General features: G+C 44.1%; 6 protein-coding genes and 1 non-coding gene across 7 annotated transcripts in view; 5 read left to right on the top strand and 2 right to left on the bottom strand.

The window, feature by feature from the left end:
• Positions 1-8,784: 8,784 nt before the first annotated feature.
• LOC136357025 (uncharacterized) lies at positions 8,785-11,073 on the bottom strand. The gene is made up of 2 exons (XM_066311748.1): positions 10,214-11,073; positions 8,785-9,697 (listed from the first exon to the last, which is right to left on the bottom strand). The coding sequence occupies exons 1-2, from the start codon at positions 11,071-11,073 to the stop codon at positions 8,785-8,787; spliced, it is 1,773 nt and encodes a 590-aa protein (XP_066167845.1).
• On the top strand, positions 10,601-10,707 carry LOC112939474 (small nucleolar RNA R71). Its single transcript, XR_003243186.1, has one exon. It is a non-coding gene; the product is annotated as a small nucleolar RNA R71 (small nucleolar RNA).
• Positions 11,074-14,106: 3,033 nt separating the features above from the next.
• On the top strand, positions 14,107-16,055 carry LOC4341257 (berberine bridge enzyme-like Cyn d 4). Its single transcript, XM_015786576.3, has one exon. The coding sequence runs from the start codon at positions 14,111-14,113 to the stop codon at positions 15,746-15,748; it is 1,638 nt and encodes a 545-aa protein (XP_015642062.2). The 5' UTR covers positions 14,107-14,110; the 3' UTR covers positions 15,749-16,055.
• A 14,790-nt stretch (positions 16,056-30,845) lies between these two features.
• LOC4341254 (berberine bridge enzyme-like Cyn d 4) lies at positions 30,846-32,832 on the top strand. Its single transcript, XM_015785979.3, has one exon. It carries the CDS (start codon positions 30,913-30,915, stop codon positions 32,515-32,517), a length of 1,605 nt encoding a protein of 534 aa, XP_015641465.1. The 5' UTR covers positions 30,846-30,912; the 3' UTR covers positions 32,518-32,832.
• A 13,268-nt stretch (positions 32,833-46,100) lies between these two features.
• Positions 46,101-49,003, top strand: LOC4341253 (berberine bridge enzyme-like Cyn d 4). Its single transcript, XM_015785894.3, has one exon. The coding sequence runs from the start codon at positions 46,169-46,171 to the stop codon at positions 47,774-47,776; it is 1,608 nt and encodes a 535-aa protein (XP_015641380.1). The 5' UTR covers positions 46,101-46,168; the 3' UTR covers positions 47,777-49,003.
• A 2,970-nt stretch (positions 49,004-51,973) lies between these two features.
• On the top strand, positions 51,974-56,539 carry LOC4341252 (aspartate aminotransferase, mitochondrial). Its single transcript, XM_015785438.3, has 10 exons — positions 51,974-52,344; positions 52,436-52,521; positions 54,052-54,258; positions 54,434-54,539; positions 54,793-54,897; positions 54,983-55,155; positions 55,498-55,657; positions 55,777-55,872; positions 55,975-56,069; positions 56,179-56,539. Exons 1-10 carry the CDS (start codon positions 52,054-52,056, stop codon positions 56,249-56,251), a joined length of 1,392 nt encoding a protein of 463 aa, XP_015640924.1. The 5' UTR covers positions 51,974-52,053; the 3' UTR covers positions 56,252-56,539.
• Positions 56,540-59,082: 2,543 nt separating this feature from the next.
• Positions 59,083-62,790, bottom strand: part of GSK4 (shaggy-related protein kinase GSK4-like) — a 6,972-nt gene continuing 3,264 nt past the window's right edge. Inside the window, exons 9-12 of the mRNA NM_001402858.1 lie at positions 62,709-62,790; positions 62,433-62,516; positions 60,159-60,260; positions 59,083-59,739 (exon numbers count right to left, since the gene is read on the bottom strand). The exon at positions 62,709-62,790 is cut by the window's right edge and continues 14 nt beyond it. Of these exons, the coding sequence (NP_001389787.1) occupies positions 59,668-59,739; positions 60,159-60,260; positions 62,433-62,516; positions 62,709-62,790 (340 nt within the window). The 3' untranslated portion in view covers positions 59,083-59,667. The remainder of the gene's footprint in view (positions 59,740-60,158; positions 60,261-62,432; positions 62,517-62,708) is intronic.

Genomic DNA, 62,790 nt, shown 5'->3' with positions numbered 1-62,790 from the left:
CCCGCGCGATGAGGGCGACAAGCTCAGCGCGGTGCTCGCCAACGCGCAGGACCTCTTGCCGGGTTCACCATCAGCGACTTCTTCCTTGAGCTCGAGCCCGTCGCCAGCACCGTCACCGGACTCTGCCACCGCCTCAAGAAGTGCCTCGCCGACCTCTGCGAGGCCTGCGACGTCATCGTGGACGTGCACATCAGCGGCAACCGCCAGCGCATCCCCAGCGACCGCGAAGAGGACTTCGTCGACGTCCTCCTCCGTGTCCAGACAGAGACAAGTGGAGAGATAGGAAAGATGACACGTGGGTTAAGGGCATTTTTAACATTTCACGTGATTTCTATATGCTATTCAACTAGAAATTATTATTTAAATCGGCGCGGTATCCATTGACAAATTACCATGTTTATAGAGTGTTTTCTCCTAAAAATGAGTTCGGGCGGTGTCATACGGCTAAAACCATAAAGTCGAAATGTCCTTTAGCAAAATTTGCTTTTTTTTTTTATAACACATGCCTATGCGAAGCTGGCTCGTCATCCTACAAAATGCAGCACTAGCTTACAAGCATTTTGCGTATATTTTTATCATTGTCATTAAGGTTTTACCATACGTCTGAATTAAGTCTTTTAAAATATTCATTTTTCTTCTAAAATAGAAATGGTTAAGGGGAAAGTGGTTCGCGTGACGCACCTTCACGAATGTGCACCCCGGCAACCCTTTTTCGCAACCGCATTAATGTGTTGTTATAGTGTGTTTCCTTTACATGTAAGTTTGTACATAGAAAATTTTATAGAAAAACTTCTACACCTAAAAATTTATAAGAATAAATTATACAATGAAAATTTAATTTTTAAAAGTTCCAAGGTAGATATTCTTTATTCACTTAGAATATTTTTGAATGGATTTTTTACATACATGGAAAGTTTTTTGGTAGAAGTTTTTATTTATGTATAATATTTCTGAGTAGAACTTTCTTTTGTCCTTTAATTAGTATTTGTTGTTCTTTTTTCAAACTTACATTTTGAATTTATTTGAAATTCATCTGCGTGGACTATACGTACTTGTTGTGGGGAATGATTATGAGGGGAAGATGTTTACGCCGTCACACACCACGAGTCCACGACAACCAGGGCATTATAGACCTCCAACTAAAAAAAACCTACGTTTAAAAGCATTGTGTAGAATTTGCATATAAAAATTAATTTTTTTTAGATAATGGAATTTAACATCTCAGCCTTTGCTAAAAGAGCTACAGCCAATTATTACAAAGTAGCACTCCAGAAAAGAGTGTAGTTCCGATAAATAGAACACACCAAACAAAAACAGAATAAGGAGAACGCATTTATTGAAGTCTGTTTGTGAATCTCCATCCATAATTAGCAAATAGTTGCATAACCGTCGACTCCAACTTGCGACATGCAACCATAAGGAATTCCCCATCATCCTCACACCTTTGTAGCTGTGCCCAAAACCGGAGCCAGTGCATTGCCCTGAAAATTACCTGCATATATGAAATAGATGGTGATTTGTCAAAAACCAAATCATTTCTACTCAACCATAGAGCCCGACAAATGGTAGAAGCTTCAACAAGTATCAGTTTAGTCTTTTTCTTGTCAACCCCCAAAAACCACCCATAAAAAATATGAGATATACTGATTAAAACCAAAAGAAAACCGAACTGCTCTCCATATGAACTTTGTATAATGACAATACATGAAGAGATGTTGAATAGACTCATTTTTCATACAAAAGCAACACCTTAAGCTACCATTACAATTCCGTCTCGTCAAATTATCCTTGGTTAACATAACCCCCATAAGCAAGTACCACATAAAGATCTTAATCTTAAGCGGCATCTTAAGTTTCCAAATATACTTGTTCCTCTCAACATAACCATTGTTAATTAAAGCTAGATACATTGACCTTACTGAGAGCCTACCATTCTAATGGAAGTTCCATCTAAAATAGTCAGAAGAAAGATTCAATTGAATATGTACCATAGAAGCACACAATTCATACCAGTATACAAGATTCTGACCAACTAAACCTTTTCTAAAAGAAAAATTAAGTGGAACAGATCCTATAACAATGACAATAGAGGATGATTTCCTTCAAACTATAGCATATAAAGATGGATATTTATCCTTGAAAGCCAAGTTACCTAGCCATTTATCTTCCCAAAATCTTATTTGTTCCCTATCATTCACGATCCAAGAACCCAGATCTAAAAAGTACTTTTGACTTTCATGAGCCCTGACCAAAAATGGGAATCACCTTGTTTCTTGTCAACTTGGGTTATATAATATAATAATATGTAAAGATTTTTCCATATAATTATTTATAACATTCCTAAGGATAGTTTGGGTAATATAAAGGCGAGAACATACGTCCCGTGCACACAAAACTTCTCATGTACACATCATGTACAACAACTAACAAATATTATAAAAAAAATCTTAAAAAAATTTAGATGAACTTCCAATAATATTATACTTATGTGTAAAGTTTTAACCCCTAATTCATTATATTTTAGCCATAACAAAAAAAATAATTTTTTTACAATTTTGAGAGTATAAATATGTCATATTTTTGTATTTTTTTCTCCCCCTATCTTTACCTATTATAAAAGTTTAATATGTTTTTGCCATGTATTTTCGTACATCGTCCCAGTATAATGTGCGCACAGTCTGATACCCTCCCCATACGCAAAACAGACTATGAATCTGAAACTCTAGGGTTTGTTATAGGGCTATTCCGAGGTTGATACAATGCGATTTTGCTCTAATTCTTGAGAAAACAGAAAGAGAAGGAGATAAGGATCAAAACCCCTCAATAAATTTTGGAATATATATATCTCCGTGTATGTGGACGGATTTCACTGAGGACGCGGCTTCCGGTGGTGTTGGGAAAGTTGCGAACTCGGACGGAGGTAGGGGATGACACTGTAGCTTTAGAACCCATGTGACAGTGAGAGGAGGAGCAGGGATGGTGTTTAGGCTTTACGGTTGCTTGATGGGTGATGGTATTTCTTAATGACATTGCCAGAAATATAATTCCCAGCAATGGCGCAGAAACACTCCTGGTATATTATGGTTACAGAGTCTATCCGCAAGCGCACGAATATACTATTGTAGCATTTCACCCGAGAGTATTTCAAGGGTATCATATTTATTTTATCCCGTAAGAAGATCATGTAGAGAGAACTTGAGTAATAATTTATATATTACTTGTGATAACCATATTCTAAGTAGGGGTTAAGATAATCCAAGGGGTAGAGTGACACACAAGAATTAGCTACTCATTCTCATAATATATTATCTAAGCTAACTGGAAAGAAAAGAGAAAGAGAATCTATTCCTATACTTCTAGTATACATAATATACATACATTCTAGTTAACCGATATACTAGCTAATACCCTCTATCTGATGCTCCCCTGGTACTTTGAGAAGCCATCCCTAACTGCCGAGTTCCTTACGACAGCCCGTCATGACCATAGAACCGGGGCTAAATACTAAGGAATACCCTCTCCAGGGAATTAACTTTGGATTATATACAGGCGCAGAAGAACACCCGTACTGAGCTGTCACCATCAGCGGCCCACCTCTCATCCGCAGCATATAACCCCAAATAATGATATCCCGTAATCTAGACACCACATCTAAACTACCAAATACTACTCTAATATCATCGTCATGACATAGAGTAATTGCATAGGCAAACATTATACCCGCACCAAAGCATGTCCCAGATAAACTAGCCATATATTCAGTATAACATGAACATAATGTAAAGTAGACATTCATATAGTCGGAAAGTATTTCAATACCATAAATATATAAAGAAGAGTGTTCTAATGAAAGTACAAAGCTTACAAAGAGAAGAGAAAAGCTACTAGAGCCATACCCGAACTCTTCCGAAGGCTTCCGGACTCCTGATTTCTACTCTATTCCTATTCCACCAGCTAGATACTACTAAACTAAACTTGAGAGAAACGAGAGAGCTCTTACTTGAGGTGTGTCTTGAAGTGAAGAGAGTGAACTCCTTTATAGGCAGGTATGACGGTTGTAACCGCTGCGAAATGTCTGAAGTACCCCGCAACCGCCATCAGGAGAAGATCTGGAGCGTCCCTGCCAAACCCCACATCCAACGGTGGAGAGGGAGATTCGGCCGAACCCTGGTTCGGCCGAACCTGGGGCCGACCCAACCAGCCCATGGTTTGGCTGGCGGCCTCCTCTGTTATTCTTCTCTGCAGACTTGTGAATTTTGGCTCAGTTTGTCGTGTCAATTCTAAGTTCTTGGCCCATTCATACATAAGTCTGGTTCTCGACATTGTCCGATTGATTTATCGTTTGTGTTAATGTCGATTCTCCTCAACTTTATGGTTATTCTCTGAAAAAACTTAGTATACCTAATACTAGTGGAATATTATTATTCTAACACATTTATGCATTGCAAGCATCACTAGTTCTCCTCTATTTTGGTAATATTGATAGTCGAAACTGATCGATAACGACCGTCAACAAAACCCCCTAAGCTTGAACCTTTGCTCGTCCCGAGTGAAGAACAAAAGGAAACAAAGACTTGGTTGTTGATCAGGAGTTGCTACTATGCTGCATATCTCAAAGATACAGGTGCAAGGTATATGTACTCTCTCAGATTAAATAATCTTTGGCACGGTGGCTTACCCTTACCCCTGATTCCCATGAGACACTGCTTCTCCTTGTCTTGGGCGGTTGAAAGACAACAACAATTTAGAGCACCAATCACCCAATCTTTATTCAATTCTTATTCCGGAAGTTTTCAAATGATTTTGCAAAAGAAAGCCAAGTTCCTCAGATGATTCACTCAGTCTCTCCAAGTGTATCAATATGAATTCCTCACCAGTTTTGCCTTTTTGATTCCTACTCTAAGGTTTGATATGTGGAGCTCGGTAGGGATCAAACATGGCATACTTGCATTCACATTTATTATTAAGTCAAAAGCTTAGACTAAAGCAGATAACTAAACATTCTCAAGATCAAGATCGTGCAATGTGTGTGTGGTATATGAAAATGGTACATGAGGAAACATAAAGAAAATGCTTCTCCTTTGCACTTACTTTCTCCTCCCAAAAATCCTTCTTTTATTGATTAGGAGAGAGCATGGCTATATTTTTTTTTCAACATCATATGTGTCGATGTTTGATGTCGCGATTCCGGTATTTGCATAGTATGGGGATCGTTGGTACTAGGATATACGCGAGATTGTAGTAAAAAAGATGGAGATGAGGATTTTTTTACAGGCTTGGGCCTCTGAATTGTTAGGTAATAGCCCTACATCCTGTTGGCCGAAGCCAGTATTGCTCTTATTCACCATAATCACACCAGTACAATATTTGGGGTAGCCTATCTAACTGTTGTCGACATGGTGGTCTGAAGGTTTGACTCGTAATCGACAATAAAGTAGCATTCCTCCTCGAATCCGCATCCGGCGAGATCAGAGACAGCGCTATATCTCTCCTGACTGTATTCCGTAGGCACCGTAGGGGACTAGCCATGCCTATCTCCAAAGTCGATATCCGGCGTCTTGTCTTAGCGTATGTTGGCTTGTATGTTGATCTGTGCCTTGATCTATTGTTCCGCGTCCCCTCTCCTCCTAGGGGGCCTTGTATTTATACCCATAGGTTTCCCCTTGTTCAAGTAGAACTAAGGAAACCAATATAGATACAATCCGAGTAGTACTTGTCGTTTCTATGTAGAACTCTGGTTATCCTTCCTTATGCAGAACTCCTCCTATATCCAAAGGTTGTTTCCAAGACATGGTATGTGGTGGGTCCTGCCGAGATTTAGTCAACTATTATTAGGTATGTAGTATCCATAACCCTGACAATATGCTCATGCTTGATGGAGCATAACTTTATTTTTTTTCATAACCATGCCCTTCCCTCCTTCTTTCTTTTTTTTCGAAAGGACTCTTTTTTTAGGAGAAGAAAGCACATGAAAGCATGGAGAATTTATTTAGGTGGTAAAATGGAAATGGAATGGAATGGAATATTGCTTAGCTCCTAGTGTAGGAGTTTAGCATGTGCATATATGTGGATGTATGATCTTGATCATAGAGCATGAAAAGTATCTACACAAATCACAAGAGTTTAACAAAATTCAATGGAATGACAAGCAACCAAAATGTATATAGTTTAATCATGATAGCACATTTTTGGCCTGGGTAGGAATTTATATCAAATGAGGAACTCTTAATTTTATCATTTTGAAAAACAAAACATCCAGAATTCAAGTCAAACTACTCTCAGGATCATAGCAACTCTTATTTAATATCTCATATCTTACAACAACTTAGGCTCAGATCAGCAAGTGCGGCTCATTTACCTCAGGTTCCAGATAATTGCTGGCTACTTATATTTAACCTTTGAGAGAGCACTTACTATGAACCCATATATAAGAGATATAAAATAGAGCAATTATTCATCATTTCAACAAAGAGAACTAGCTTGTCTTACCTAGCATGACTCAAACCTATCCTATTTTTTTTGGTGTTTTCTATTTTGATAATTTTTATGTTGTTTTCATTTTTATAAGATGCAATTGGAAAGCAAATATGTAATGTGAAAGGGAAATATGCAGTGTGATACAACTTACCTCAGTGGGGGGAGAGATGTCTCCCCCCAAGCTTGGCTTACGCTAAGGGTCCTTGATAAGGATTGAACCCCTGAAAGCGGAAGTATGCTTCAAGGTCATCGTGCTGTTGCTGCATCATATTGTTGAAGTTGGTGAACTGAGCATCAGTAAATTGTTGCCATTCTTGCGTTTGAGCTATGTGTTCCGCGAGGTTGTACTGGATCTCCCCAGTCTGTATATCAAGGGTGTCCATTCTCCTAGTGATCTCTCCCAAGTCCCAACGAGAGGAACTTGAGCGCCATTCAGCAGGAGATGGAGGTACACCACCTGATCTGAAAGGTTGGTTATCCCCCCCAATGTATGTCATGAGGCGCATGCCATCGGTTCTCACTGGCACTCGCCCAGTTTGAGACTCCGATGCTGTGGCGTGGAGCTTCGGTCCATCCGGGTGCATCCCCAGTTAGTTCCCAACCTACCTCATACATCTGCACGGGTGTTGAGGATGATGAACTCTCTCGTTCATTCCTTGTCATGTTGCGTGTCTCCCTGTATGTTCCACATGCATGAGATTCTTCTATGGTCTGTAGGGGAATGGTAAGTTCACGGCAGTTGTACAAATGATATCCCGTATTTAGCAACGGGATTTCATTTGTACAATGGAATAAAAGTAAATCAAAAATCCATCTACTCCATGCTTCAGAATATGCCCTTGCAGTAAATAGGTCTCATCAATACACGGATGACCGGCTGAAATAAAAGCAATTTGGTCGCTAATGACTCCTAGCCCTTTTGCTATCCGAGTAATCAGAGAAGTGCACTCAACAGGAGTAGAGAACTTTATACTTTCTTAACATCGTCTTCATTTCACAGGAGCAATTTTGATCTTTCTAACCATGGCAAACATGATAATCAATTCATCCCCCCTAATGGGTCTAAGATCACCTCTAGAAAACAAAGTCATAGCAATCCATTTGTGCATGAGCCTAAGTGTAGGATTATGGATATCATTCGTTCTAGGTTTCTTGCAAATTGGAGCACCAGAAATATCTTCCCAAAACCTATTTTTCTCGAACCCAGAAATTCCTTTCTAAAGATCGATTTTACAGGAATCGTGAAAACCAAGAAGTGTACTAAAGCCTTTCCATGCAAGTCTGTACTTTTTATGGAAAAAGCGAAAGGAAATTCCATCTTCTATTTCTTTCAAAGTGCACAGAAATTGCAAAGTAAGCAAACGAGAACCAGACTCATCTACCACAGCAAATCTCTGCCAACCAACAGCTTTCCAAATAGCACGAAATTCAACATCCATACCTATTTTTTTAGCAGCTCCGGAGAGTATTTTCGCGTGTGAGCAAACTGCCGGTCGCTCAGCATGTAGTAGGCTTGTCTCTCCCGATCACCGACAAGGTTGAGGTCGGTGTCGTTCAGGAGTCGTCGCGGGGCTTCGACGTCTTCCATCGAGACATCAGTTGATGAACGAGTGCTAAACTCGTCATGATGACTTGATGAAGAGCCGGACCATTTGAACAGACGAGACAATCGCCTCCTCATTCTACACAATGGAGCAAGAACAGACTAACTCGGCGGGGGTTAGAAATGACAAGAGTTTCACCCGCTGGTTAGTTTCACCAAAGCAACTTGTATATATGCAATTAAATATTTGAATTTGATGGAAACTATCAAAGCCTGAATGATCTTGAGAGCAAACTTTGGAGAGGGAATGAAAATGTGTGGAAATGGGGTGAATTTCCGTCTCCCGGCCGGTTGGCTTAAGTAGTGCACCCACAACGGTCAAAAATGACCTGTGGGGCCCACTAGCCGTTGCCTCAAAAAGAGAGGGAGCCGACCGTTGGCCTAGCTGGTTCGGCCAAACCAGGGTATTCGGCCGAACCCCTAGTGGGCCCAACCAGCCCCACTTTTGGCTGTTGGGTTCCAACGGTCAGTGTGGTCGTGGCAAAGTGAAATTTCGTTGAAAATTTTATTCTGGTTTGCTCTGAAAAATTCATTTGAAGAATTTCCTCAAAATTCAAAAATCCTATATGCAATTTTGAAATTCAAACATGCGATGATGCAAAATTCAAATTGTTGAAAGCAAAAATTCAAACATACCAATTTACCTGTTGGCGAAGTTCGCGTCATTTAAAGTCCGATGTGCAAAGAACGTACCTCCTTTTAGTTCAGTTTGCGGATTTTCTACCCGTCTCCGTAGGTGATGGAGCGGGCATCTTTGGTTTTTCCTTCCACACCTTCCTTTGCTTTGGTGCGAAAGACGGCTTCCTCTGAGCCGGCTGCTCTAGCTTAGCCGGTATGGGTGGTTTTACCGGCGTCCTCCAATAATGGTTCCTGGGCATCGTTGTTTCCTTCTCCAGGAAATTCTGCATGAACTTCACCAGGCTGTCTGTCTTGGGTGGCTCCACTTCGACCACTTGAATATTCTGCGAATTCGGCCCGTACTTTATCCTGACCATGGAGCATTGTTCCGTCCTCAGTTGAACCTCAAACTTTTCTTCCTTCCTATTTATGTGGAAACGGATACTCCCCGTTCCCACGTCAATGTTGGCTCCCGCGGTGCTAAGGAACGGACACCCTAGGATAAGCGGCGTCTCCTTTCCTGTGTCCATATCCAGCACCACGAAGTCAACCTGGATGAAGAAATCCCGTATCTTGACTGGAACATCCTCCGGTATCCCTGTCAGGTAACGGACTGATGAATCAGCCAGCTGAAGGCACATCGGTGTTGGTGCCAACACCGTGAAGTTGAGCTTGTCGAAGACGTCTTTTGGCATGACGCTGACACTGGCTCCAAGGTCGCACAAGGCCTGGTCTAACTGTTGTGCCCCGATTGAGCAGGTGATCGTAGGACAGCCCGGATCTTTCTTCTTCTCCGGGAGCTTGTAGAGTATCACGTTGCTGCATTGTTCTGTCAGCTTGACCATCTCTGTTGTTGGGAGCGGTCTCTTGTTGTTGAGTATGTCCTTGAGATAACGAGTATATGTTGGCACTTGCATAGCGTCCAACAGTGGCACGTTGATGTGGATTTTCCGGATTACATCAACAAAATGAGCAGATTGCTCGTCCACTAACGGTTTCCTACTCCATTGAGGAAACGGCAGCAACCGTGTGTCGCAGTATTACTGCGGCACGGTCTTCTCTGGCTGAACTTCCTTGTCAGCCGAGTCACTAGATGGCGCTTCTTTGGTTATCCCAGTAGTTCCTGCAGGGTTAGGATATGGCGGATCACGAGCGGACTTACCTCCCCTTGTCGTGATCACCTTGACATTTTCAATGGAGAAGTCGGGTTGCCCCGGAATCCTCCCAGTTTCATTTGCATGGACTAAGGATGCAAACTGAGCTAGTTGGGTTTCTATCATTTTATTGAAGCTCAGCTGGTTTTGAAAAGCAGAAGCAAAGCCATCTAACTTGACGTTCATATTTTCTAGGTTCTTATCATTGGCAGCAAGCTTTTTGCTTAGCGCATCAGTGGTTTTAGCTTACGCAAAAACTAGATCTTTCAAGGAGGGCTAGTTAGAAAACTTATCGTTATTGTTACCTTCTTGATAATATGGGCGTGGTTGGTTCCACCCCTGACCTCCTCGTGGAAGGTACCCGTTGTTGCCCATGTGCATCGCCTCCTCACGGGTTTCCGGGCAGTCATTCTTAGAGTGATCTATGCCGCCGCAGACTTCACATGTGATGTGAGAGTCCAAGGCCTTGACAGTGCCTTGTGGCCGTTTCTCGTGGTCGTCGAAGCGTTTCATGAGGAGGTCCAGCTTGGCAGCAAGTAATTCCGTCTCCTTGACGGTGTGCATGCCTCGCTGACGGGTCTGGAGTCGTTCCTTGCTCCAACTCATATTGGAGACCATCTTCTCTATTAGATCAACGGCTCCTTGAACCGTTTTAGAGAAGAAAGCTCCCCCAGCTGCCGCGTCCAAGTGATCGCGGGACATAGGGGTGAGTCCATTGTAGAAGTTCTGCAGGATCAGCCAGTCGTCCATCCCATGATGAGGACAGGCGGCCACATACTCCTGCAGTTGTTCCCATGCTTCCGGAATGGACTCGTCCCTTGTCTGCTGGAAACTAGAAATCCTCCCACGAAGGGCATTGGTTTTGCCCATCGGGAAGAATTTCGAGAGGAATGCCGTAGAGCACTTGTCCCAGGTATTGACAGTAGCACGGTTGGCATAGAACCACTGTTTCGCTCTCCCGAGAAGGGAGAACGGAAACAGCCTTAGCCTGACGGCGTCTGGACTAACGCCCTTGATGGTGTACGTGCTACAGATCCCTAGGAACTGTTGCAGATGAGCGTTGGCATCCTCATTAGGCTTGGCACAGAACGGGCAAGCCTGCACCATAGTGATGAGGCTAGACTTCAAGTCGAAATCCACGTCTCCCATGTTGATCTGCGGCCAATTGGCCACATTGTCAGTAGATGGAGCAGCGAACTCGCGGAGAGTCTTGTTAGCCATAGTCTTGAAGGTCGGTGGCGCTGGTACGGCTGGTTTCTCTGTTGGTAGAGTTTTCTGCGGAGCAGCTACTCGCGGCCTGAGGCTCGGAAGAAAGCTTCTGGATTTTCTTTGAAGGTTTCCGGCAAGTTGAAACCAGTCATGCACTACCCTATTTTCACAACAAAAGTGACAACAACCAATGTTAGCCTGCAAAGGAAAATGATTATACAAAGGTAAATATAAAGTATTAGTTCAGGTAATCTCTATTATGAATCTTCCCCAGCAACGGCGCCAGAATTGCTTTTTGGTATTTCTTAACGACATCGCTAGAAATATAATTCCCAGCAATGGCGCAGAAACACTCCTGGTATATTATGGTTACATAGTCTATCCGCAAGCGCACAGGAATACCATTATAGCATTTCACCCGAGAGTATTCCAAGGGCATCGTATTTATTTTATCCCATGGGAAGATCATGTAGAGAGAACTTGACTAATAATTTATATATTACTTGTGATAACCATATTCTAAGCAGGGGTTAAGATAATCCAAGGGGTAGAGTGACACACAAGCATTAGCTACTCATTCTCATAATATATTATCTAAGCTAAGTGGAAAGAAAAGAGAAAGAGAATATATTCCTATACTTCTAGTATACATAATATACATACATTCTAGTCAACCGATATACTAGCTAATACCCTCTATCCGATGCTCTCCTGGTACTTCGAGAAGCCACCCCTGACTGCCGAGTTCCTTACGACAGCCCGTGATGACCATACAACTAGGGCTAAATACGGAGGAATACCCTCCCCAGGAAATTAACTTAGGATTATATACAGGCGCGGAGGAATACCCGTACTGAGCTGTCAGCATCAGCGGCCCACCTCTTATCCGCAGCATATAACCCTAAATAATGATATCCCGTAATCTAGACACCACGTCTAAACTACTAGATACTACTCTAATATCATCGTCATGACATAGAGTAATTGCATAGGCAAACATTATACCCGCACCAAAGAATCTCCCAGATAAGCTAGCCGTATATTCAGTATAACATAAACATAATGTAAAGTAGGCATTCATATACTCGGAGAGTATTTCAATACCATAAATGTATAAAGAAGAGTATTCTAATGAAAGTACAAAGCTTACAAAAGAAAAGAGAAAAGCTACTAGAGCCATACCCGAATTCTTCCGAAGGCTTCCGGACTCCTGATTCTACTCTATTATAATTCCACCAGCTAGATACTACTAAACTAAACTTGAGAGAAATGAGAGAGCTCTTGCTTGACGTGTGTCTTGAAGTGAAGAGAGTGAAGTCCTTTTATAGGCAGGTATGATGGTTGTAACCGCTGCGAAATGTCTAAAGTACCCCGCAACCGCCATCAGGAGAAGATCTGGAGCGTTCCTGCCAAACCCCACATCCAACGGTGGAGAGGGAGGTTCGGCCGAACCCCCTGGGGCCGGCCCAACCAGTCCATGGTTTGGCTGGCAGCCTCCTCTGTTATTCTTCTCCGCAGACTTGTCAATTTTGGCTCAGTTTGTCGTGTCAATTCTGAGTTCTTGGCGCATTCATACATAAATCTGGTTCTCGACATCGTCCGATTGATTTATCGTCTGTGTTGATGTCGATTCTCCTCCACTTTATGATTATTCTCTGAAAAAAGTTAGTATACCAAATACTAGAGGAATATTATTATTTTAATACATTTATGCATTGCAAGAATCACTAGTTCTCCTCTATTTTGGTAATATTGACGGTCGAAACTAATCGATAACGACCGTCAACAATGGACCGGATGCTCGCTTGCAGGCCGAGGTGGAATGGAGGAGAAGTGGGGTTAACAGGCCGGTTCGGCTACGGGCTAAAGAAATAATGGGCTCAAAATGGCCCAGGGAGAAACGAGGGTTTTCTTTTAGATCATTTAAATAAATGATAAAATGATGTTTGTATTATTAAAATAGCAATGGAGATATGAAAATATCGAAAAAATTTCGCATAGTGTAATTAATCATGGAGAATTTAATAAAAATTAAATGCAACCATAGTTTATTCGGGAAATTTTATTTTCCACATTTACCTTGAATTTCATTAGCCTTTCTTTTCTTCAACATCGTATACACCTCTAATTGCGATTTTATATTTTAATTAATTACATAATGTAAATATTTCTCAACCTTTTCTTAAATTTCTCATGTTTTTCCCGTTGCAATGCACGGGTATTTTTTCTAGTATATAATGAATTTGAGGATGATACTTTACACGTAGTTGTAATACTATTAAAAGGATATATACATTTTTTTATGCTTTTTAGTTGATGTGCACGGTGTGTACACGGGAATGCTTGTATGTATAGGATATGCGTACCCCATAATGGCATTCACCAATTCATGCTGCTAAAGGAAGGTTTATGGATGGGAAGTTAACTGTGGTGGCAAAAAAAAAAGAGAGGGAAAAACATTTGTTAACGACATTTTGTAGAATTTGTGTTCACCGACAGCAATTTGTAGAACCGGGTTATTGTCGTTGATAAAACATACACCTTCCGTCCTAAATTATACGGCGCCTATTTTTTAAGAAAATTTAAACTCGGTAACTTTTAACTAATGATCATAGTAACGTTAATTGTTATGCATGTTATATCACTAGATTTATATTTTGAAGCAGATGCTAATTTTATATTCATTGGAAACATAACATAAAATAAATTAATAGTTAAATTATGTCATTAAATACCGTATAAAAAAATATAGGTATTAAGACAGAGGGAGTATATAGTAGAATTTCTCACATTGACACGCGGCAAAACAAATACGCGCCATCCCTAATTGTCAGTTTTCCCATTTTGAGCTTCCAATAACGAGGAATGAAGAACCCAAGCCCGGCCGTCAACCTCGGCCATGAACTCCCGATATAGTTCGCCGGCCAATGGACATGCAATTAATGGCGATCCATCCTTAGCCAACACCGCAATGGAATGACCGATCGATCCGTGCGATCGCGAGTAGGTCGCGGAGAGACCATCTCCCCCCATTCGAGGCCTCCTATATATGTACACACACCTCCTCCATCCATGTCCCAAGCTGCATGCCATGGCGAGGACGTCGATGACGACGACATCCAGGGCCCTCGCGCTGGTGCTCCTCTCGTCTTGCTGCCTCCTCGTCGCCGTCGACGCGGCCTACGCCAAGAAGCCGAATCTGTCCAAGAATGACTTCCTCTCCTGCCTAGCCGCCGGCATCCCCGCCCGGCAGCTGTACGCCAAGGGCTCGCCGTCGTACGGCTCCGTGCTGACGTCCACCATCCGGAACCTCAGGTACTTGTCGTCCAAGACGTGCAACCCGCTGTACATCGTCACACCGACCGACGTGAAGCACATCCAGGTGGCCGTCTCCTGCGGCCGCCGCCACAACGTCCGCATCCGCGTGCGCAGCGGCGGCCACGACTACGAGGGCCTCTCGTACCGGTCGGAGATCCCCGAGCCGTTCGCCATCGTCGACCTCGTCAACATGCGGAACGTGACCGTCGACGGCAAGGCGCGCACGGCGTGGGTGGAGTCCGGCGCGCAGATCGGCGAGCTCTACTACGGCATCTCCAAGGCGAGCCCCACGCTGGCGTTCCCGGCGGGCGTGTGCCCGACCATCGGCGTCGGGGGCCACTTCAGCGGCGGCGGGTTCGGCATGCTGCTGCGCAAGTTCGGCCTCGCGTCCGACAACGTGCTCGACGTGAAGGTGGTGGACGCGAACGGCAAGGTGCAGGACCGGAAGTCGATGGGGGAGGACTACTTATGGGCCGTCCGCGGCGGCGGCGGCTCGAGCTTCGGGATCGTGGTGTCGTGGAAGCTGAGGCTGTTGCCGGTGCCGGCGACGGTGACGGTGATCCAGATGCCCAAGATGGTGAACGAGGGCGCCGTCGACCTCCTCACCAAGTGGCAGTCCCTCGCGCCGACGTTCCCGGAAGACCTGATGATCCGCGTGATGGCGCAGGCGCAGAAGGCCGTGTTCGAGGGCCTCTACCTCGGCACCTGCGACGCGCTCCTCCCGCTGGTGACCAGCCGCTTCCCGGAGCTGGGCGTCAACCGCTCCCACTGCAACGAGATGTCATGGGTGCAATCCATCGCGTTCATCCACCTGGGCAAGAACGCCACCGTCAAGGACATCCTCAACCGGACCTCCTCCATCCGAGCCTTCGGCAAGTACAAGTCGGACTACGTGACGCAGCCACTGTCCAAGGCGACATGGGACACCATCTACAAGGACTGGTTCTCCAAGCCGGGCTCCGGCATCATGATCATGGACCCGTACGGCGCCACCATCAGCAAACCCGGCGAGGCGGACACGCCGTTCCCGCACCGGAAGGGGATGCTGTACAACATCCAGTACATCACCTTCTGGTTCGGCGAGGGCGCGCCGGCGGAGGCGCCGATCAAGTGGATCAGGGACTTCTACGCGTTCATGGAGCCGTACGTCACCAAGAACCCGAGGCAGGCGTACGTCAACTACAGGGACCTCGACCTCGGCGTCAACGCCGTCGAGGCCGGCGCCAACGTCTCCTGCTACCAGGTCGGCAAGGTGTGGGGCGAGAAGTACTTCAAGGGCAACTTCGAGAGGCTCGCCAGGACGAAGGCCAAGGTGGATCCCACCGACTTCTTCAGGAACGAGCAGAGCATTCCTCCATTGCTCGCGTGATCGATCGATCGACAGAAATTAATCATCGACGGAAACGCACAATTTGCATCGAGATTTAATTAGTGTGTGTGAGTGGTGAGTACGATTAATTAAGTACTTGGACGTGTCACATGTCCAACAAATAAAGATCAACCAACTAACGTATAATCGTAAGAAGATTATTGTTTTTTTTTCTTTTTCATACACGTGTGCGCGTATGAGTTCTACTTCCTCCGTTTTATAATGTAAAACTTTCTAGCATTGCCCACGTTCATTTATATGTTAATGAATCTAGATATATGTATGTGTTTAAATTCATTAACATCTATATGTATATGAGCAATGTTAGAAATTCTTATATTATGAAACGGAGGGAGTAGCTAGTAGCGTTTTACATTTCAATGTTCGTGCCATCCACTTAATTTATTGCGTGATGAGATTCAAATAGTTTTGCTGTTTGTTAGTATACTGTTTCTTTTTTTCCTATTGTGTTTACCTAAACTTAGATAATGCATAGTTTAAATTTACTATTGCTAGCTAGCATCGGCCATCTTAATTCCATCCAACGATTGATCATTTTGTCATTGCCGGATTATAAGTGAATTACTCATTTTTCAGTGATGTAGATTTCAGTTGAATTGATTGGTGCATGCAACTTAATATATATAACATCGAGTAGCGGAATTTGGAGGTTTTAATATCGCCAAACCCGGCAAAGCTGGGGAGAATCGGATGTAACATTTTCTGTAGATATCCGTGGATATATTATTTGCCTGATTCCGAGTCCGTATTAGAAAGTTACGCCTATTTTAATAAATGACACCCGAATGACTTTTCGGTAGAGCTTTGGAAAATTTTACAAGTCACATATTTTGTCCGTTTGAGTTTATTTTTTCTATGATTGGTTCCTGTATTCTCCTAAGTATGAAAAAAATATCAAAAAAATAAAATAAAAATAAAAAAAACTACATCTCTCTGTACCGTGTTTAACTTATGGCTATCATTTCATGTGGTTATATTTTGAATTAGATTAAGTAATTTCATATAGTGGTAGAGTGCATTATATTTAACATGCAGATCAAAGGGTTTTACTAAAGGAGTTATGGTCTAATTTTGATAAAGGTGCAAAGTAGGCTAAGTGGTATGCTATTTTCAAACTTCTAGCTATTAAGTGGTATATTCCGTTCGAGTTTAATTTTGTTGTAGTTGGTTGTATCGTGATCCTAAGTGCGAAAAAAACATCGAAGGAATAAAACAAAAATAAAAAGGTTGCAACTCTATACAGAGAAATAGGAATGGAGGTGAGGGGTGGGGGGGCGGCGCCAGCGTGGCTGGCGCCCTCCTCCCTAGGGCGGCGCCAGCCATGTTGGCGCCCTCCTCTTGCCACGTCGGTTCGCGTGTGCCACGGTGGCAGGAGGACGGCGCTAGCCACTCTGGCGCCCCAAAAAGGACCATTTTTAGGATAAGTTTTTTTAGGGTCTATTTGCAAAATAAGTTTTTCAAAAGGACCAAAATGTGAAAAATCCAAGGTCAGACGGCTTCCTGGGCTTCATTGGCTAATATCAGTTGTTGATTTTTTTTTTATAACAGGCATTCATTAATACCCGGCTTTTAAACAAAGCCTAAGAACAGAACAGGAGTCTTACAAAAACACAAAGAAAGACAGCTAGCTTAGGCTAAACAAACTGACACGAGAGCACAGATATCACTGGAGATGCCCAGCAATAAGAAAAAAAAACCCCTAACAACAGAACAGGGAACATAACATGCTAAACCAAAACCCGACCCCTTAGCCAAACTCCAGATCATCCGGTAATCTCCCTAGCGGACGGAGTTGTTGTAGTTGCGCCAAAAACTGTTTAATCAGTAGCTCCAGACGATCCCCTTCTTTTCTTCTTTGTATGGGTCTCCAACGCTGTAGCAGTGAGATTATCCTGTACACCACCTGTAAAGGAGACGAAGGCAATTTGTTGTTAAAAACCCAATCGTTTCCTTGTTAGCCAGATATCCAAATCCAGCCTGCAAAAATGACAACCCGAGTTTCCCCCCTAACTTCTGTTTCAAAAGATTCAAACCCTCCTAAAAAGATACAGGGGTTGAGGTAAGGTGTATGGCTTCCCTAACCACACACCAAGCAAATTTTGCAATGGGGCAAACAAAAAGCACATGATTAACTGTCTCAGAATTTCCACACATCTTACATTTGTCATCACCCTCTTTCTAGCTTCTCTTTACTAACTGGAAAGTACAAGGAATCCTCCCCCTCCCTACATGACAGGCAAAATGCTTAATTTTCATAGGCATTTTACCCCTCCAGATCCCCAATATATCTGTATCAATCACACCCCCAAAAGTCATAATTCTGTACATAGATTTGGCAGAGAAGCTCTTCTTTTTAGAATGAGGCTAGACCACTTTATCATGCTCAGAAGACATCACCACCCGCTGAACTTTAGAAAGCAATTCTGCAAGCTGAGCTCTTTTCTCTTCATTGAGGTGTCTCCTGAAACTCAAAACCCAGGCACCCCCTTGCCAGATTTCACTGACTGTAGCATTTTATTGAGTGTTTACTTCATAAAGGTTAAGGGAACATAATTTTAAGGAGACAAGAAGCCACCCACACATCATTCCAGAAGCTAGTAGTCAGACTATTCCCCACATTCTTTCCAACCATACTCCCCAACCAGGATTTGCACACATGCAACCCCCTCCAGAACTGAGAGCCACCTTTTGGAGAACTTTGAAAAAAACCTTTTTGCCCAGAGTAATTTTTCTTAAGCACCTGGAAGCACATCCCTGGGTCATTTGACTCCAATTTCATAATCCACTCACTAAGCAAACATATATTCATCACCAAACCCCAAACCCCCATAATCCTTTGGTATGCACAAGGCCTGCCACTTAAAAAAGTGATACTTCTTTTTCCCAGCAGTTCCTTGCCAATAGAATCTCCCCCTCAAACTGTCCATTTTCTTATGAAAGTAACCAGGTAAATAGAAAAAGCCCATGTAATATAAAGGAATGCTTGTGAGACAGGAATTAATCCTGATCTCCCTCCCCCAAAAGAGAGGTGACCACTATGCCAAGACTCAAGTCTTTTTCTAGCCTTTTGCATGGCAGGAATAAGATCCTTCTTCTTGAGCTTGTCGACTCCCATAGACAAACCAAGGTAAACAAAAGACATCTCCCCCACTTTACAATTTAATATATCAGCAATCCTCAGTTCCTCTTCTTTCTCAACCCCTAGGACATAAACCTCACTTTTCTGATAGTTTATCTTCATTCCTGTCATTTCTTCAAAACAGAAAAGTAGGAATTTTAAAGCCAAGATGTCCCCCTCCTCAATGGTAGTAAAGAGAATGGTATCATCTGCATACTGCATATGAGAAAGCCCCCCTTCAACTAAATGAGGAACAATGCCTCCCAGCACCCCATTTCTTACAGCCTCTTCCAGAATAACAGACAAAGCATCACCTACAAGATTGAAGAGGAAAGGGGACCAGGGATCCCCTTGCCTCAGACCTCTAGAAGTCCTAAAGTAGGGACCTAGCTTCCCATTCACTTTTCTGTATATCAGTTGTTGATTAGTGAAGATAATTATTAAATGTTTCTAACAACGAAAAACTAAACTTCATCGACCGGGCTGGCTCCGCCACTGTTAGAGCCATGTCAAGAGTTTGAATCCTAATTGGTATGCAATTAAATAAAAATTGTAACCTATTTTTAGTCCATGCTCTAGGCTTGAGAGGGATCCTCTTTGTCTCTCCCTTGGCCGCCTCCTTTGATGCGCAATCCTTTTCTTTCTCGCCTCCACACCGCCACCTCCATGTCGTGACGAGAATGTGCTAGGCCCAGCCGAGCTTTGGCGTAACAGGTTACTCGTAGTTCTTGAGCTTTGCCACAGCCTTGTTGAGCAATGTGCAGAAGCACCATGCCAAGTCTGATGGTGATGGAAGTGGCAAGCATGATGGCCAAACACATGAGGAAACCTGACCGCCATGATCGTCCTCACGAACCTTCGCTCTGTTTGCAGCACCATTGTCGTTGCCCCTCCAGTTGACTGAGGCACTGAGCTATGGGGATAGGTGCCACCACGACGAGCAACCATTAGCGGCATAGGCTCTGGGATCCCTCCGCATTTACCTATCGCTGAGGCATAGCGATAGTGCAGAGCGATGATGGGGCACGGGATAGCTACTGACGGTAATGACCATGGGTAGACAATGATTAGCTCAGTGAAGGAGCAGCCGTCGATGGCTATACAAGAAATTGCGAAGGTCGCCTCATCTTGCTTCACTGGGACAGAGATGGAGAGAAAACAAAGGAGGGAGAGAGTAGGGGCGGTAAGAAAGGATGCTTGTGGCCCATGCTGCATTTTTTTAACCCTTTCCCTAGGATACTTACATGTGGATCCCACCCATTTGAAAGACCAAGTTAAAGTGCACATCACATCTTATCTTACCTAATTAAAATATTCGTATTTTTCCTTTCGTCACAAGAGGGTGCAGCCATCGGCGGTGCGCCTTCACCCGCAGCCCCAAATCCCAATCGCTCTCAGCCTTCCTAAAATCGTCACAAGCAAATAATTCTTTGCCCTCCCCCCCAAAAAAAAAAATCAACCACAATCATCACAAAACTTCACTCGCCTGCCGCCGGATCCATCCTCGGCCATCGCCACGCCATCCATCCGCGGCTGCCGCCGACGCCACCACCACCGCCGGAGGGAGAAGAGAGGCGACGGAGGGAGCCGCCGCTGCTGGATCCGCCCGCGGTCGGCGCCGATGCCGCCACCGCAGCCGGATCAGCCGCGGGAGGAGGGCGAGAGGGGACAGAGGGAGCTGCCGCCGCTGGATCCGCCCATGGCAGACGCCGCCGCCGGAGGATCTGCCCGCGGCTACCGCTGACGCCGCCACAACCAGCGGATCTGCCGCGGGTGGGAGTCTAGAGGGGTGGAGGGAGCCGCCGCTAACCCGCCGCCGCCGCCACCGCCGTATCTACCGCGGGAGGGAGGCGACAGGGAGATGAGGAGGGGAGAGGAAGGCGAGACAGGGCGGAGGGAGGGGCCACCGGCGAGGGAGGTGAGACAGGCTGGAGGGAGCCACTGCTGCAGCTGCTCATGGGGGAGGAGCGTCGCCGCCATCGTCGCTTTTTGATTCGATTCGAGAGAGGGGATCGGGGACGGGGAGGGGGGAAAGGAATTTTAGGGTTAGGATTAGGATATTTATCTTAGATGGAATCAATCTGGACCGTCCATTCGATCGGACGGCTCCGGCTTCTCCCGTATCGGACCGCCGGACTATTGGGCCTCCGAGTTATTGGGCGTCCAAATGGGCCGCAGTTAAAATCAATGTTTTCTCTCTCAGTAATTTTAAGCAACTTTCTATTTTCAGAAATAGCATTAATAGCATTTTAAGTGTTTATGACTACTTATTAATTTAATTCCAACTTAATTGAATAAACTAAAAATTTGGCTAGATTTTTCTCATGACATGGATTTATTTTTCGACTAAAAATGTAATTATTTATTTGTCATGATATAGAATTTAAATTTATACTAAAATTAAATAATATTAATTATTTTTTAATTCTATATGGACTCTATTCTTCTTCCAATATTCCTATTTTTTATTGTTCTAATTAGTTTTCTATATGGACTCTAAACTCTTCTTTCAATATTTTTTTATTTTGAATTTTAATTCTTTTTCTGAATTGTATTGCTATATGCACTCTAGGCTCTTTTGGAGAATATTATAGACTCCTCATCCAATATTATTTATTTTATAATTTATACTTTATATTAAGTTGTATTATTTATATAGATAAGATTAATATATCCAGTTTAGGTTTTTTTTTGCCAAAAAAAATTGTTTTATGCAGATATACGATTGGACAACGTAGTTTTTTTTAAAAAAAAAAAGAACAAAAAGCAAAAGTACCAAAGCAGTGTGAAAATAACTTCGGTTAAAAAAAATATTTTTAGTTTTAATACACCATAGCGAAGCACAAGTATTTTGGCTAGTAAAAGACCAAGTTAAATTGCAATGTAGGACCAAACCACCATCAAAACATACTACGAAGGTATAAATTGATCCGGTTTAAGTAGTTGAGGAACCCTCCACACTTTGTTTTACAGTTGACAAATGCGAAAAGGAAAAAGTATACTTTGACTCCCTCAACTATCGCCCGAGTATGATTCATGTCCTCCAACCACAAAACCGGGTATATCGACTCCTCCAACTATCAAAACCGGTACAAACAATACCCCTGGGTGGTTTTAGAGGTGGTTTTAGATGACACGGCGCCTACGTGGCGCTCTTGACCGAGTCTTTATCCTATGTGGCGCTTACGTGGCATTAGAATAAAAAAATAAAAAGAAATATGTGGGATCCATATGTCATTCACACAAATAAAGTATTATGGGACCCACATGTCATCCTCCTTCTCCTTCCCTTCTTCCTCATCCATCCCCCCCCCCCCTCTCCCCCCCTTATCTCTCTCTCCCCTGGCCTTTCTCTTCGGTGGGAAGCGGCCGCAGCAGCGTGCGGCGGTGGCGGTAGGGAGCGGCAGCGGCGGCAGCGGCAGTACATGGGTGAGCTGAAGCGCGCCCTCGACGCGCGCTGCCACGTGTTGCTCGAGATGCCGACGGGCACCGGCAAGACGGCGGCGAGCTCTTCCCCATGTGCGCGGACGGCCGGGAGCTCCTCACTCAAGCGCGGACGCCGGCGAGCTCCTCTCCCATCGCGCGGACGGCCGGGAGCTCCTCCCCGCGCGCGGACGCCGGCGAGCTCCTCCCCCGTCGCGCGGACGCCGACGAGCTCCTCCCCCGGTGTGCGGAAGGCCTGGAGCTCTTCCCCCGCGCGTGGACGGCCGGGAGCTCCTCCCCCAGCACGCTCCTTCCCCGGCGAGCTCCTCCCCCGGTGCACGGAAGGCCGGAAGCTCCTCCCCCGCGCGCGGACGCCGGCGAGCTCCTCCCCCGTCGCGCGGACGCCGGCGAGCTCCTCCCCCGTCGCGCGGGCGCCGGCTCCTCCCGCGGCGCGCGGACGGCCGGGAGCTCCTACCCCACGCACGGACGCCGGCGAGCTCCTCCCCCGTCGCACGGACAGCAAGCTCTTCCCCCAGCATGCGGACGGCCGGGAGCTCACATGTGGAAAAGATGACATGTGGAGCCAACTAATTTTTGTTTTGTGAATGACATGTCGGTCCCACAATTTTTTGTTTTTTGTTTTTACTCTTGTGCCAGATAAGCGACACGTCGACGACACGCTGGACGAAAACCGGGTCAACACTGCCACGTGGTCGCCACGTCAGCCAAAACCGCCTCCAAAACCACCCAGGGGCATAGTTTGCACCGGTTTTGATAGTTGGAGTCGATATGCCCGGTTTTGTTGTTGGAGGTTATGAATCATACTCGGGTCATAGTTGAGGGAGTCAAAGTATACTTTTTCCGCGATCAAACTCCACTATAGTTGAGGGAGGTAAAATGGACTTTTTTTCGTTCATATCAGCGTGTCATTTCCCAGGATTCTACTACGGCCCATGGTTGCCCGAGCTCACCATTGGCACATGGTGTTCTTCCTCCCAAGAGGAAAAAGGAATAAATAAAAAAGTGCGGATAACAATGGATGCACAAAAGCCTTGACAAACAGTCAAATTCAAGTGGTTAGCCGAAAGATCTCTTTTCCAAATCAGCTGAAAGCAACCGATGGAGCATCTCTCTCCTGTTCTCATCCATATTCAAACAAATTGTCAAGCGCACAAACACGCGCCCATAGTCTTTTCTTTTCAGAAAAAAACAATTAGTATCCCTTCGCTTTTGAATATATCATGTTATACGTTTGACTATTTATTTTAATAAAAATATCTACACAAGTATGAAAAATATAAGTTATGTTGAGGTATCTTTAAAAATAAAGATAAAAGATCATAACAAAATAAATAATAATTAATAATTACTCCTACGTACTTTCTCTGTTTTATATTAATATAAGTTGTTTTGATTTTTCTCCTCAATTTTTTTTCAAGTTTGATCAAATTCATAGAAAAATATATTCAGTGTTACATTTAATATAACTAATTTGGTTTTGCACATGTGGCTAAGCTTTTCTATAAACTTGATCAATTAAAAATATTTGTTTAAAAAAATCAAATCGACAGAGAGATATTTTTTAATAGACAAATAGTGATATGTTTGTCGTCAAAAGTCAACGTCGTCCTATACTGAAAAACAGAGGTATTATCTTAGTGATCAACTTTGTAGTTGGTGGCCACTGGCCTGGTGCTTAACCAACTTCGAGTTGAGGGCGTGAGGCAAGAACCGGTCAAAGGCTCTTGTGTATCCGTTATCGTGAGACTGTGTCCAATGGGCTTGCTTCCGCATCCGGTTTTGCATTTCCCCATCGACTGATCGACATCGTTGCCTTCGATGAAGATATATGCATTGCTTCAAATACTTTTGCACTCAAGTCGATGTACTAAAGCTGATTATCAAGGTTGAACATTTACTTATGTATATTCTCCACCCATACGAAATTACGAATTAGAAGGCTTCCTTAAGAGCAGGTACAATAGCAGAAGCCAGCTATAAACATATTTCGAAAATATAAAATAGGAGAGAGAAAAATAGCGAGCTATAAATTTATAGACAACTGCAATACGGACTTTAAAATACATGTGTATATGACAGGTGGGACCAGCTATAACTTGTGTAGAATACGTTTATAGGTAATTATTGTATGAATCTGCTATTAAATTGGCTATGGATAATTTGAAGCATGTAGTTGGTTATATTATTAAACTTGCTCCAATCCTCAGACGTACGTGAAGATGTGGCCGGCTACTTTTTTAAAAAACGTTAGTTGTGCTAGTTGAGGTTTAACCAAAACTGGTAAGATTTCACGGACACGTAATATTCTTTGAGCATGCGAGCTCAAAAAAAAAAGGTTAGTGAAAATTAAACTTCTCAAACTGCATATATACGGTTTTCCTTTGATCAACATGTATACTCATCGACGCTCCGTTTCTTGTTCGTAAGCTTTTGAGTGCCATGGATTATATATGCATGAAACTCAATATGCTCTTGCAACTTTTTTACGGGAAGACGGATCATAGTTGGTTAAGTTATCAAACCTAATTATTATTGGGGTTTTATTTTATAGTTTTATAAAAATGTCTCATCAATCGTCGTCTCCCTACTTCTTTACTAGTCACCCGTTGTCCCATCTTTTTATTGTTATTTGCCATCCCCTCGCTCACTCTCCCGTAGCAACCGTTACCTCCCGTCTCTTTAATTTCTCATCCGTTCACTTGTCCGCTCGTCCTCCATCCCTCATCTTTGTTGCTTTCAGCACCTTATAGAATCGAATTAGTTTTTAGATGATGCCGTCATCACTACTTTACTCCTTTATTGCCCTTCGACTCGCTCTTCCAAGGTATAACCACCTCCCTACTCCCTTTGTGACCTATCTACGTACTCATTAGTTCACGCCGTCTCTCTTCTTTATTGTCACCGACGCCTATAAAAATTGAAACTTACCGTTGCCATGATTAAGTTACGTCCCACAAGCTGTTGCCACCAAAACATACCCTGCCTTACTCATTTTTCGTCCATTAGATCGACATCTCGTAGCTCCTACTATTCGTCACTCGAGCAGCTTGCACTCCCGTGACGCCAGCAGGACTAATTATAGAAACCATTTCCAAAGCCCGATGTGTCATTTATTTAATTGTCACTCCTAAATTTTATCATTTTGGTAACCAAAATAGAACACAACTTTTTTCAGACCAACATAACAATCCTAATAATTATTTTGTTTTCTTAATATATTTTTATGTTGAATTTCAGTTATTACTAAATTATAATCCTACTTTATTATGAATTTTCATTATCTTTAAATTTTATTTGGAATTAGTGTTGAAAATCAATTTCAGAATATATTTTATGTTTCAATCTAAATTTTAGTTACTCTTAATAACCAATTTTAGAATTTATTTTATTTTTACTTCTAAACTTGGGTTACTCTTAGTTTTTAATATTTGTTTGCTATGGGCTCTTCTTGTTATATTCACTTTACGTATTAAATTTTTTATTGATTTTTTTAGATTTTAATGGTCTTTATAAGTTCATTTGGAATTTTATGAAAATGTAATTTGAGAATTTATTTTATTTGTTCCGAATTTAAGTAATCAACTGTTGTATTCTAGTTGGACTGATTTTTCAATACTCCTAGTAATTGTAATTCCAATTTGAACTATTTTTCTTTCAATTAATATGGGAATTTTTAGCATCCAAAGAAAGTTTTTATTATATATTTTTTTGAATCTAGATAGAGTACTATGAATCTATATATCTAGATAGACCTTCAGTGACGGAGGGAGTTTTATGTATATAAATATTAGGAATATTTTCGTACATGATTACATGATACTTAACATTTATATAATTTATTGGTGGACATCGAAAAACGTGTCTGACATAAGAACATCTAAAAATACTAATAATTTGTCGGAGAATATTTCTAACCCAGTTGAAGACAGAAGTTCCTAAAAGAACGATAAAGGGCGCCATAAGTTTCTATCCTGACATTATAGTGTGCACTCACTCCGTAAAAAAAAAATCCATTCCTAGCATCCTAAATTAGAATTAGTGAAAAGTGAGAATAAATAAAATATCTTTAATCATTAAAAAAAGTAGTGAGAGTGAGAGATAGGTAAAGAATTTTGAAGAGATATATCTTCTCGTTTTATGTACTGCTGGGAGTAGGGAGTAGGTAGGAGACAAAATTTAAACGAAGTTAAGTTTTTTTTTTTTGAACGGATGGGAGGCGGAGAATTGTGGTGTGGGAGTGCAGCACGACGCTAGGAATGACAGAAGAGTGATTATGGAGAAGCGTCAGGTAGTGGGGATGAAGGGCGTCGGGGGCGTCGGATCATGGGAGGATCGGTGGGGCCGACGTACGCACAAATGATTACGTGGAAGGATCATAGGATCTCTACCCTTGGAAACGAGTCACCGTCATAATTTCAGCCTTCTAGAGTATAATATCTCTGTCTCTAGTAGAAAAAGTATAAATTACCCCTAAACAATCGCGGTCGTTCGAGTTACCCCCTAAACCCTAATACCAGTTATTTTCAATCCTAAATTTTATAGACCGGATGAATTATCCCCTAGGTCGATCTAGGGCAATTTTGATCCTACGTGGATACATACATGGCACTCTAGTCAGCAAAACAAATAAAAAAGATATGGCACCCACCTATCAGCTAAAACAAATAAAACATGGTGGGAGGGACCCACCTCTCTACCTCTCTCTTTCCCCTTTCCCTTCCTCTCAATCTCTCTCTCTCTCATATGTCGCTGGGAGCAGCGACTAGGTGGCCAGTGATGGGCGCGGCAAGCGGCGGGCATGGCGGAAAGCAGGCGGAGGGCGTGGTGGGAGCGTGACGTTGCGGTGGAGGGAGTCGCACTCGAGGCGGAGGGTGGCAAAGTTGCGAGGGTGTCGATGGTCGCGTCCACGACGGCGACGCACGAGATGGAGCTGCACAGGAGGGCCGCGGCCGCCACTCATCCCTTTCCCCTCTCCTTCTCTTCCGACTCCCTCCCTTTTCCTGCAGTGCAGCGACGGTGGTCGAGGCGGAGAAGGTGGCGGCGGCGGTCCGGGCGAAGAAGGCGGCGACGTCGGCGGTGGTGGTCCGGACAAACAAGGTCTCGGTGGGGGAGGACGGCTGGTGGGCCCGGCGGAGGGGTGGCGGGGAGGGGAACCAGCTTCCTCGGAGCGTGAGTACTCTGTCGTGCGCAGCACCAACACCGTCTCCGCCACTAGCTGCCCGGGCAAGTTCCGCCTCAGCAGCCTGCCACTCGGGCAATCTCCGCCTACGCCGTAGGACTCCCGGGCGAGCTTCGCCTGCGCCGCCGATTGTCCGAGCGTGTGCGCCTCCTCCGTAGCCGGCCATCCGAGCGCATGTGCAAGACAGCGAGAGAGAGAGAGAGGGGATTGGGTTGATGAATGGTTACGACAGGTGGGCCCCAGCGGTTATTTATTTATTTATTTTCTGACTAGATTGCCATGTTGGCGCCGCGTGTATTGATGAATGGTTATGACATGTGGGCCTCAGGGGTTATTTATTTATTTATTTTCTGACTAGATTGCTACGTTGGCGCCACGTGTATAAGTTACGCAAAACCGGTCAAAACAGTGTTGAGGAGGGTTATATATCCGGTATTAATAGTTCATGGTGTAATATGTCTAGTTTTATGGTTCGGAGGTAATTCATACTGTCGTAATTGTTTAGGGGGGTAATTCGTATTTTTCTCTATAAAAATTGAAGATGTTTTTACTGGTATTTTGGTACGTCATTCGTATATGAGTCAATTTTATGTTCGTTTGCTTTTGAAAATACATATCCATATTTATATTGGTTTTTAAGTCTGTTTTTTTAAATACATATCCAAATAAGAAATCTCTTTAAAAAGACTCGCATGCTAACTTGAGACGAACAAACTCCTAACTTCAAGCGAATTCGCACAGTGATTTTCACCTTAACTAAACCATATAACAATAAAAAGATTAAAGTAACCTTCGCCCGTTGCAACGCACGGACATTTTTCTAGTACGGTAATAAAGGAAATTAAATGATTCTTAATCTCGAGGTATCTAAATTTAGGCCCTGTTTGTTTCAGTTTAAGATTATTGTAATTTAGATTATTAAATCAGATTACTCTAAGCTGGATTATAATAAGCTGATATAAAATAAGCTACGAGTTGTTTGTTTCTCTTAATTATTAGAGGCATCTAAGGGTAGTGGGTATTTAGCCACTCAATAATCTGGAAAAAGCTCCTCTAGAGGAGATTATTGGATTATAGTAATCTGGCTTATAAATTATAATAATCTAGCATAATAATCTAATTGTTTATTTCAGCTTACTCCTAATAAAATGTTTAAATATATTCAATATGGATCTTGTTTTGTCACATATTTTGAGTGGAGTACAATGATGCAAATAGATTTTAAAAATAATACGTGATTTAAAAGATATAAGTTATTAAAGAAGTTAAAAAAAGGCACACTATTGTATTTTTTTTAAGTTGAAGGGGGATTTATACTCGATGGAGTGGTCGTTTGATAAGACAAACCAACTACCCATAGCAGTCTAGTCACGTCCCTAGAAAATGTGATACCTTTTACACGTACCTCAATGTACCACATGAGATACTAAGTTTTGCAATAAAAAATATGATATCTCCCGAGGATAGTAATATACAGAGATACAAATTTGCTTTTTGTATAGATAGAAAAATTAATATAGATATAATATAGATAAGAAAATACTACTAGAAAAATCTTTTTTCCAGTAGGCCAAAAATAGTATTTTCAAGTGGAGGAAAGGACCGCCTGAAAGCAAAGGCATGCGAATATAGATGATTTTCGTAAATCCGTCGCCACCACCCCAACCCACTGGCCTCCCCCTCCGGCCGATGGCTCTCCTCCTCCATCAGCCGCTGTTGCCCGAGGGGAGCGCCGCCGCCGCTGTCGGCTCCCCTCTTCCGTCCAGATCTGGGAGGGGAGGGGAAGGGCAGCAACACGGTGATGCTCTAGAGGCAGCGACCTCCCCTCCCCTCAGCTCCTCGTCGCCGCCGCCTCCCCTCCCCTCTCCGGATCCAGGCGGCGGCAGTGTGGACACAGTCGGTGGCGGGACCCAAGCGATTGTGTCGGTGTCGCGGCCGGTGGCGGAGGGAGAGTAGAGCTGAGGGAGAGGAGAGGGAGGGGAGCTGCACCTCCCTTTCCGGCCACGCTGCCGCCGACACCCCTCCCCTTCACCGGCGCTGCCGCCTCACCTCCTCGTCGCCGCCGCCTCCCCTCCCCTCCCCGTGACCGGGCGGCAGCGGATTCAAGCAGCGTCATCGTTGTCATCGCAGATGGCAGCGAGACCCAGGCGTCGACGCCGTTGTCATCCTGTGGTAGTCGTCATCGTCGCAGCCGGCGGCAGAGGAGAGTATTGTTGAGGGAGAGGAGAGGGAGGGGAGCCGCACCTCCCCTCCGGACGCGCCACCACCACCGCCCTCTGCTCGCGCCACCGCCGACGCCCCTCCCCTTCACCGGTGCCACCACCAACCCCTCTGCCTGCGCTGCCACTGGCGCCCCTCCCCTCCTCTGGATCTGAGAGGGGAGGGAAGGAAAGGGAAGGGAGGGAGCCAAAGGGAAATAAGAGTGAGAGAGAAGGGGAGGGTGAGGTGGACAGGAGAAGATAAGGATAGGACTAGATTTTTTTTCCTGTAGACATGATTTTTACAGGTAGACCACATAATTAGATTCCGCCTGCAAAAATTAATTTTTTTAGGCAGATCTCTTAAGTGATCCGTCTGGAAAAATTGATTTTCACAGACGGACGGCGAGCTTTACGCCGGTTTATATTTTCGTACGCGGCCATTTGGCTTCGAAAGTCATACCCGTCTAGGAAAAAAACTCACGTATGAGAAAATGCTTTTTCTAGTAGTGAAAATAAGCATATAGATATATATATTAATTTTTATAGTTAAATGTAGCCAAATTCGCCGGCTTCTCCATTGTCTCGCCGATCCGGCCGGAAAAACGGACAACGAATTACCCTCACTCTCGTGTTCTCCGCTGAGTGGGCTTGGTTTCCCTGGAGCTAGCGCTATCTAGCTCTCATGATAGTGCTGCAAGTTTACCACTAACATGAAAAATATGCATTAACAGTTTTAGGTTAAAAACGAAAATTATCATGCATAAATAGTATTGCGTTCTGTAGTTCTCCCGTCAGTATATATTCAAGGAAAAACGAAATTATAAGCATAAGGTATTTTAAATCATTTCATTGAAAAATATTGTGAAACCAAGAAGTTTTCCTTGACCAAAAATCGTAGAATATCATTCTGGCTTGCCAAATGGCAACCAATCGAATCCGATGATCTGCTTGTGCGTGTCAATGACTTCCACCAGTGGAATTTCCTTCTCTCTCTCTCTCTTTTTTTTTTTGCGAATTATTATTTTTAATTTTCTGGAAGCAAAAGCAAACCACATAACACGCCCTCTGATTATGACTCGATTCAATTAGCAGCAACGACTAATGACTTCCATTTCCAAACTAATTATAAATATAGCCACAAATAACAGCATGTTCTTCAATAAGCAAACCAATGATCTACTAAGCATCTAACCACTACAAGATGGCCGCGGCGCCTATGAGCTTCGCTTTTACGCTGCTCGCGGCTTGCATTTCCTTCTTGCACCACGCGCCGGCCGCCGCCGCAGCCGCTCCGGCGAACCAGACCGCCGGCTTTCTCGACTGCCTCGCCGCGAGCCTCCCTGCCGGCGTCGTCTACACGCACGCGTCCCGGTCGTACCAGTCCGTCCTCGAGTCCTCCATCAAGAACCTCCTCTTCGACACGCCGGCCACCCCGACGCCGGTCGCGGTCGTCGAGGCCACCGACGCCTCGCACGTCCAGGCCGCCGTGCGCTGCGGCGTCGGCCATGGCGTCTCCGTCCGCTCCCGCAGCGGCGGGCATGACTACGAGGGCCTGTCCTACCGCTCCCTCGACGCGGCCCGCGCCTTCGCCGTCGTCGACATGGCGGGCGGCGCGCTCCGCGCGGTCCGCGTCGACGTCCTCGGCCGGGCGGCGTGGGTCGGCTCCGGCGCGACGCTCGGCGAGGTGTACTACGCCATCGCCAACAAGACCTCCCGCCTCGGGTTCCCCGGCAGCGTCGGCCCGACGGTCGGCGTCGGCGGGTTCCTCAGCGGCGGCGGCTTCGGCCTGATGCTGCGGAAGCACGGCCTCGCCTCCGACCACGTCCTCGACGCCACCATGGTGGAGGCCAAGGGGAGGCTCCTCGACAGGGCCGCCATGGGCGAGGACCTCTTCTGGGCCATCCGGGGCGGCGGCGGCGGCAACTTCGGGATCGTCCTGTCCTGGAAGCTCCGGCTCGTCCCCGTTCCGGCCACCGTCACGGTGTTCACCGTCCACCGCTCAAGGAACCAGTCCGCCACCGACCTCCTCGCCAAGTGGCAGCGCGTGGCGCCGTCCCTCCCCAGCGACGCCTTCCTCCGCGTCGTCGTGCAGAACCAGAACGCGCAGTTCGAGTCCCTGTACCTCGGCACGCGCGCCGGCCTCGTCGCCGCCATGGCCGACGCCTTCCCGGAGCTCAACGTGACGGCGAGCGACTGCATCGAGATGACGTGGGTCCAGTCCGTGCTCTACTTCGCGTTCTACGGCACGGGGAAGCCGCCGGAGATGCTCCTGGACAGGGGCACCGGCAGGCCGGACAGGTACTTCAAGGCCAAGTCCGACTACGTCCAAGAACCCATGCCCAGCCAGGTCTGGGAGACCACCTGGAGCTGGCTCCTCAAGGACGGCGCCGGACTGCTCATCCTCGACCCCTACGGCGGCGAGATGGCTCGCGTCGCGCCGGCGGCGACGCCGTTCCCGCACCGGCAGGCGCTCTACAACATCCAGTACTACGGGTTCTGGTCGGAGAGCGGGGAGGCGGCGGCGGCGAAGCACATGGGCTGGATCAGAGGGGTGTACGGGGAGATGGAGCCGTACGTGTCCAAGAACCCCAGGGGCGCCTACGTCAACTACAGGGACCTCGACCTCGGCGTGAACGACGATGGCGACGGCGGCGGCGGCGTGGCGAGGGCGAGGTATGAGAAGGCGACGGTTTGGGGGAGAGCGTACTTCAAGGCCAACTTTGAGCGGCTCGCGGCGGTGAAGGCCAAGGTGGATCCTGACAACTACTTCAAGAACGAGCAGAGCATTCCACCACTTCCGAGTTAGAATGCTGTGGCCTCCAGCTCCAGCCATTCTTCTGCTATAGTAATAATAGAACTAGTCAAATTCTCATGTGTTACTACATTATAATAAAGTGAGTATTTGATAGTTTTTTAAAAAAACTTTCAAATGTAACTATAATATATTAGTGCAACTATATTATACCTACGACATAAGTTATATTAGAAAAACTAGGCCACGGGTCCCATTAAGGGGCATGGGATAAAATAAAGGGGTGAATGCTATCTGCCATATCCATTTCCCCTATCATTCCTTTTTCTCCTCACCGAGCAATTACCAGTATTTCCGTTCTTCTTTTCCCTTCATCAACTCTTCCGGCGCCTGTTGTCATCCTCCTCCTCAACCCCTTGACCATCGTCCCCAATACTGATGACATCCAATATCATCTTTTCTCCCTTCCTACACCAAATCTTAAGCATGGGAGAGAGTAGAGATTGGTGAGGGCATGTCGGTTGTCGTGTGTGAGGAGAAGGAAAAGGAGGCGGCAAGGCTGAATGGGACAAGATTTGGGGCACTAGCAAAAAGGTGGAGGCGGCTGGTCTCAACGTGGAGGGCAATCTTGGAGTTGACAAAGTGGACGGGAGGTCATCAAGGTTCTTCACGGAGATCTCAATGTTGTGGTGTAAACAACGCTTGAAGCTTTCATGCTACTTGCTAGTCCATTGCTTCTGCTCGCTAGTGTTGTGTGCAGATATATCACGGCTGATGTCTGGGTACTAGGTTTACCATACCTAGGTACTAGCTAGTACCCGTAGGTACCAAGTGCATGGTATATGTGGTATTAGGTCAAGGCGTGGGGAGGAAGAGTGTATCCTTGCCGGCTAGGTGACCGGTGAGCCACCTGTCATCATCTCATCTCCTCTCCTCGCTTTTTCTCCTCAACGCCTCTCTACTCCCCCTGTTGTCGATGTGGTTGGTGGGGCAAGGAGCTGAGGATTGCCGTTGCTCCGTTCCATCACAATGTAGAAGCTTGGGCATAGGAGGAGGGGAGGGGCATGAGGTGGGGAATTAGATTTACAAAGTATCCTATTGTAACAGGTTTCCCTATTGTAACAGGTTTCCCGCTCTACCAGTACTATGTGACTTGTATTAAACTATGAAAGTTAGTTGGTGATTTGGTTGGCTAGCACCGCGATCTTGTAGTGAAGACATTGGGAGTTCGACTCCTGCTCAGGCGTGACCTGTGTCAAATTTTAGGCCATCCGATAGCCATAGTTCTAAAAGTTTTTTTCCCCATCATATGCAGAAATCTCGAGGCGATCTGACGACCAAATATCTGAAAGTTTTGGGGAAAAACTAGCGGAAGTTTTCTAGCAATTTCGATAATAAAATAGATCACGTTGGTTTCTCGTCACACAGATGTCACGTAAGATGTAAGAGATCCATTATATACTAAAAGTCCATTCAACTTCATGCAAACGCTCCTAAACCATCATGTAGTATAATACAACCGTTCCTAAACCACCATGTGACACTCTAATAAATTAGATAATTTCCTAAAAATTATGAGAAAAAACATCTCGCCGTTGATTTTCATTAAATTTGGTGGATCCATTATTTAAAACCATTATATTTATTTTCAACAATTATGTCCCAAACCCAGGCCTACCTGGGCCGGTAAGTACTAACTTTACTTTTTTTACTTTTTTTTAGAATGTTTCTTCCATCATTTCTTCTCTTTTCGACCTATTCCTTTTCCTACCTTTATGCTTTAGAAAAAATTGTGTTAAATAATTAAGCAACTATAACATCTAAATCATACGACTAATTTTTATCCGCCTATACCTTTAGATTATGTATGACTAAATTTAGAGTTCAAGACCAAATTTCACTATAATTCAAATTTGAAAATAAATATCATTCTGGGTTATACTTTTTGATTTTTGCGTGCCACTCAAGCAATTATAAATAATAATAATAATAATAATAATAATAATAATAATAATAATAATAATAATAATAATAGTAATAATAATAATAATAATAATAATTATTACTATTATTATTATTATTATTATTATTATTATTATTATTATTATTATTATTATTATTATTATTACCATCATCGTACATAACTTCATAATAATCAAATTAGATCTATAATCGTCAAAGTGAAATGAAAATTATGAGTAATATTCCCAAAATATATTAGTTAGAAAGCAAAAGTTATGCTAAAAAATAAGCAACTATAGCAACTAAATCATATAACTAATATTTGATCTTATTAATTCAACTTTAAAAAGAAATATGTCACTTTCAGGATATATTTTTTTGACTTTTTGCGTGCCATTCAAAATTTTCTGACTTTTTTTATAAAAAATAATAGATTTTATCGTCCTATACAACTTCACAATAACTAAATGGGATCTTATATAATGATAAAAGTAAGATGAACCTACTCTGAGTAATATTCAAAAAAATACTCCCCCAATTATAAAATTATTAGATTTGTAGCATTTGTGTTTTAATATCTACTATGAGTACACCGTAGTATAAGGACTAGTAAAAAGATAGCTTTCAATCGATCAATACAACTTTTATTCTATTTCTACTTAATAAACTAATACTCCCTCTGTTCCAAAATATAAGGCACAACCACCCTTAACCCAAAGACCAAGAAACAATTATTATTATCTCCTAGTTTGGATCACGCTAATAAATATAATGCATGCATCCAATAGAATTAGAAATCTTGAGGGTGGAAGATTTAAAAAAGTAATAATTTAATGGAGATGAGGTCCTAATTAATTGTATGAATGCATGCATGCCTTATATTATGGAATATCAAAAAAAAATAGTTGTGCTTTTTATATTATGGAACGAAGGGAGTAGCAACTAAAACACTATAACCCATAAAAAATATTATTATAATTATATGCACACGTACTTTCTCTCCCCTTCGACTCTCTCTTCCTTTCCTCTCTCGTTCAATTCCTTCATCTTCTAATTTTTTTAGCTAATTAATAAAAACAATCAATAATTAGATAGCAAAATGATTATAATTATTAAGTTATATTCAATTTTTAGTTTATTTGAACTTTTGTTTTATTTATAGACAAATAAATAATTTAATATCCGTATTACTCACATTTATCTGTATGAAGAACATAGACACCTATCCTTTGCGTGGTAGCTAAATAGCAAAAAGAATAGAATATTATAAAAAATGATAATAAGTATTGTATCACAAGTAAATCCTCTGTAGCGCACTTAAAGTGTCACATTTTACGTCTTAAATAGAAAATCTTAGAAATTATGAGAAAAAACATATGACCAACAGTTTTCACTTAAATACGTGGATCCATTATTTTTAACCAATAGATATACTTTTAGAAAAAATCTTAAACTGCGCCATGTTATGTCTTAAAAATTAGGAAAACAAGATATTAGAAATTGATACTCTAATCCACTAATAATAGCAATGTAAACCTTATTTAAAAAAGTGTATCCATTGCTTATTTACATGTGAACAATGCTTCATAAATAGTATTTTAAAGAATCTGGTTTAAATTATCTAGACTTGTATAAGTATAATATAATACATAAAAAGTATTCTAATAAGTACTTTATATTAAAGAGAAAAATGTAGATAATTTTTAATGAAGTACAATGAGAAAAAGGGACGACTATTAGATATTAGCATATATGATATTTCTTAACTTCAGATAAAAGGTTCATGCAACAGATGGGAAAAAGGTGGGGGCTCAAGCTGCAATGAATAAGATGTTATTCATACTCAAATATTGATGCTGAAGTTATAAACTTTTGAAAACCTTAGAGTTGCCCTAATGCGTGACTTAATATACTAGTGCATTGCGAAAACATGTTTGTTACGGGTGGACATGGAGCTGTGACCTGTGTGGCTGTGTGACTGGTGACTGTTGACTGGTTATACCTTTATGTATGATGTTGAATTGTATGACTGTGCGTGACTGCTGACTGGTTATACCTTGATGTATGCTAAACCTTGAAATATACTCACTGCTCTCTCCGTCCTAAAAAGAATTAACAAAAGAATTAACCTAGAAAGTGATATGATCCCTTCTAGAACAAGAACAATATATGTGGATACCACATACATTAATTTAGGAGGGGTCACATCTTTTTTAGGTTAATTCTTTTTGAGACGGAGGGAGTACATCATTATGACTGTGAATATGTTTGACTGTTGACTGGTTATACCTTGATGTATGCTGAACCTTGAAATATACTCCACTACATCATTATGACTTTATTGCCCAACGCCACAAAAATGCATGTCGCACACATCACGAATACACAGTAGCAATAAATTATAATGTGACTAAGGATAAGATATTTTTGAAAACCTGGCAACAATTATTGTTCAGTTCCCTATATTCGTTTTTGAATAGTTGCAATCGATCTCATTAATACTTGCTACCTCCGTTTCACGTTATAAGATTTTCTAGCATTGCTCATATTTATATAAATATTAATGAATCTAGGCACATATATATCTAGATTCATTAACATCTATATGAATGTGGGCAATGCTAGAAAGTCTTAGGACATCACCAATATATATGGACCAAGTAGTCCATATAGGTGGGACCCACATAAGTGGTCTTTTGTTATTTCTATTTCCACAATGTATACAGATAGCAATTGACATTAAGATGGAATACACACTCTAAAAAAATACTTCCAAATGCTATAGTCCTCTCAAGAAAGAAGCAAAAGGAGAGAGATAGTATATTTTAATCTATATGGGTGGTCTTTATAGCTTTTGATAGCTTATCATATGGCTCTTCCTAATGCCACCTCTCACAATGGTAAAGGTACCCATATAGAGTTATAAGGACTGCTTTTTAGTCACATTGTAAGGGTATCACCAATGTATATGGCAAAAGTGATTCATATAGATAGGACCCACATAAAGAGACTTTAACTATAGCAATCTCCACGATGTATATAGATACAAGGTAGTATTAGGAGATGAGAGAGAGATAGAAATAGATAGTATTATTTATTCCATATGGGTAGTCCATATGCTTATGGATACCTTTTGTTATTTTCTTCATATGGACTAGTTGCACAATGGTAATAGGTAGTTGAATGGAATATAATATTGCCTATGGACTACTTTTGCTTCACATTGTGGATGCCCTAACCTGAAACGGAGGAAGTAGATGATATCCCACGCGTTAAAGTGAAAACTTTTGAAACCATGTCCACCCGTAACACACGTTATATAAAATTATGCTTCTAGATCCAATATCAATAATATATACTCCCATAACAAACATATTCCAAAAGTTTTCACTATAACGCGTGGGAAAACAAGTTTGCCCAAAACACGTTAATTGAATATATGCCATTAAAAATATATTGGTTTTGAAATATACCACTAGTAATCAAGTATATGGAACCACGCCATTATAATTTTACACATATTTGAGATATGCCACTATTTATCCCTTGGATGTATTTACAACAAATTCTAGACCAAATTACCCTTCTCCCTTCTTCCCCTTCCTTCTTTTCTCTCTTCGACAACCTGAGAGAGCGGCGATGGCTCGACGGCGGTGGCCGCAAGCGTGGCCGACAATGGACATGGCTGCCACGGTTGCGGCCTTATCCCTCTTCGGCACTCTTTGTCCGGGAAGGCAGAGTCGAGGAAGGAGGCTAGCACAGTGGCGCATGATGAAGACGACGATGACGAGTCCCAAATGAGGTTGCCGCTCCTCTTTAGCCTAGATCCGGTCACCTCTCCTCGTCGTGAGGAGTCCTGGGCGACAACGACGATGACGATTCCGAAGCAGTGAGGACAGAGGAGAGAGCGACCGTGGGTGGACCTGCTCGGTGCTCTCTGCCATCTCGAGCTCCTGCGGTGGCGCGGTGGACGTGGACAGGTTGACCTAGTTGTGGAGCAGTGGGGAGGCGTTGCCGGCGATGACGGGATTCAGGATAGAGAAAGGGGAGGATGAGATAATAGATAGAGGGGTAGAAGATGAGGGAACAGAGGGAATAGAAGATGAGGGCAATTTTGTCCAATACATACAAAATACGTTTGTTAGTGACGCCACTTAGATTACAAACAAACAAGTAGTGTAGTATGATTTCAAATACGCGAATAGTAATGGCATATTTTAAAACTTCCATAATTTTAATGGCATGGATCTAATTAACCCAAATACTCATTTTTTTTTGTTGTTTTCGGAATTTATGATAATACGATTTAGACAGATGAGATGATCCATTGAGCTTATCATGTTTGAAATGCTGATTGTTGAACAAATGTTTTCAGAATACGTTCTTCCATGTTTGCTACCTCTGAAGTGATGAAAAGGTGCTTTAGCTCACGATATAAATCCGAAAGCAGCAACAACAACAACAAAAAAACCGCTTATAACATCATATATTCACATATCTCTATAAAATTAAAATCCTTCATGTGGATGTGGCTGTCCAGTTCAAACTAGAAATCAAGCGATTGACACTAAATTCCTCACAAACTTAGATTCACAATATCAAGCAACATGGTTCCATCCATCCATGCATACATACATGGACGCGTGGGCGGTGGGCATGCAGCTTGAGCACGACCTCCTCTTCCTACTTCATGGACCATGGGCATGGGAAGTGAATTGTACGTCGCTACGGGATGGAGGGAGCGGAGCGCGATGCAGGCCGTTGGACGCGAGACTCGATGGTGCCTTCGGTTGGCTGGAGGGAGCGGCGCAACTCGTGAGCACAGGGCAGGGCCACGGGTGGCGGGTTGGCGGCTCGATGCGAGAGTCCCGTCCCCGTCGGCTATATCCCCTTCTCTTTCCGATCAAGATCCAAAGCGTCGCATGAGTCGATGACCGAAGAAAATAGACTTATTTTAATGAAGGTACGATGGGCTTGTTGGAATTAATGAATGGGCCTTAGCCCACTCGAAGATTAATTCTTTGGAAAATCACAAAAGCCCACCTCATGGGATGGCATGCATGTGGAGTTTAGTACCACCTTGCTTATTCTAGGAGAGGGGGACCTCCTTAAAAGGGAGGATGTCCTCCTAGCCACTTGAAGCATGTGTGGTGGAGAGAAGAGGGGAAACACACGCGCGCGCTCGCTCGCCTGGCCTGGCAGGGCAGGGCAGGCGGCGCGCGTGCACGACGTACGCGTCGAATGGTCCGAAAAATTGGCTCCTCACCCTTGCGCAGATGCAGCCTCCTTTTGCAGTTTTGTTTTGCTGCAAATTCGGATTCGTTTTTGTGTTGGAAACGTTCCGAAAAATCCGGTGCGTGCAAACGGCGTGGAGTCCGGATAAGTTACGCGCGACTTATCCGGTTCGGTTACGCGCAGTAGAGATCGTGCGGGCGCCCTGATCAAGCGACCCTTCTCTATATAAACCGACCCGCCGTCTTCACGCAATATATACGCAAAATCAATCTAGGGTTTGCCTCCTACTCTGTACTGCGCCGTCGCTCGTAGACTACTCCATCCCGCTCGCCGGCGTGCACCAGCGATCGGGAGAGCAGGTCTCCGGAACCTCTGCCTTTGACGTCCTGCACCGGGAGAAGGCGGCAATAAGGTTTTTGGGAAGCGCTTCGCGCGACTGCTCCCTGTTCGTTCGCGACGGCTCGCCTTCCTCTTCGCTCGCGTGTTTCGTGCCTTCGTAGACACCTGCGAAAAGTTTCGACCAAGCAGCCGGTCTTTTCGTCACCTCGGTACGTGTTCAATATGTTGCGCATATTTGATCTGTTCATGTTATACTGTGTAGTTTACATGTGTAGATCTAATGATGCGTTCATGCTAGTTTTCATTTGTAATGTCATGATTTATTTATGGAATAGATTAAATCATTATATGTCTATAATCTCAACAATCCAAAAACCTTATTATAGGCACTGTGATTTTACTATGGCTGGTTTTGCCGATGCACTGAGGCCGGATAAATTCACCGGTGTGCATTTTAAGAGATGGCAGATCAGGGTCACTCTGTGGCTGACAGCTATGAAATGCTTCTGGGTGAGTACTGGCAAACCTGAAGGAGTTCTTACTGCTGAACAGCAGAAGCAATTCGAGGAAGCCACTACTCTCTTTGTGGGATGCATTCTTAGTGTTCTTGGCGATCGTCTGGTCGAGGTGTATATGCATATGACCGACGCTAAGGAGTTGTGGGATGCACTGAATACTAAATTCGGTGCTACTGATGCTAGCAATGATCTGTATATCATGGAGCAGTTTCATGACTACAAAATGGCTGACAACCGTTCTGTAGTCGAACAGGCTCATGAGATACAAACCATGGCTAAGGAACTCGAACTCCTTAAGTGTGTCTTACCTGACAAATTTGTGGCCGGGTGCATTATTGCAAAACTACCTCCATCTTGGAGGAGTTTCGGTACTGCACTCAAACACAAGAGACAGGAATACTCCGTTGAGGGGTTGATTGCGTCTCTTGATGTTGAGGAGAAAGCTCGGGAAAAAGATGCCGCGTCTAAGGGCGATGGTGGGCAGTCCAGTGCCAATGTTGTGCACAAGGCCCAGAACAAGAGCAAGGGGAAATACAAAGCTCAGCAGACCACCAACTTCAAGAAGCAGAAGAAGAACAACAACAATCCTAATCAGGATGAGAGGACTTGCTTTGTGTGTGGCCAAGTTGGTCATCTGGCTAGGAAGTGTCCACAGCGCAAGGGGATGAAGGCACCTGCAGGGCAGACTTCTAAGTCTGCTAATGTGACCATTGGCAACACTGGAGATGGAAGCGGGTATGGTAATTTACCTACTGTTTTTTCAGTTAATCAATCTACTAATTGGTGGGTTGATACTGGGGCCAATGTACATGTTTGTGCTGACATCTCATTGTTTTCTTCTTATCAGGTCGCACGGGGTTCCACCGTCCTAATGGGGAATGGGTCACATGCTTCTGTTCATGGTGTTGGCACGGTAGATCTGAAGTTTACTTCGGGAAAGATCGTGCAGCTGAAGAACGTGCAGCATGTCCCTTCTATCGACAGGAATCTTGTTAGTGGCTCCCGTCTGACTAGAGACGGATTTAAGTTGGTTTTTGAGTCTAATAAAGTAGTTGTGTCTAAACATGGATATTTTATTGGTAAAGGTTATGAGTGCGGAGGCCTGTTCCGCTTTTCCCTTTCTGATTTCTGCAATAAGTCTGTGAACCATATTTGTGGCAGTGTGGATGATGAGGCTAATGTTTGGCATTCACGTTTATGTCATATTAATTTTGGCTTGATGTCTCGGCTTTCCAGCATGTGTTTAATTCCTAAGTTTTCCATTGTCAAAGGTTCTAAGTGCCATAGTTGTGTGCAATCGAAGCAACCTCGCAAGCCTCACAAGGCTGCCGAGGAGAGAAACTTGGCACCACTAGAACTCCTACATTCAGATCTTTGTGAAATGAATGGGGTGTTGACGAAGGGTGGAAAACGATATTTCATGACATTGATTGATGATGCTACTAGATTTTGCTATGTGTACTTGTTGAAAACGAAAGACGAGGCTCTAGACTATTTTAAAATTTATAAGGCAGAAGTTGAAAATCAACTTGACAGAATGATAAAAAGGCTTAGGTCTGATCGTGGTGGAGAGTTTTTCTCGAACGAGTTTGACTTATTCTGTGAGGAACATGGCATCATACATGAGAGGACGCCTCCCTATTCTCCAAAGTCTAATGGGATTGCTGAAAGGAAGAACCGCACACTGACTGACTTGGTGAATGCCATGTTGGACACCGCGGGACTGCCTAAGGCATGGTGGGGGGAGGCATTGTTGACCTCAAATCATGTGTTAAACAGAGTTCCTAACAGAAATAAGGACAAAACACCATATGAGATATGGATTGGTAGAAAACCATCACTTTCTTATTTGCGCACATGGGGGTGCTTGGCGAAAGTCAATGTACCAATAACGAAGAAGCGCAAACTTGGACCTAAGACTGTGGACTGTGTTTTTCTGGGATATGCTCATCATAGCATTGCCTATAGATTTTTAATAGTTAAATCCGAGGTACCGGACATGCATGTTGGTACAATTATGGAGTCTCGTGATGCTACCTTCTTTGAGAGCTTTTTCCCAATGAAGGATACACATAGTGGTTCGAACCAACCCTCTGAAATAATTCCCAGTTCAATCACACCACCAGAACAAACTGAACATACACATGAACTTGTCTCTGAGGAGGATGTCAGTGAAGCTCCTCGAAGGAGTAAGAGACAAAGGACGGCTAAGTCTTTTGGTGATGATTTCACTGTGTACCTCGTGGATGACACTCCTAAGTCAATTTCAGAAGCATATGCATCTCCTGATGCAGACTACTGGAAGGAGGCTGTCCGTAGTGAAATGGATTCCATTATCGCTAACGGGACTTGGGAGGTGACAGAGCGACCCTATGGGTGTAAACCTGTGGGGTGCAAGTGGGTGTTCAAGAAGAAGCTTAGGCCTGACGGTACTATTGAAAAGTACAAGGCTCGGCTTGTTGCTAAGGGCTATACTCAGAAAGAAGGCGAAGATTTCTTTGACACTTACTCATCTGTTGCTAGATTGACCACAATTCGTGTGCTACTTTCCCTAGCAGCCTCACATGGTCTTCTCGTTCATCAAATGGACGTTAAGACAGCTTTTCTTAATGGAGAGCTGGATGAGGAGATCTATATGGATCAACCTGATGGGTTTGTAGTTGAAGGTCAAGAAGGCAAAGTGTGCAAATTGTTGAAGTCTTTGTATGGTCTGAAACAAGCTCCTAAGCAATGGCATGAGAAATTTGACAAAACATTGACATCTGCAGGCTTTGCAGTCAATGAGGCAGATAAATGTGTGTACTATCGCCATGGTGGGGGTGAGGGAGTTATTTTGTGCTTGTATGTTGACGACATACTGATATTTGGGACAAACCTTGAGGTGATAAATGAGGTTAAATCATTCTTGTCTCAAAATTTTGATATGAAAGATTTGGGAGTAGCTGATGTTATCTTAAACATTAAGCTAATAGAGGTGAGAATGGGATTACACTCTTGCAGTCCCATTATGTGGAGAAGATCTTGAATCGCTTTGGCTACATTGATAGTAAGCCTTCTCCAACACCTTATGATTCTAGCTTGTTGCTTCGCAAGAACAAGAGAATTGCTAGGAATCAACTGGAATACTCCCAAATCATTGGCTCGTTGATGTACCTGGCTAGTGCAACTAGGCCTGATATCTCCTTTGCTGTGAGCAAGTTGAGCCGATTTACCTCTAATCCGGGAGATGATCACTGGCGTGCGCTTGAGCGAGTAATGCGCTATCTGAAAGGTACTGTGGAATTGGGGCTTCACTATACTGGGTATCCTGCGGTACTGGAGGGTTATAGTGATTCTAACTGGATCTCTGATGTGGATGAGATCAAAGCCACTAGTGGATATGTTTTCACACTGGGTGGTGGTGCTGTTTCATGGAGGTCTTGCAAACAGACCATTTTGACGAGGTCAACCATGGAAGCAGAGCTAACGGCACTGGATACTGCTACTGTTGAGGCAGAATGGCTGCGTGATCTATTAATGGATCTGCCTGTTGTTGAAAAACCGGTGCCGGCTATCCTTATGAACTGTGACAATCAAACGGTAATTGTCAAAGTGAATAGTTCTAAGGATAATATGAAATCGTCTAGACATGTGAAAAGACGATTGAAGTCTGTCAGGAAATTAAGAAACTCCGGAGTTATAACGTTGGATTACATCCAAACAGCGAGAAACCTGGCAGATCCCTTCACGAAGGGACTATCACGAAATGTGATAAACAATGCATCGAAGGAGATGGGTTTGAGACCCATGTGAGTTATACTATGGTGGTAACCCAGTCTATGTGATCGGAGATCCCGTGAATTAGATCCTGGGAAGAACAAACCATTAGTAAACTAGAGGAGAGTATCAATATATATACCCTCTCCAAGTGAAGATGCATGTACTCTCGTGAGCTGCAAGGCAGGTTGGCTATGCCTTAATTAGTTCTGTTGGCTTTAATTAGCGAAGATGTTGTCCTGCAGAGCATTCTTGAAAGAACTCACCTTTGTGAGCTTGACTGTTGGTCGCAGTCTATGAAGATTTTGGGTGAATCTTCTAGGAAGCTTACTAAAGACCTAGGAGTATGACTTATACGCTCCACCCGAGGGGTAGTCTACAGACGGTCTAGTACCAGATAAGACTTTGAGTGAAACTTGCTTGCACAAGACTTGCAATTCAAGGCGTAGTCCATTGTTCAAGTTGTGAGTAAGTGTAGCTTGGAGTTCTAGGTGGATGTTCAACCTTAATTGGTCTCCATCGAACCGCTGGTATATAAACAGTACATTGGAAAAGGCAAATCTCAGTAGGATTTTGAGATTTGGTGGGGGATTGTTGGAATTAATGAATGGGCCTTAGCCCACTCGAAGATTAATTCTTTGGAAAATCACAAAAGCCCACCTCATGGGATGGCATGCATGTGGAGTTTAGTACCACCTTGCTTATTCTAGGAGAGGGGGACCTCCTTAAAAGGGAGGATGTCCTCCTAGCCACTTGAAGCATGTGTGGTGGAGAGAAGAGGGGAAACACACGCGCGCGCTCGCTCGCCTCGCCTGGCAGGGCAGGGCAGGGCAGGCGGCGCGCGTGCACGACGTACGCGTCGAATGGTCCGAAAAATTGGCTCCTCACCCTTGCGCAGATGCAGCCTCCTTTTGCAGTTTTGTTTTGCTGCAAATTCGGATTCGTTTTTGTGTTGGAAACGTTCCGAAAAATCCGGTGCGTGCAAACGGCGTGGAGTCCGGATAAGTTACGTGCGACTTATCCGGTTCGGTTACGCGCAGTAGAGATCGTGCGGGCGCCCTGATCAAGCGACCCTTCTCTATATAAACCGACCCGCCGTCTTCACGCAATATATACGCAAAATCAATCTAGGGTTTGCCTCCTACTCTGTACTGCGCCGTCGCTCGTAGACTACTCCATCCCGCTCGCCGGCGTGCACCAGCGATCGGGAGAGCAGGTCTCCGGAACCTCTGCCTTTGACGTCCTGCACCGGGAGAAGGCGGCAATAAGGTTTTTGGGAAGCGCTTCGCGCGACTGCTCCCTGTTCGTTCGCGACGGCTCGCCTTCCTCTTCGCTCGCGTGTTTCGTGCCTTCGTAGACACCTGCGAAAAGTTTCGACCAAGCAGCCGGTCTTTTCGTCACCTCGGTACGTGTTCAATATGTTGCGCATATTTGATCTGTTCATGTTATACTGTGTAGTTTACATGTGTAGATCTAATGATGCGTTCATGCTAGTTTTCATCTGTAATGTCATGATTTATTTATGGAATAGATTAAATCATTATATGTCTATAATCTCAACAGGGCTGTGCATGCCTTCAAGCCGGTACGGCATGGCCCGATTATTGGTAAACCGTGTTTAGGCCTGAGGTGCAGCCCATGGCCAGCACGGCATGGTCCGACTACTGGTGGGTCGTGCTTAGGTCTGAGGTGCAGCCTGTGAGGTTGTGACCATCACGACATGACTCAGTGTGTTTGCAGGCCGTACCGTTCTGATAGATTCTGGTCCAAGCACGACCGTGCGGCCCAGATGGCCATCTATACCACCAGTCTTCCCACGTTTCGATCGTTGGTCCCACTAATTCCACCAGTTCGACAAGTTAGCGAGACGAGAAAGCCCCAGAGTGGAATCGATCATGTCAACGACGCCAACGGCAGCATCGCGCCGGCTCGTCCTGATCCTCTGCACCCTCGCTATCTCCTGCAGCAGCGGCATCGCCGGATTCGCCGCCGGCGATGACGACGCGTTCATCCGCTGCCTCGCCGCCGCCGCTGTCCCGCCACGGCTGGTCCACACCCCGGGCTCCGCGTCCTACGCCCCGACGCTCGTCTCCTCCATCCGGAACCTCCGCTTCGTCACGCCGGGGACGCCGAGGCCGCTCGCCATCGTCGCGGCCGCCGAGGCGGGCCACGCCCAGGCCGCGGTGCGGTGCGGCCGGCGCCACGGGGTCCGCGTCCGCGCGCGCAGCGGCGGGCACGACTACGAGGGCCTCTCCTACCTCTCCCTCGACCGCCGCGAGCGGTTCGCGGTGCTCGACCTCGCCGCGCTCCGCGACGTCCGCGTGGACGCCGATCGCGCCGAGGCGTGGGTCGGGTCGGGCGCCACGCTCGGCGAGCTCTACTACGCGGTGGGCGCCGCGAGCCGCACTCTCGCGTTCCCGGCCGGTGTCTGCCCGACCGTCGGCGTCGGGGGCCACATCAGCGGCGGGGGATTCGGCACGCTGATGCGCAGGTACGGCCTCGCCGCGGACAACGTCCTCGACGCCGTCCTCGTGGACGCCGACGGCCGGCTCCTGAACAGGACCACCATGGGGGAGGGCCTCTTCTGGGCAATCAGGGGCGGCGGCGGCGAGAGCTTCGGCGTCGTGCTGTCCTGGAAGCTGCGGCTGGTCCGCGTCCCGGAGACGGTCACCGTGTTCACCATCCGCCGCCCGAGAAACCAATCCGCCACCGACCTCATCACCAAATGGCAAGAGATCTCCCCCTCACTGCCCCGAGACGTCATCCTCCGCGTCGTCGTGCAGAGCCAGCACGCGCAGTTCGAGTCCCTGTTCCTCGGCCGGTGCCGCCGCCTCGCCCGCCTCATGCGAGCTCGCTTCCCGGAGCTCGGGATGACGCAGTCCGACTGCGAGGAGATCACCTGGATCCAATCCACCGTCTACTTCGCCTTCTACTCCAGCTCCAAGCCACTGGAGCTCCTCCTGGACAGGGGCACCGAGCCGGACAGATACTTCAAGGCCAAATCCGACTACGTCCAAGAACCCATCCCACGCCACGCCTGGGAGAGCACATGGCCATGGCTGGAGGAGCACGACGCCGGGCTGCTCATCCTCGACCCCTACGGCGGCGAGATGGCCCGCGTCTCGCCGGCGGCGACGCCGTTCCCGCACCGGAAGGGCAACCTGTACAACCTCCAGTACTACTCGTTCTGGTTCGAGCACGGAGCAGAGACATTGGAGAGGCATCTGAGCTGGGTCAGGGGGCTGTATGGCGAGATGGAGCCGTACGTGTCCAAGAACCCAAGAACTGGGTATGTCAACTACAGGGACATGGATCTTGGGAGGAATGAGATCGAGGGGAATGTGACGAGCTACACGAAGGGTAAGGTTTGGGGGGAGAAGTATTTCAGGGGCAATTTCGAGAGGTTGGCGGCGGTGAAGGCCATGGTTGATCCTGATGATTTCTTCAGGAATGAGCAGAGTATTCCTCCTCTTCCTGCTGCAAAGGGGTGGAGCTCCATTTAACTGGAGTATTGTTTCTTTGCTTGAGAAATTTTTGGTAATGTGTGTGTTTCGTTCTTGGGAAATTTATTTCTTAGTGGTACAAGTGATGATGCAATTGAGATGGGATACTTTGCAGACCAAAGAGTCGTTTGGTGGTATAAGTTTCACGGATAGTAATATGTATTAGGTTGCATGCACTAGCCAGTTACACCTAAAAGCCTAAACTGATAAGAAAAGACGGGCAATTCACTTTATACACTCCAACACTCCCCCTCACGCGAGACCCCCTCAAGTCTCAAGCGTGGAATATTGGAGTGGGCTGCAATTATTTTATTTAATTGCGGCGCCAGCTAGGATTCGAACTCGAGACCTCTGGCTCTGATACCATATTAAGTTGCATGCACTAGCCAATTACACCTAAAAGCCTAAGGTGACAGAGAAAGACGGGCAATTCACTTTATACACTCCAACAGTATGTACCAGAGGTCTAGAGCTATGAAGATATGTTTGTTAAGTGGATTACAAAACTGGAGAAGAATTCCTCATATCTTGCGTAGGAAGAAGTATCTGAATCAAAGAGGTTCTTTTTCAGAGGTCATCTGTTGGTGGCTTGCTGTTCTAGAAAGAGTTACATACTTGCATGAAATCAAATCTTGGTGAGAGAGATTTTTGTGAGAGGAAAAAAAGAAGTTAATATGGAACTAGTACATCCTTGATCCTTCTGGGGAGATGTTTGGTGAGGATTTTGTTCCCATCATTATATAAGTCACAAGATGAAGAGGCAATAGATATGCTATGTGCAAGAATTATAAGGTGGAGCTTACTGGGAAGAGTTCAGAAGAAATTTCACTGAAGCTGATGCGATATTTTTTGTGAAATCAATCAATGGTTATGCTTCTGGGAGGTGATTATGAATCATGCATGATCCAGATGAACTGGTATGGCCAATTGAAATTACTCCTAGATCATTATATAGAAGGATTACTTTTGGAGAGTAATTGGTAGGAGAATCGGAGTTATTTGTACAAGTAAGAGCATCTCACACAAGGTCCCTAAATACAGACCCTAGATCTCTAAAGATAAAACTTTTTTTTGTTTATGGTAGATAGAGATAGTTTACCTTGCGCAGTTCACTTAGTTGTGGAAATTAGGATGGTTTTGGAGTATGTCAAAAGAAGGAAACAATTGGTCGTATCTTGTTTCAGTTCCCTGTAGCTTATTATAGAATGTTGGTGAGTTGGATTGATAGGGAAGGTTTTTTCGATTGTCCTGGTATCACTGTTCAGTGTAGTTGCCTTGAGGGTGGTGGCGAGGCTCTCTCTTTTTTCCCGAGCAGGCTTGGGCGCAGGTCACCGGTAGGGGCTCGACGGTGCAATAGTCCAAAGGTGGCGGTTCGCTTGGCAGACTCATGGACAAGCAGGAAGCGTTGTGTGCACGGTCGGTGACGACATGAATGATTAGATTTGGCGGTGGCAGGTGTGGAGGCAGCAGTATCAAGGCCGAGATGAGGTGACATTTGGCAGCACGAATTGAACGAGATGGGCTATACGGCGTAGAGATGTGATAGGGAGGTGGCAGGCCCACAAGATGCCGACATTGGGGGTGTTTGGATGGAGGCAGGGCTTCCTCAACGCGACTGGCTGTGGTTGGTGGTGATCGCGGGAGCAGTGACGGTGGGCTGGCTTCCTTGACGTTAGTCAGGTACCTCCCTCATGAAGTTCCTCTCCTCCTTCGGTGTGGTGCTCCAAAGGTGTGGAGGCAATGGCCGAACAAATAGGGTTGGGCTGCCGAGACGACGACGCTCGCCTCCAGGCTCTGTTTGGGCAAATTCGAAGTGGAGGCCGGTGAGCAAAGAGGTGAAAGAGGGACTAAGACACAGGGTGTGGCTGCAAGGGGTAGAGGGCGTTGGCGACGATGGTCCATCACCCTTGATGTTGGTCGGGGGCTCTCATCTCCTTGTGGAGCTCCGTCCCTTCTTTTGTGGGGAGTTTTATAGGTAGGATAGAGGTAATTGGTCAATAGGGGAAGTCTTGGGCTACCAAGGCAAAGTCGCTCATCCATGCTTTCCTTGGTTAGATCCAACGATGAGGCAGGTGGGGCGGAGGAGGCCTGAGCAAGCACACAGAAGAGTGGTAGCGGGGTGCAAGGCACTAGCGATGGGTTGCAGCGGCAATCCTAAGGGTCAGGACTGGAAATCGACCGGCAAAAGGGTGTTGGTCCAGTGTGGTGGAGGCCATGTGCGGTCACGTTTGGATGATGGTAATTGAGATGATGGGCAACGAACTATGACAAGATGGTTGTAGGGGTCTAGGCTTAAGTCTAGCTAGTTATTTTCGAGGATGCCGTAACCCCATTGGGGCACTATCGAGGTACCTCCCTCCTACCTCTCTAACGGGAATCTCTGGGTAAAAACTATGTTCAGGGTAATGGATGGGCGATGGTGGCGTGTTTGGCATCGTAACCTTCATGGCGGTATCGTTTTTGGATAATATGTCCTATGGTGTAGCTGTTAACCGGTGACGATCAGCCATACATAGCAGTTACGAATTTGGTGCTAGGCTTTCCCTCATGTGCTTGTGTCGTTAATGTGTGATTCCTAGGCATGCGCTTAGGTGCATGACCAACATCGACAACTTTATGCTATTATAAATATTTTCATATAACCTTTATTTTCCCCCAATTTTAATACGAGACTATTGGATGGTCTCTTCTTGTGCTATTCCTGCAACTAGCTGAAACCCCGCGCGTTTCTACGGGGGTTTAGTATGATACCAATAAGTAAAAATAATGTATAAAATAGCTAAACAATATAAACTTACATAAGTTGATATGGTTTATGATAATTTAAATTTAAATAGTACATAAAATGTTGATTCAAATGTAAAAGTAAGATGATGTGGTTTTATGAAAGAAGAAAGGGAGTGAGATATTTTGGACCATAGATTAATCATCTAAGGCTAAAAACAATTGATGTGATATCATTCAATGGGAGAAGGGAGAAATAATACTAACTGAGGATGAATTATATATGTATATATGATATTATAGAAAATGATGAAGATATATATTGAAATATTATGTGAATTATGTGGGACAATGATTTAACATGCTTACATTTTAAAACTCTAAAATTTAATAAACTATAAAATTATAGATAATATAACATATTTGCATGATATTTAAATGCAATAGTAATTGTTAGTGGATAATGATGTGGCATCTTGTTAATGCATGATGATGTGGAATCTTCGCATGTTGAGCTTTAGGATTTAGTGGGTTATAGTAAGATAGGATTACCATGAGGTGTATTCGGGAACCCTCACTCCCTATTACGCAAAATGAAGTAGCGTTTAATGCATAATTAATTAAGTACTCCCTCCATCCACTTTTGATAGGCATATTTCTAAACCTGAAAATTTTACTTATGATAGACATATTTCAATCTAACCACCTATCCTCTTAATAACTTTTTTGGATTTAATGTGTGAATCTCTATTCTTCCACATAAGATTGGCTACATGGGCATCGAGAAATGTAAATATTAATGAATCGCTTGTTTACAAGGAATAACTAGTAGTATGTTTAAATAGATGATAAATAGACTTACTTATCCTTAGTCATTGTGCCAAGATGAAATATGACTATCAAAAATAGATGGAGAGAGTATTATCTAAAATAAATTTGAAAAATAGATTAATATGACTTTAATTTTTATATAGAATTTTTTTAAGAAAAAAAATAACTATTTAGCAGTTTAAAAAACGTATGCGTGAAAAATAAGAAAAATAAGAGAGGTGAGTTGGGAAAGTAGAGATAAGAACTAGCATGTGCATCTGAGTTTTGCCGGAGCGATTCTATGGGCGCCCATTGTAAGTTGTAACTAATCCTACCGTTGGATTGGTACTTGAGACTGCACGTTGTCCAAACCCATCATCTTTTAACACGATCATGCCAGACTGTATATCGTTTTATAATTGTTCGGCAGCTGCGCCTGCGATGAAACCATTCTTCTGTATCCCTCTCACTAATCTGACCCCCGTGACCTCCCAACCTGGCTCAATTAACAAGGCAAATGCCCCTTAAACAGTCAAACAACCGAGGTCACGAAAACAAAAAAGCCTAAACAGAAATGGGATTACGAGAGCAGAAAGACGCGGCTTCTCGAGAGTTCCAAGTTCCAACGAACCAAAAAGCTCAAACCCCCCCCCTGGACCCCACATGCAGTGGCACGTGAGCGACTCACCCGCGGACCCGCCTCGCCCGCAACAACAAGTAGACCAGAGAAAGTGAACAGAGCGATGCACACACGCAGCCGTCGGCTTGGTTTCCCCCCCCTGAATCCAAGTCACCTCCTCCTCACACCTCACCTTCCCCCTCTCTCCTCCGATCGCGCGCGCATGGCGATGTCACGAGCCGCCGCCGCTGCCGCGGGGACTCCCGTGGCGCGGCGGCGATTGATGGGGGCCGTGGCGGCGAGGTCGATGGCGTCGTGGTTCGGCCACGTGGAACCGGCCGCCAAGGACCCCATCCTCGGCGTCACCGAGGCGTTCCTCGCCGACCCCTCCCCGGACAAAGTCAACGTCGGCGTCGTGCGTATCTGTTCCCTTCCTCCTCCTCCTCCGTTTCATCATGAATTGTCTCGATTGATCCCCGAGCTGTGTGTGTGTGTGTTCGCCGCAGGGCGCGTACCGGGACGACAGCGGGAAGCCCGTGGTGCTGGAGTGCGTGCGCGAGGCGGAGCGGCGGATCGCCGGGAGCATGAACATGTGAGATCTCATTCGGCTCCGCTTTTCTTTTTCTTTTTTTTTCATCTTCTCTCCTTTTTTTTTCTTCTTCTCGCGTGTGATCGCAAAACTGCTAGCTGGTGCGACTAGTTTTTCTTAGGTCCTGGGGAATCCATTGATGGCTTTGACGTCGACTGCCAACATATTGCGTACGCTTTCCTGCATTTATGTTCAGCATTTGATGGATCGTGTGCGAGTTCGACATGTTGCTGGCCAATTTTTTCTTCAGGGGCTCTTAAAAAAGAAGAAGAAATTTAAAGGGAGCATTCATATCTGTCAAGTTCAACACATTACTACTATCATGTTAACCGGTCTTTTTTTAACACGAACTCCATTTCTAATTGTTACGATTGATACTACTATTGAAGATTTGACCAACTCGGAGATAACTCATAGCTTTTTTAGAAAACTATTTGCCTTGCATTTGAGTAATATTTTCTAGTAAAAAGTATTTAAAAATTCATTTATCAAAATAATAATCAAGTTTTAAAAAGTGTAGTACTAACAGTGACAAATACGTTTCGAGGAGGTAGTGCTCCCTGTTTTTTCCTTAAAGAATGACTCTTCGGTGTTCCAGGTGGCGCATTAGAAAATAGTCATATCCTAATCATGGTGGTTGGAGTCCACGATGACACACATTTTGTTCGAGTACCTGAGGATTTAGCCTTCTAATCATTTCATTGGTGGAATGGAATTGCAAAACAGGGGCACTTGTTGCGGCTTTTCTCCATTGTTCGTCTTTTCCTCTGCTTTAGAAAACGGTGGAACTTTGCTTGGTCCATAGGGATGTGCTACTACTGATTGTTTGATGTGACCCCAACTTTTATATATGCCGTTGCCAGCTTGATGTGCAATCTTGTGACTTAAATTCCACTTGTTTTCTGTCATCCCTCATTTAACTTCTCTTCAACAAGGGGTGCTGATCAGAATTTATAGTAGTATGTAAATTCACTTTGATTTCTTTATTGGAGGGTCACTAACTCACTATCCTTTCAGCTAAGTAGGGCACGGTGCAAAGTAAAAAAATTCAGTTTGAACTATGTTTACACATTTTTGTGCTATGCTACGTTTTTTTTCCTTAACGCTTTGGATATCGAGGCAGTCTCCAATGCATATGTTTCATCATTATTTTTCTCACTATATATTTACAAAATTAATTTAAAGTATTACTATATGAAAGTGATTTTCATGAAAATATTCTAATATCATTTTCACATATCAAAATCTATCATTTTTTTATCTCTTCATGATTTAAGATTTTGAGTTTTCACTGAACGCATTATATGATATCTGCTCTTTAAAAACAGAGGGAGTGTCAATTTATTTTAGATTCTCGAGTGTGTCAGATGATATAGTTACAAATTGCAATATATTGCGAATTATAGAAAATGGGGATTCACTAGGGTACATCTACATGTTCAGTTCTAGAATATATGTGAGTGCTTAAAATGAGTTCTTCTAATCTTAAACCATTTTGTTCGCGGAACTAAACCAATCAAATTTGCAAATTAGGGAGTACCTTCCAATGGGTGGAAGCATAAAGATGATTGAAGAATCACTTAAACTGGCCTATGGGGAGAACTGTGAGTTCATCAAGGACAAGAGGATCGCAGCAGTGCAGGCTCTTTCAGGAACTGGTGCATGTCGCCTCTTTGCAGATTTCCAGAAGCGTTTCTTGCCAGATTCACAGATTTATATACCCACACCTACATGGGCCAAGTAAGTTGGGATATATTCTACTTTGACTTTCACACAGTTCCACGCATGTTTAGACTCCATTTTTTTCTGATTGATAGACCCATATTTTCAGCATTTATTTATCTTTGAATTTTTTTTAAGCATCTCTTTGGTAGTTTGCATTCTTTATACGTGCTTAGCTCATGAAATTCTTCAGCCATCACAATATTTGGAGGGATGCCCAAGTACCACAAAAGACATTTACCTATTACCATCCAGAGTCAAGAGGACTTGACTTTGCAGGCCTAATGGATGATATCAAGGTAATTTATCTGTTCATGAAAAATCTTTAAAATGACTTGGACCATATTTTCTGTGCTGTTGTCAGATGCTGACCCTTAGCTTCTCAAAAATCCCACGCTTGAAGTAAATCTAATACAGAAATGAAAAACTTCCCATCCTCTTGAATTTGAACAATGAAAAACTTCCCATTCTCTGGTCTGGAGGTTTGTGCCTTGTTGACAGGTTGTTTTTGTTTACATCTAATTTCATTTATCATTTCCTTTGGTATCCCAGAATGCTCCAGATGGTTCATTCTTTTTGCTTCATGCTTGTGCGCATAATCCCACTGGAGTAGATCCTTCAGAAGAACAATGGAGGGAGATATCTCATCAGTTCAAGGTATAGAAAGGTGACAATTGTCAATGGTCATTTGCTATATTGTTTTTGCCAGTTATAGTAGTTCTATTTTCTTGATGCCTTTCAGGTGAAGAAACATTTTCCATTCTTCGACATGGCATACCAAGGATTTGCTAGTGGTGATCCAGAGAGAGATGCCAAGGCAATTCGAATATTTCTTGAAGATGGACATCAAATTGGATGTGCACAGTCATATGCGAAAAACATGGGACTTTATGGACAAAGAGCAGGATGCCTTAGGTATTCATTTCCCTGTTTTAATTGTCCTTTTTTTTTCTTCTGCAACAGCTCATTCCCATCTCTTTTAATTATGTTTGTTTTGGATATTTTCCTGTCTTTTCCCATTTCTCCAGCTACATGTTAGTCCCATTATATAGTGGGCATTCAATCAATAGACTTTGAACTTTACAGATTCAATGAATGAACTGGGATTTGCCCTTGGGGATTCAACAGAAGTTACTGTATTTCTCAAGGCATACATTGAAGATGTTTAAATCTTTTCTCATTGCACTTATTAGAACAAAGGCTTTGAAAACAAACACAATTGAGAGACCATTCCTTAATTTTATCTTTTTTCTGCAGTATTCTATGTGATGATGAGATGCAAGCAGTTGCTGTTAAGAGCCAGTTACAACAGATTGCTAGACCTTTGTACAGCAACCCACCCGTTCATGGTGCATTAATTGTTTCAACTATTCTTGGTGATCCGGAGTTGAAAAGTTTATGGCTGAAAGAGGTCAAGGTAGTTATAGTTCATCCTTCCAAACCCTTTTAAAGTAAAGAAAATTTATGAAAACTGTCATAATTATAAGAATTGGTGTGTTTGGAGTTGAGCATTTCCCCCCCTGCCATTTGTCTCAGGGTATGGCTGATCGTATCATTGGAATGCGAACAGCACTCAAAGAGAACCTTGAAAAGTTGGGTTCACCAATGTCATGGGAACATATCACTAATCAGGTAACTTAGCAATCAAACAAATTATGCTTTGATGGGAATTTAGCATAATATTAGTTCTGAAATTGTAATAATGCAAAAATATTCTTTTGATTTTGTGGACAGATTGGAATGTTCTGCTACAGTGGTATGACACCTGAACAAGTCGATCGCTTGACAAAAGAGTTCCATATCTACATGACTCGTAACGGGCGGATAAGGTACTCAATCTTTCATATATAGAGAGCTCCTAATTCTGTTTTCCTCGTACATCTATCTGCATTTCATGAGTGAGCTGAGCCTAATTTTTTTCATTCTCTCCTCCTTCAGCATGGCTGGAGTAACAACAGGAAATGTTGCCTATCTGGCTAATGCTATTCATGAGGTTACCAAGACAAAGTGAGAGTGTTGGAGACATTCCTATCATCATTTTCAGTACCTTTTTACCGACCGCAAAATGGGTCAAATGGTGAAATAAAATTGTAGTCCGATATGATGTGAAATAAAATGGCTGGTAAGCTAGAAAAGGGCAAGTTTATTTTTTGAGGACAAGACTTTTGCTGTACCAGTGAAAACATTTTTTAGGACAAGACTTTACAGTTAGAACGAACGTTCTAACTGTGACAGTGTCATGCTTTGTAAAGGAAGTGTACCTTTCCACCGATGGGCATTTTTGATTGCTCGAGTGTCATCAGGAAGTCCACATACTGTATTAAACAGGCCCAATTTACACCCACAGACGTCTTTAGATGGTTCTAAATTGAGCCTAATGGGCTGATGGCCTTTGTTAGTTCGGCCCACATAGACACCCGACAGTTTATGGGCTAAAATTAGGCTTGTCCAAAATTTCGATTCCGAAAGGAAAAAGTTTACCTGAGATCCCTCGTCTTGTCATCGAGTTTCAAAATTGTCCTTGAACCGAAATACTAGATATAACGCATCCCTAATCTTGCAAAAACAGATCACATTGGGTTCCAAAACAGTATTGCTCCCGGTTTTGGCCGACGTGGTGGCTGAGTCAGTGTGGGACCCACATGTCAACACCTATCCCATCTCTTCCTCTATTCGCAATGCCATTGATGGGTTCTCTCGTCATCGAGGAGCCGGAGCGGGGAGAGCCACGCGACGGCCAGCAACAAGCAAGGAGATCCATGAGCGAGAACTAGAGATAAAGCGAATGACACTTGGTAAAATTCAACTAAATAAAACACAATTGTTCTAGAGGGTGTGCATAGATATTTATAGAGGAAAATAGAGCTAGTGTTAAGTGCTAATTCGTGGAGGTGGAGAGAGATACTTCTGAGATGGGTCTATTCTATTCCCGTTGACTCGAGATGAATTTGGATATGAGACCGGATGCATTTGAAAGGTGACGAGGTAAACTTTCCATCAAGTAGTACAAGATCACCTAAATAGGAGTGGCATGGAGGCGCTAGATCCGTTCGAAGTCAGTGGTATCTCTAGAGGCTGAACTGGACTTGGACTGAATTGTCATTGAAACGTGTGGAGTTATGTGCGTATCCGATGAAGTGATGTCTTCATCATTGCCTGTCGACTCCCGCCGCCGCTGCCGTCGAGAAGGACGATGTCGCCTCATTTTTTTTGGGGGGGGGGGGGGATGGAACAGCGGTATGCAGTCACAACGACCACGTCCATCGAGGATGTGGCCGCAGTCTCCTCATTCAACGACATGCCCGCCGAACCCTCTCCCTCAGCGGCGGCACAGCGGCGACGGTGGGATGGTGCGTTCGAGGTGGGAGAGTCAGCGCTGCGTGGCAACACCTACAGAGGCACAACTCTCATGCCAACGTGGACGCCTCTCGAGTCAATGGGTGGGCGACGCACCGTAACGGCGGTCGCGTCCGCCTCCTCCTCCTTCAACGACGTTTCCACCAAACCCCTGGTGCGAATGGTGGTGCGGTGGCCGATGGTGGGCTGGTACGTTAAAGGTGGGAGAGGAGGTGCGGCACAACAGCGTTAATGGAAGAGGAGGCGCGGACGTTTCGCGAGGATATCGTCCCGGCGACCATGTTCTTCACAGTAGCCGCAGCCTCGTGCAATGGCGCATCCGCTAAGCGCACCACACGATCGGCCGCGCGGCAGGAGCCAAACCCGAGCGGGGGACTGAGGTCCAAGGCAGCCGCGTTGCAGGAGCCGAATTAGAGCGGAGAACCGTTGATGCCGCCGTCAGAGCATCGACATGTGGCTTTCATCCCATGCCTCATGCCCGGTCTGTCGCGGGAAGGCCACGCTTGCCAACAATCCTGCCGATGACATAGCACAGTCGCCTGACATCTGTCATTGTGCCACGCTTGTCCACCCCGCCCGTCGCCAGCCACCACCGTTGAGCTTCTACCCACTGCCGCTGATGTCGAGCTTCTCCCCATTGGCCAGTGCGTGCCTCCCCTGCTAGTCTCCCTCCCCTTCCAATCACCGGCCACCCTGGAGAGAGTACTCAGTACTACTCCTCGACCGGGGAGAGCAGCGACAAGGAGCAACCAGACATGTACGTGCGGAGCCAGCCACGCTGAAGCCCACTGCCGTTGCCGCCTAGCTCTTCTCCCGGCGGCCGACAGGTTCTCAGCTTCTCTCCCGCGTGTTGCATGTCAAGGAAAAGGGAGAAGGGAAAGGGAGGCAAACCGACTGGAGGAGAGATGGAAGAGATAGAGAGCAGAAAAGGTGAAGTACTGAAAAGGGCCCTATGAGATGTGGGTCCTAATATTTTTTTAATATTTTTTTTGCATGACATATGTACCCCATATTTTAAAAACATTTAATTTAGCTTCCAGCGCCACATTGGACAAGGCCAAGTCAAATCTGTCACGTCACGTTAGCCGAAACCGTTGTCCATCGTTTGAGGACCTTATTTACACTTGTTTTAAAAGTTAAGCGACGAGTCATATTTGGTATTGCAGTTCAAGCACGAATTTCAGACTCGGTGACAACTTGAGAGACCAAAATAAACTTATTTCCGGACCAAAATTACTCGCATTCTTGGGCTGAATTTACATGCAGTAATGGGCCGAATTCCATGCGCTTATCAAAATTACACGAAAGTATGGGCCGAGTTTACTCGCGCTCATGTGGCAAATAACTCGTACTCGTGGGCTGAAATACACGCCCGTAAAGGCTGTGCATTCACTGCACGCAATCACAGGCCAAATTTACTTGCTATCCAGGCCGAGTTCAGACGAAAATAAGGGCGGAATTTACAGGCTGGGCCTAATTCTGTAATTTACGAGCAAATATGGCAACCTTCTGATTCATTTCAACATATAATAACAAACACCATATGCCCACCCAACAGCACACACGGCCACACGGCCACACGGGCATTCCCATCAGTAATAACAGGATAAGTTGATCATAATAGAAACAACAGTCAATTCGCATATAATGGCATACGAATCGACCATCATTGACACATTCAATTTTATCATGATTACATCAGTTGTGAATATGAGGTTGAATGGATGCAGGTGCGGTACAGGCATGGAACATACAGCAAAGGAAGTTTCAACATAAAAGTCACCCTCCACAGCTTAACAATACACCCACCATCCCTCCAGCTATTCGGGCTCCTCTTGGCAGAACACTGGACACAATGGCCTCCTCAAGGTTTAACATTTGATTGTAGTACGGCACACCGCACACTACCTTGTCAGGGGAGCCCATTTTCAGCTTTGCAAGAAGATGATTAGGTTCTAAAACCTTAAGGTGAGAAATGTTATTTGCCCTTTGGCATACACAGGTATGAGCAGACAAGTGTAAATGTCGTCATACCACACTTCGTCCTATGGTCCAGTGCAAAACAATGAATTAAAATCCTGAATGCCGCTGCGCATGTTCTGGTAACAGCCTGCTCACGAGCTCTGGGTGTGTATTTGCTAACTGCAAAACAGGTGATACAAAGAGCTCTCTGTTCAGTAACTTCTACTATAAGCATCTCTGCTAGGTAATAATATGCCTAGGCTAGTAGGCTATACAACAAAATGTGATGCTACAAAAGCTGGGGGCATATATGTCCAAAGCATACAACCCTGCTAGCTGTTTGTCTCTAAAATATTTTCAATGATTGAATCACTGCTATTTTTTGGAGCTCCATAGTCCATATACTAGTAAAATGCCATACTACAGTATTGTAGCATTATATTACTTTTGTAACAAATCTACAGATACCATTTTTCATGTCCAAAAATACTTAGCACATATAATGATAGTAAAAAATTACAGAAGTTTGATTACAAGCTCTACAAACGGAGATGTATTTAGGTATGATGCGACAATGGTATTGTCTTGAAATAACTTACTTCTTGCTTAAAGTTGAACAGAGGCGGAAACGGACGGCCATTTGGCAGTTTTGCATGTGGTTCTCGTAACTCATCAAAAAATGAATGAGCACATGCCTCCAGCTGTAATAATAACACAAAGAGTAATTAAGAGGCTTGCAGGACATGCCAAATATTTTTATCATATATCAGATGACCTAATTGGGAACAAGACAAGACAAAGAAAATATATTTCAGAGCAAGAGAGGAAGTGATAAATTTCAGAGCAAGAGAGGAAGTGATAAAAGCTTGAGATATGGTGATTATTTTATTAACTAACTTGTACGTGTGTATGATGAACATTACGACAAGCATAAATTCTGTGTGAAAATGCAAGTGATAACATCAACTCATCACTTCCAATTTTGAAACCAATATTTCTTCAATTGGCTAAGAGAGCGGGCCAAATCAATCCAACAACCCTTATGCAAGTTGTTAAACCATGAAAGGTGGGATAGGTCGGTACTTCATGCCTCTATTCACTTGCATTCCTACCAGTAGAAGCATAGACTCTAAAAATGTCACATTATTTTGACTTCAGAGGATTTAAAATAGAATATAGTGAGCATAACCTGTACTCCCTCCGTTTCACAATGTAAGTCATTCTAGCATTTCCCACATTCATATTGATGTTAATGAATCTAGACAAATATATCTATCTAGATTCATTAACATAAATATGAATGTGGGAAATGCTAGAATGACTTACATTGTGAAACGGAGGGAGTAACAAGGTAAACAACTAAACATGCACAAAGGAAGGGTGTGGATAACATCAGGTGAAGCAGAAGTTCATAGCGCATGACACTAAGTTTTTCCACAAATTAATGTCAGAACATCAAGTACGCATGAACAGTACAAAATCACAAAGAGAGCTGAAGGGAGTGATAAAAGCTATTGTATATATTCGATATGTCTAACATGGAGATAAAAAATTATCCAGTGAATGCCTTCCCTACTAGACTGTATACATCATAGTAATGAGGAATACATTGCTAGCATATTATGTGATATTAGAATTTTAAGAATGGAAGAAGGAAAACTGAAAGTGCGTCTAGGCCCCTAATTATTTTGGTGATTAATAATAATGTGATTAGAGAGGACTAACAACTTATTTGAGTATGAGTTGAGGATTCCTGGACGGTTAGGTGTCACTCTTGATCCACTGATTCACTTGTGGTTGGCCAGGAGAAGTTTGTGAGGGTCAGATCTCACCACCGAAAGGAAAGAGTTACCATTAGTGGAATGAGTGTTTTGTGCAACCTCTAGAGGAAAGGGTTAGCGAAGACCTGGCTCTTGGTGAGCTCCTCAACGGAGACTAGAATCCCCTCAAGTATTCAAACTTCAGGAACACCTCATCTTGCAAGAACCTCGGTGAAATCCCTCTCTCCCTCCTCTAGCATTGCTTGTTTGTGGCACTACTAGTCTAGTTGCTGTTTGTGCTTGTTCTTCATATTTGTGAGTACCTAGATCTAGCATACTTTGAGCTGTGCGTTTACTCTGTGATTTTCAGAATTTCCGAAAAGCCTTGCTTCCGCATTTACTTAAGTTTCAAATTAGCCCATACAACCCCCCCCCCCCCCCCCCCGGCGTCCTTCCTAGGCCTAAGTGACCCTTTCAGGAACTAACAGAGAACACTATGAATTCATGGTTCCGATGACCTAACTGTCTTCTTTTTTACTTGCACATTAGACATTCAAGCCCATTGGGTGGCAAGAGAAGGAAGCAGGGTCACTCGGCATGAATAGAAGATGGTGCATTGTTCTGTGCATAATGTTTAGGACAAACTGTTCTCGCATCACTGGGGTTTGATTTTGTAGATTTCAGGAAAATTCTGAACCCCAATGAGAAACCAGAAACTATCTTGATTTCACCCAAGTTTCCTAGTAAATTCAAGCAACACATTTTTTTTTTAATTTCTCAATGTTGAATTGTTGTTGTTTCCTCAACCTTGAACAGCATTAGCTCTTCGATTCTTTTGATTAGCACCAAATAACCAACCGTTTACCAACATAATTTGAAATATAGGGTCACACACAACCACGTGATGAGAAATGGGGTCACTAGCATGGATGTACAAACTTTAATTAACCAAAACGAGCACTGTGAGTCCGAGTCTAGCGACAACTACCATTACCATGTTCTATCATCTGGTTCTTTTTAGTGAATTTCAAATGTGTGTAAAATTTAATAGGCATGCAGCAATTTTAATATACTTTCAAGTTTCAATCAGGAAATCAAGCATCAAAAACTTACCGCAGTACATCGCAGATTTGGCGAATACTGAAGGAGACGGGACACAAGATCTATTGCTTCGGGAGGCATTCGCTTGTGGAAGATCTGCAGTAATACCATTGCAAAATTACTTCATGGGGAACTCCTAACGGATGATGCAAGTTATATGCATAGTGCACACTGAAATTTCACGTCTTCATTTGTCTGACAATGTTGACTCAAACTGGAGATACTTCTCAATCCACCAATGAAGTATTGAATTTAAATGGTGCAGTATAAGGAGAGTGGTCCACATACCTTGTGCCATGGGCATGCTTTTATCTGCGGAAATTTGAATTCTGTGTAATTGGGATTCATACAACGGATTTCCTCTCGCGTT

The sequence above is a fragment of the Oryza sativa genome, chromosome 6 (assembly GCF_034140825.1).
Source record: "Oryza sativa Japonica Group chromosome 6, ASM3414082v1".
In the NCBI taxonomy this organism is placed as follows: Eukaryota; Viridiplantae; Streptophyta; class Magnoliopsida; order Poales; family Poaceae; genus Oryza; species Oryza sativa.
Note: the sequence above shows the minus strand (reverse complement) of the source record. Positions and strands in the feature narration are given on the sequence as shown.

Coding starts and splice junctions, on each gene's coding strand:
- LOC4341253 (XM_015785894.3), top strand. CDS start 46,169: ATGTCAACGACGCCAACGGCAGCATCGCGCCGGCTCGTCCTGATCCTC.
- LOC4341257 (XM_015786576.3), top strand. CDS start 14,111: ATGTACACACACCTCCTCCATCCATGTCCCAAGCTGCATGCCATGGCG.
- LOC136357025 (XM_066311748.1), bottom strand. CDS start 11,073: ATGGCTAACAAGACTCTCCGCGAGTTCGCTGCTCCATCTACTGACAAT. Junction 9,698..10,213: donor ATGCACATGGGCAACAACGG/GTACCTTCCACG, acceptor TCAATGGAGTAG/GAAACCGTTAGTGGACGAGC.
- LOC4341254 (XM_015785979.3), top strand. CDS start 30,913: ATGGCCGCGGCGCCTATGAGCTTCGCTTTTACGCTGCTCGCGGCTTGC.
- LOC4341252 (XM_015785438.3), top strand. CDS start 52,054: ATGCACACACGCAGCCGTCGGCTTGGTTTCCCCCCCCTGAATCCAAGT. Junction 52,522..54,051: donor ATCGCCGGGAGCATGAACAT/GTGAGATCTCAT, acceptor TTTGCAAATTAG/GGAGTACCTTCCAATGGGTG. Junction 54,259..54,433: donor CCCACACCTACATGGGCCAA/GTAAGTTGGGAT, acceptor GAAATTCTTCAG/CCATCACAATATTTGGAGGG.